Source organism: Triticum dicoccoides, chromosome 7A, assembly GCF_002162155.2.
Source record: "Triticum dicoccoides isolate Atlit2015 ecotype Zavitan chromosome 7A, WEW_v2.0, whole genome shotgun sequence".
Classification (NCBI taxonomy): domain Eukaryota; kingdom Viridiplantae; phylum Streptophyta; class Magnoliopsida; order Poales; family Poaceae; genus Triticum; species Triticum dicoccoides.
The window spans coordinates 22179319-22251407 of NC_041392.1; the positions used below are offsets into that span (position 1 = coordinate 22179319).

Genomic DNA, 72089 nt, shown 5'->3' on the forward strand with positions numbered 1-72089 from the left:
ATCTTGCCCAAGAATGCTTGGCCTTTTGTTCAAGATTTCTAGAAAGAACTACACGTTTTACAAGACCATCAAGAAACCCCGATCCTTCAGACAAGATAAAAGATTTGTACATGTTCCATAGTGCTGGTGAGCCAATTGGAAAGGCTGTCCCAGTTGGGCAGTTTAATAGCCGGCTTCTTATTCAAGCGCATCGATATGTCTTGCGACATTGTGATGAGCTTGCAGATTTCCGCAAGTATGTATCACTTCTATCTTTAATTAATTTGTTTAGAGTTTGCCAAGAAGTTCATATAATTTAATTGTTATAGTGAATTTGTGGCCGAAGAGAATAGCAAACGATGTGACTCAGCTAATTTGACAGAAGCTGATACCACTAAGTTAATTAATGAACACTTTGCTGACTGGTTGGAACAAAAGGTACATTTTACCGTATTCATGTACTCTGAATTATATAGGCACCTGAATTTAACAAATTGAACATACAGGTTTTACAAAGCGATGGATCAACTATTACAGAAAAGGTAAGAGCTTTGGCTGCAAAACCCAACAGATACGGGGTGCGCTACAGTGGCTATGTCATCAACGGCTTCAGGTTCCACACGATGAGTCATGAGTCAGGGCATGTCACACAAAATAGTGGTGTAGTGAACATTGCAGAAAATGGTGTTAGATATTATGGCAGATTAAGTGACATCTTTGAATTGTCATACAATGATTACAAGGTGGTGTTCTTTAATTGTGATTGGTACGATGTCTACCACAAAGTTGGCATTCAAACGGATGAGTTTGGGTTCACTCTTGTGAACAAATCTCGGAAAATACACACAGGAGATGAGCTAGATGATAATCCTTTTGTATTTTCCTCCCAAGTGCAGCAGGTTTTCTACGTTCAAGACCCAAAAGCTGAACTATGGAATGTAGTAGTGGAAGTCAGGCCTCGTGATCTTTTTGACATGGTTGTTGAGGAATCATCGGATGAAACAGATTAGAGCATTGTGCTTTTGGTTCAGGATGAAGTATGGTGGAAGCTCTTTGCTGGTGTGGTTCTTTGCATGCAACTACAATTTTAGTTATGGTTTTGGTAGCGGTTTACAAGCACAAAGTCAGAATGCTTTATTATAGTTTGTGGTTGTATTTTTTTCGTACTAATTCAGGGCACAGCCCAAGTGTACTTGGTTGTGAATTGCAAGTTGATTCTGTAGAATTTCTGTTCTGGAAATTAAGTATCACATTTGGTTTATTGATTATTCCCACATGTTGCAGTTATCTCGTATTGTTATATTACATGGCTGAGAAATGTTGAATATACAATTGTGAATTCTTCTTTTTAAGATCATGCCTTAGACACTCGTCTTTTTCAATGTAAGAAACTAGGTTTTATCAGACTGATGTTCTTTTGTCTGGCCATTGTAAAATGTGTTGCCACAATGTCACAAGTGCATTTTTCTAAAACTGTTGATATCAGAACTTGGAAGTGGCAAACTGGCAATGCAGTTAGACAGAAACATTCTGTGATATCCATGGACCGAGTCATTTTGTTCGGATTGTAGATTTCTTTTACCTTGCTGGGATCCAAATGGTGGGTCCAACATTACCAAGTTTGGCAGCATTTTGCTACCATTTCAGTACCAACTGCCAAATTTAGAACCGAAAATAAAGTGTCCAGAGTTTGATGAAATTTTGACACAAGGACAACCATATGATGGCTACTATTCTGTCAAATTTTCATCAAATTTAGAGTCACCGTTTGAGAAAATCATCCATTCTTCATTTTCAGCCAAAATTTGGCCTAAAACTTGAACCGAAAACAAAGTGTCCAGAAAATAATGAAATTTTTACACAACGACAACCATATGATTATTATTGTGGGAAATTTTCAATGATTTTGGCTGAACAGAATAACAAATAAAATTGAAAAACCAATTCACCGCCTATTGGCAAAAAAATTGAACCCAAATAAGCATTCATATGGATTATGAAATTTTGACACAAGGACAAGCATGCTCAGCCTCTTGCTGCGGCGCAGTCGGTGCCTGGCAGCTGTCTCAGTGGTCGTAACAGAGCGGTCGAGCGCCCACGCGGCAGCGAGGTCCAGGTCGTTGGGGACCCATTCCGGCGGCACGTCGCTCTTGACGAACGCAAAGCGGGGAGTGGCATTGCGCCAGCCGTACTGCTCATGTTGCCTCACCGCGCGCTCCTCCTCAAATACGATGGCCCTCGAGCCCGACGCACTGCCGTAACCACCTCCTCCGAGGTAGTGGAGGATGCACCACGCTCCTTCATGATCACGGGTGGAAGATCCTCCTTTATCGGGCGGCGATTGCAGCGTGGCGGCGATGAGGGTCTGTCAATGCGGGCTCATCCTTCACGTGGCAGAGGCATTGGGGGGATGTTGACTCCCGTTTCACGCGGACGCACGCGTCGGGGACGGTGGCTCCTCCTTCACGCGGGGCCTCCACGAGAAGATGGGGAAGCTGCTACAACTACTAGTCCTCGTCATGGAGAACGAGAACTTTACATCACCGCTAGGCTCGGGGATGGTGACAGGGAAGAGGAGGGGATGGTGGTCGGGGAGGGGGGTGCAGCTCTATGTATCGCTTGCGCACGGCTTAAATAGCCACGACCAGGCCAGGCGAAGTGGCAGTCAGCCTATTACAATGCGGCGCAGCGGATGAAGTGGGTTTTCAGTGCGCGATGTCCGCATTGAAGCGGCTAAGCCTGAGTGGTCATGTCTGCCAGTGCCGCCCTCCCGTTCGGTCAAATCATGGGCATCAATGCGAGCCGATGCATGCTCTATCCCGACATGAATGCGGTGCGGCAAGCCGCATGGGCGTTCGATGGAAAGCGCAGGAGGGGCATGTGGGATTTTTGGGTCGGCCAGGGTAGTCAGAAGCAGACGTGGCAGCGGTCCGGACGCCGCAACTCCCCCCCCCCACTTTGTTTCTAGTTTTTGGGAAGAAGTGTGTCCGGACCGCCGAGCGGACCGATACAACATCGTGTTGGACGCCAAAAAATGTCCGGACCGCGTAGTCTAGACGTATGGGGACGGTTTGAGGGTCGGCATTGAAGATGCCTTTAGACGCAAAAATCCATTATACATTATAATACAATGGAATTCTACTTTTTCTAGGAGAAAACATTTCACAATGTATGGCATTTGGGGCAACTATTTTCCATTTGCCGCCAGGAAATAGCGCGCCAACGCTCTTATTATTGAAAAAAAATCCCCGTCAGTCACTCCGCCACGCCGCCCTCTCTCTACTCCTCACCCACGCCGCCCTCTCTCCACTTCTCCTCTTCTTCCACCTCCTAACCCATCCCAATCCATCTAATGGGATACTTCCAACCCGTTGCCCACTGATGTGCATCGGCTGAATCAGATAAACAAAGATCGACTGGCTTGGTGGGCAGTCTGACGGAGACTCAGTGGGCGGGCGGGCGGGCGATTGGAGGCCGTGGAGGTCGGGGGACAGAGACCGGCCGGTGTGTGCGTTGGGGCCAACAGCGGCGATTGGGCTGGAAGGTCGGAGGAAGTCTTCTGCAACGAGCAATTTCGTCTTCAACTTGCGGATTAAGCAGAGAAAGCACGTTGGTACAGCCATCCTGTCTTAGGGTAGCTACGCCCCAGCCCCAGGTTCGTATTCGTCTTACAATTGTGCTGTACTCTCTCAGGTCTTGGTACAGAAATTACTGAAATTCTTAGATCTCAAACTCAAGGCATAGTTTGATTTCTTGCGGCTTAATCGGTGTAAAGGTTTGCTGTCCGGTTTTTTAGAGTAACACCACTTTATTCAGATAGCAACACCAGTACACAGAGTATCCTTAATAAGTTCAGGGATTAGACCACTATAGATCTGACTAGGAGGCTCACAGCTACGAGGAAGTTTGTGTGCTGGTACATCCAACAAACATTTTACATGAATAAAAGAGCAAGATTGAAAACCTGCTGCCAGCGATTTAATGTCAGCAATCACCGTACCTCCTGTAGATCGATCCCTGGAGGCAGCACCAAGTCTCTAGACCAAAGAGAGACAGTCATGGGCTAGGATTATTTTAGAGAAATCGTCATCACGGGCAAGCCAATGCCTTAGAAAGTTCAGGCGTCATGATCCCTTCAGACTGCTTGTTACAGACCAACAAGCATTCTCCGTTGTGGTTCCATAACACGACGCCGATCCCCATCCTTCGAGAGCTCGAGAACAGTTAAACATCCACGTTAATAACAACCGATCCTGAGTCCATAGAGCAACTGACAGAGAAGACTCATACCTAGAGGGCGAACCAGTTTTAGGAAAATGCTGAAAGGGAGGTTTGCTGTCCGGTTGTGCAAACTGCAGGAGCTCTGCTCCATGGTAGGAGCAGAGTAACTAGTAATCCATCACAGGTTGCATGCACAAGTAGTATTCTATACCACTTCTAATCAATTATATTAGCAAAATTTGAAAATGGGACATGAGTATGTCGTTTTTGGATTCATCAGCTGTGAGAAGAAGTCAATCAAACATATGAAACTAGTTTCGTATGTGCTACTTGATGACCAGTCATTTCGATCATGTGAATTGCTATAGAATGAGGCATTTTCTCTCTGTACATGCCATGCCGCACTGAACTTTTGGTTGATCTGTAGTTTATGTTACTTTGGCAGATTAATAATGGCAAGGATACCAAGACGACTACGGGACTTGGACCTTACAATGCATGATCCAGAACATGTGCAGCTTGGTGAAGAAAATCTGCAAGGTCCTCCAGAGATTGATAATATATTACCAGGAAGATCTCATGAATCTACTAGCCAAATCAAGATAATTTGTAAGTCTCAATGACTAAACTTCTTCAGAATGAGGTTTTTAATACGACTGGTTTCACATGTGTGGGGATATTCATGCTTGCAGGGCCAAATGGAGAGACACGACAGATTGTAGGGGAATTTCGGCTGAAGAATTTATCCCAGGTAGATGGAGGAAGGATAATTGTGGAGACTAATGAAAAAGGTGTTCCGAATGAAAGGTCTGGTTCCATTCTTAGCAGCTATCTTAGTGACCTTGCAGAGAACTCCACATTTGCACCACTGAACATTCCAAGATGGGACAATGAACTATTTGTCCAGAGAAAGAACAACATGATCAAGGATGTAGAGGTAATTTCTAAGCAACATCATCACATACATTTTTTTAACGTATCATCACATACATCTTTATTATCGTTTCACATGTAAACAATTAAATTTACTTTGTTGAAGGAGAAATTTGTCTATCCATCTGAGACAAAGCAACTTACACGAGACTGGGTCCTAATGACTGTTTGCAAAAGATGGAGAGCCTACAAATCTCGCTTGAAGCAAAAATATTTCAAACGCAAAGAGAAGTCTCTCCAGGAAATTATTAGTAATGTTCCAATAGGTGTTAATGTGCATCAATGGGAGACTCTAGTTGGAATGTGGTGTCAGGATTCACACATGGTTATTATCTCATCCTCTCATGATCAAACTAAACTCCAAAATTAGTTCGCTAACATTATGTGGCTGCATCTAATTTGTTTGCAGAAGTTATGCGAGAAAAACACTGTGCAAAGCAACAAAAGAATCCACACACAACCGGGAGAAAAAGCCATGCCAGGCTACAAAAAGAGATGGTGACAACTATCCTTTTTATAATTTTTATTATATGACGAATCAATTTTCTTCAAAAATAACTATTACTGGACCTAACGTACTTTGATGGATAGGAAATCAAAAGGAAAGCACCGATCCACAAGATTGACCTTTGCGATGAAGCTCATAAGAAAAAAGATGGCAATTACACAAGCGACAATGTGAAGACAATAATGGTACATTCTACGTATTATGCCTACAGTCCAACATACAATCTATTCCATATAATAATAATAAATTAATAATTAGTCCTATTCAATAGGATGCAGCTAATGAGGAGTTAAAAAAAAGGAAAATGGACCACAATGGTAGCCTTTCCACTAACGATTACAGTGAAGCCTTTAAAGGCGCACTTGCTGAAAAGGCAAAACTTCGTGGTTACTATGATGAAAAGTATTGGAGCGGAGTAAATGTTTCTCAGGGAATAACTTTTGTTGGGAAGTCTGATCAAGACAATCTTCAGTTTGAAGTACGCATGGTCAAAGATAATGTAGAAGATGTCAAAGATGATGTAAAGGATGTCAAAGATGATGTAAAGGACGTCAAGGGTGATGTAAAGGACGTCAAAGGTGATGTAGGGGACGTTAGAGGTCAGATAGCTATGATTGCTGCATTCCTTGCCAAAAAGTTTCCTGGAGAGAGTTTGAGAAATGAAGTGGATTCTCCAACAGAAAATTATGAAGTTAGCATACGAAATCTAGTTATAAATGTGCAAAGATGAAATTAATGAATACTGATGTGCTATTACTATAATTTTATTGCAGGTCACTCTACCTCAAAGAGATAACCATCTCCAATGTGAATCTTATAATGTCCTTAAACAATCAAATAATGATGTGCAGGAGCCACGAACTACCATGCAGGTAATGTAATGGGCTTTTCTGTTGGCCCAGATCACGATGCTGCCGAGTACCTTCCGACAATATACGTGTACGAGCTTGTGCGATTAGCTTCCGAGTCGCCGGACGACGGAGACGCAATACGCACGTACTAGCTAAGCTAGCAAGCAGGCAGCCTGATGGATGCTTTGGATGTCTAGCTAGCTTAGCACAAGAAACAAGCACAGGAGACACGCTTGAGTTGATCGCAAAAGGCTCGTGTCGAGCCTTTGGATTTTTATTGCTTTGTTAGATCTGGTCTGATTACACGGGGTACAGCAGTATATATATTAGCTAAGCTAGTCCTATTAGTCCTAGTCCTAGTCCAAATACGAATCCTACTTGGTGACTGTACCAAGTCCGTACCGGACTGGTCACACTACGTGGTTGATTCCAACATTTTCATGTATTATTTAATGCAGGTCCATTCTAATGTCTTATAACTATTGCTTTAATAGGAACCGGAACAAACCAAATCAAAAGAGGGTTGTGGCCGTGCACCTCTACCACATGGACATGTGATCACTAAGGTGTGTCAACTAACCTGCACTCAGTTACTAATTATCTCCTTCCAGTAATTTTGGTATTGGTCGAACCCTTATACTAGTCAAATATTGGAAAGATATCTTACCGTCAAGTTAAAACTTTGTGAAATATTAAACTTTTGGTTAGAAACTATAACCTGATTGGGACTTATCCAGCTTTTTATCAATGATGACGATGACATCTTTTCCTATTAAATTGCAGAATGCCCATGCTGAAAATAATCTTGCCATGCAGCAAGATGGTCCTGAACCAAGTTTACGACTTCACCAAGTCACTAAGCAGGTAAACATATGCTACATATCTAAATGACAATGATTGTACAAAAGGTTGTCTAATTTTGTATTTAAGTGCAAGGTAAATGACATTATTATGAAACAACAATCCCATTTAGACAAGCTCGTTTCAAATACTGTCGTGACACTACTAGTAGATCACAAGTCAGATTCAACCAAGTATTAAAAATTTGTATTGCATACAACAATAAGATGATTTGGCCCGATGGAACCAAAAGTTAGTCACACACACACACATATCATCGTTGCTCCAAGAGATCTCCTATTCAAATAAACTAATTAATCACTTTTGAACTGATACATGAGTACTAATAGAACACCAATCTTGCATACATGTTCTTTTTGGTGGTAACCCTGTATAGATTTAGAGGAACACCTGGCCCTTGAATATTAGTTGAATTCTGTTTTCAGTGTATAAATTTACATGACGTCAACTTCATTTGTTTGCATACTGCATTCATGCTTAGTTTTCACAATAAATAATTTTGTATTAAGACCTTAATCTAATTTGATAGCAAAATGTGCAGACTAAAAGTACGTGTAGAATAAGGCTCCTTGGTGCATGTATCGCAACTCTTCAAAACTATCATTCTTGATTGTAGTTGATCATGTGTCTCCCTTCACGCGTATTCCTATTTAATTGCAGAATGCTCATGCTCAAAATAGCAATGCAACCAAGCCATGTGGTCATCACCAAGTCACTAAGCAGGTACATATAGGCTACATATCCAAATGACAATGATTGTATAATAGATAGTTGGTCTAATTATTTGTGAAATTGTTCTAATTTGTTTAAAATGAAATCTTCTTAGGTTCATCAATGACAAATGTTTCATTTCTTGAAAAATAGGATAAAGTTGAAGTCGTGTTGTATTCAATGAACTTGAGAAACAAAGACAAACTCGTGGCCAAAAGAACTTTAGTGAGTAAAGAGAAAACATATGTGGTTGGAGGAAACATGCTTGGAGTGGAATATGTTTCAGTTGTGGTTCGTGGTTGTACATATCTTGGAGATGAGAAACTAGTTAGACCATATGAAAAATTCCAAACAGTAAGGGATGAAGGAAATATGCCCTAGAGGCAATAATAAAGTTATTATTTATTTCCTTATTTCATGATAAATGTTTATTATTCATGCTAGAATTGTATTAACCGGAAACATAATACATGTGTGAATACATAGACAAACAGAGTGTCACTAGTATGCCTCTACTTGACTAGCTCGTTAATCAAAGATGATTATGTTTCCTAATCATAGACAAAGAGTTGTTATTTGATTAATGGGATCACATCATTAGGAAAATGATGTGATTGACTTGACCCATTCCGTTAGCTTAGCACTCGATCGTTTAGTATGTTGCTATTGCTTTCTTCATGACTTATACATGTTCCTATGACTATGAGATTATGCAACTCCCATTTACCGGAGGAACACTTTGTGTGCTACCAAACGTCACAACGTAACTGGGTGATTATAAAGGAGCCCTACAGGTGTCTCCAAAGGTACATGTTGGGTTGGCGTATTTCGAGATTAGAATTTGTCACTCTGATTGTCGGAGAGGTATCTCTGGGCCCCTCTCGGTAATGCACATCACTTACGCCTTGCAAGCATTGCAACTAATGAGTTAGTTGCGAGATGATGTATTACGGAATGAGTAAAGAGACTTGCCGGTAACAAGATTGAACTAGGTATTGAGATACCGACGATCGAATCTCGGGCAAGTAACATACCGCTAACAAAGGGAACAACGTATGTTGTTATGCGGTCTGACCGATAAAGATCTTCGTAGAATATGTAGGAGCCAATATGAGCATCCAGGTTCCGCTATTAGTTATTGACTGAAGACGTGTCTCGGTCATGTCTACATTGTTTTCGAACCCGTAGGGTCCGCACACTTAAGGTTTCGATGATAGTTATATTATGAGTTTATGAGTTTTGATGTACCGAAGGAGTTCGGAGTCCCGGATGAGATCGGGGACATGACGAGGAGTCTCAAAATGGTCGAGACGTAAAGATCGATATATTGGACGACTATATTCGGACATCGGAAAGGTTCCGAGTGGTTCGAGTATTTTTCGGAGTACCAGGGAGTTACGGGAATACGGGAGAAGAAATATATGGGCCTTATTGGGCTTTAGGGGAGAGGGAGAGGCTGTTGGAAATATGCCCTAGAGGCAATAATAAAAGTGTTATTATTATATTTCTTTGTTCATGATAATAGTCTTTTATTCATGCTATAACTGTATTATCCGGAAATCGTAATACACGTGTGAATACATAGACCACAATATGTCCCTAGTGAGCCTCTAGTTGACTAGCTCATTATGATTAACAGATAGTCATGGTTTCCTGGCTATGGACATTGGATGTCGTTGATAACGGGATCACATCATTAGGAGAATGATGTGATGGACAAGACCCAATCCTAAGCCTAGCACAAAGATCGTGTAGTTCGTATGCTAAAGCTTTTCTAATGTCAAGTATCTTTTCCTTAGACGATGAGATTGTGCAACTCCCGGATACCGTAGGAATGCTTTGGGTGTACCAAACGTCACAACGTAACTGGGTGGCTATAAAGGTGCATTACAGGTATCTCCGAAAGTGTCTGTTGGGTTGGCACGAATCGAGACTGGGATTTGTCACTCCGTGTAAACGGAGAGGTATCTCTGGGCCCACTCGGTAGGACATCATCATAATGTGCACAATGTGACCAAGGGGTTGATCACGGGATGATGTGTTACGGAACGAGTAAAGAGACTTGCCGGTAACGAGATTGAACAAGGTATCGGTATACCGACGATCGAATCTCGGGCAAGTAACATACCGATAGACAAAGGGAATTAAATACGGGATTGATAAAGTCCTTGACATCGTGGTTCATCCAATGAGATCATCGAGGAACATGTGGGAGCCATCATGGGTATCCAGATCCCGCTGTTGGTTATTGACCGGAGAACGTCTCGGTCATGTCTGCATGTCTCCCGAACCCGTAGGGTCTACACACTTAAGGTTCGGTGACGCTAGGGTTATAAAGGAAGTTTGTATGTGGTTACCGAATGTTGTTCGGAGTCCCGGATGAGATCCCGGACGTCACGAGGAGTTCCGGAATGGTCCGGAGGTAAAGATTTATATATTGGAAGTTCTGTTTTGGTCACCGGAAAGGTTTCATGCGATATCGGTATTGTACCGGGACCACCGGGAGGGTCCCGGGGGTCCACCAAGTGGGGCCACCTGCCCCAGAAGGTTGCGTGGGCCAAGTGTGGGAGGGGACCAGCCCCTAGGAGGGCTGGTGCGCCCCCCACAAGGGGGCCAAGGCGCAAGGGAGAGTGGGAGGGGGCAAACCCTAGTCCAGATGGGCCTTAAGGCCCATATTGGTGCGCCTCCCTCTCCTCTCCCCTCTTGGCCGCCTCCCCTTTTCCATCTAGGGCTGGCCGCACCCCTTGGGGGTGGGAAACCCTAAAGGGGGCGCAGCCCCCCCTTCCCCCTATATATAGTTGAGGTTTGGGGCTGCCATACACATGAGTTCTCTCCCTCTTGGTGCAGCCCTACCTCTCTCCCTACTCCTCCTCTCCCATGGTGCTTGGCGAAGCCCTGCGGGATTGACACGCTCCTCCACCACCACCACGCCGTTGTGCTGCTGCTGGATGGAGTCTTCCTCAACCTCTCCCTCTCTCCTTGCTGGATCAAGGCATGGGAGACGTCATCGGGCTGTACGTGTGTTGAACGCGGAGGTGCCGTGCGTTCGGCACTTGATCATCGGTGATTTGAATCACGACGAGTACGACTCCATCAACCCCGTTCACTTGAACGCTTCCGCTTAGCGATCTACAAGGGTATGTAGATGCACTCTCTTTTCCCTCGTTGCTCGTTTCTCCATAGATAGATCTTGGTGACACGTAAGAAAATTTTGAATTTCTGCTACGTTCCCCAACAGAGGCAGGCCGCGCCCCCCCCCCATTGACTAGTCCGAATTGGACTAGGGGAAGGGGCGGCGCCCCCTCCTTCCTTCTCTTCCCTCTTCCCCTTCCTTGTCTCCTACTCCTACTACTTGGAAGGACTCCTAGTTGGACTAGGAAAGGGGGAATCCTACTCCCGGTGGGAGTAGGACTCCCCTAGGGCGCGCCATAGAGAGGGCCGGCCCTCCCCTCCTCCACTCCTTTATATACGGGGGCAGGGGGCACCCCATAGACACACAAGTTGATCCTCATGATCGTTTTCTTAGCCGTGTGCGGTGCCCCCTTCCACCATACTCCTCGATAATATTGTAGCGGTGCTTAGGCGAAGCCCTGCGACAGTAGAACATCAAGATCGTCACCATGCCGTCGTGCTGACGGAACTCTTCCCCGACACTTTGCTGGATCGGAGTCCGCGGATCGTCATCGAGCTGAACGTGTGCTAAAACTCGGAGGTGCCGTAGTTTCGGTGCTTGATCGGTCGGGCCGTGAAGACGTACGACTACATCAACCGCGTTGTCATAACGCTTCCGCTTCCGGTCTACGAGGGTACGTAGACAACACTCTCCTTTCTCGTTGCTATGCATCACTATGATCTTGCGTGTGCGTAGGAATTTTTTTGAAATTACTACGTTCCCCAACAGTGGCATCCGAGCCTAGGTTTTATGCGTTGATGTTATTTGCACGAGTAGAACACAAGTGAGTTGTCGGCGATATAAGTCATACTGCTTACCAGCATTGTCATACTTTGGTTCGACGGTATTGTTGGATGAAGCGGCCCGGACCGACATTACGCGTACGCTTACGCGAGACTGGTTCTACCGACATGCTTTGCACACAGGTGGCTGGCGGGTATCAGTTTCTTCAACTTCAGTTGAACCGAGTGTGGCTACGCCCGGTCCTTGTGAAGGTTAAAACAGCACAACTTGACAAACTATCGTTGTGGTTTTGATGCGTAGGTAAGATTGGTTCTTGCTAAGCCCGTAGCAGCCACGTAAAACTTGCAACAACAAAGTAGAGGACGTCTAACTTGTTTTTGCAGGGCATGTTGTGATGTGATATGGTCAAGACGTGATGAGATATAAGTTGTTGTATGAGATGATCATGTTTTGTTGAAGCTATCAGCAACTGGCAAAATCCTTATGGTTGTCTCTCTATTGCATAAGATGCAAGCGCCAAATAATTGCTTTACTTTATCGCTATGCGATAGCAATAGTTGCAAGAGCAATTGTTGGCAAGACGACAATGCAACGACACATTGATATAGATCAAGATGATGGAGATCATGGTGTCATGCCGGTGACGATAGAGATCATGACAGTACTTTGGAGATGGAGATCGAAGGCGCAAGATGATCATGGCCATATCATGTCACATATTTTGATTGCATATGATGTTTATCATTTATACATCTTATTTTGCTTAGTTCGACAGTAGCTTTATAAGATGATCTCTCACTAAATTTCAAGGTATAAGTGTTCTCCCTGAGTATGTATCGTTGCGAAAGTTCTTCGTGCTGAGACACCATGTGATGATCAGGTGTGATAGGATCTACGTTCAAATACAACGGGTGCAAAACAGTTGCACACGCGGAATACTCAGGTTATACTTGACGAGCCAAGCATATACAGATATGGCCTTGGAACACGGAGACCGAAAGGTCGAGCGTGAATCATATAGTAGATATGATCAACATAGTGATGTTCACCGTTGAAACTACTCCATCTCACGTGATGATCGGACATGGTTTAGTTGATATGGATCACGTAATCACTTAGAGGATTAGAGGGATGTCTATCTAAGTGGGAGTTCTTAAGTAATATGATTAATTGAACTTAAATTTATCATGAACTTAGTCCTGGTAGTATTAGCATATTTATGTTGTAAATCAATAGCTCGCGTTGTTGCTTTCATATGTTTATTTTGATATGTTCCTAGAGAAAATTGTGTTGAAAGATGTTAGTAGCAATTATGCGGATTGGATCCGTGATCTGAGGTTTATCCTCATTGCTGCACAGAAGAATTATGTCCTTGATGCACCGCTAGGTGACAGACCTATTGCAGGAGCAGATGCAGACGTTATGAATGTTTGGCTAGCTTAATATGATGACTACTTGATAGTTTAGTGCACCATGCTTAACGGCTTAGAATCGGGACTTCAAAGACGTTTTGAATGTCATGGACCATATGAGATGTTCCAGGAGTTGAATTTAATATTTCAAGCAAATACCCCAGTTGAGAGATATGAAGTCTCCAACAAGTTCTATAGCTAAAAGATGGAGGAGAATCGCTCAACTAGTGAGCATGTGCTTAGATTGTCTGGGTACTACAATCGCTTGAATCAAGTGGGAGTTAATCTTCCAGATAAGATAGTGATTGACAGAATTCTCTAGTCACCATCACCAAGTTAGTAGAACTTCGTGATGAACTATAGTATGCAAGGGATGACGAAAACGACTCCCGAGTTTTTCATGATGATGAAATCGATGAAGGTAGAAATCAAGAAAGAGCATCAAGTGTTGATGGTTGACAAGATCACTAGTTTCAAGAAAAGGGCAAAGGGAAAAAGGGGAACTTCAAGAAGAACAGCAAGCAACTTGCTGCTCAAGTGAAGAAGCCCAAGTCTGGTCCTAAGCCTGAGACTAAGTGCTTCTACTGCAAAGGGACTGGTCACTGGAAGCGGAACTGGCAAAGTAAACAAAGGTATATTTGATATACATGTTATTGATGTGTACTTTACTAGTGTTCATAGCAACCCCTCAGTATTTGGTACTAGTTCAGTTGCTAAGATTAGTAACTTGAATCGGGGGTTGCAGAATGAACAGAGACTAGTTAAGGCTAAGGTGACGATGTGTGTTTGAAGTAGTTCCAAGATTGATATGATCATCATCGCACACTCCCTATACTTTCGGGATTAGTGTTGAACCTAAATAAGTGTTATTTGATGTTTGCGTTGAGCATAAATATGATTTTATCATGTTTATTGCAATACGGTTATTCATTTAAGTAAGAGAATAAATTGTTGTTCTGTTTACATGAATAAAACCTTATATGGTTACACACCCAATGAAAATGGTTCGTTGGATCTCGATCTAGTGATACACATATTCATAATATTGAAACCAAAAGATGCAAAGTTAATAATGATAGTGCAACTTATTTGTGGCACTGCTGTTTAGGTCATATTGGTGTAAAGCGCATGAAGAAACTCCATGCTGATGGGTTTTTGGAATCACTTGATGCTTGCGAACCATGCCTCATGGGCAAGATGACTAAAATGCCGTTCTCCGGAACAATGGAGCGAGCAACTGACTTATTGGAAATAAAACATACTGATGTATGCGATCCGATGAGTGTTGAGGCTCACGACAGGTATCATTATTTTCTGATCTTCACAGATGATCTGAGCAGATATGAGTATATCTACTTGATGAAACACAGTCTGAAACATATGAAAAGTTCAAAGAATTTCAGAGTGAAGTGGAGAATGATCGTAACAAAAATAAAAGGTTTCCATGATATGATCGCAGAAGTAAAATATTTGAGTTACGAGTTTGGCCTTCAGTTAAAAACAATGTGAAATAGTTTCACTACTCACGCCACCTGGAACACCACAGTGTAATGGTGTGTCCGAACGTCATAACCGTACATTATTGGATATAGTGCAATCTATGATGTTTCTTACCGATTTACCACTATAGTTTTGGGGTTATGCATTAGAGATAGCTGCATTCACGTTAAAAAAGGGCACCATCTAAATCCGTTGAGACGGCACCGTATGAACTGTGTTTTGGCAAGAAACCGAAGTTGTCGTTTCTTAAAGTTTGGGGTTGCAATGCTTATATGAAAAAGTTTCATCCTGATAAGCTCAAACCCAAATCGGAGAAGTGTGTCTTCATATGATACCCAAAAGAAAATGTTGGGTACACCTTCTATCACAGATCCGAAGGCAAGATATTCGCTGCTGAGAATGGATCCTTTCCAGAGAAGGAGTTTCTCTCGAAAGAAGTGAGTGGGAGGAAAGTAGAACTTAATGAGGTAACTGTACCTGCTCCCTTATTGGAAAGTAGTTCATCATAGAAATCTGTTCCTGTGACTACTACACCAATTAGTGAGGAAGCTAATGATGATGATCATGTAAATTCAGATCAAGTTACTACCGAATCTCTTAGGTAAACCAGAGTGAGATCCGCACCAGAGTGGTACGGTAATCCTGTTCTGGAAGTCATGTTACTAGATCATGACGAACTTGCAAACTATGAGGAAGCGATGATGAGCCCAGATTCCGCGAAATGGTTTGAGGCCATGAAATCTGAGATATGATCCATGTATGAGAACAAAGTATGGACTTTGATGGATTTGCCCGATGATCGGCAAGCCATAGAAATTAAATGGATCTTCAAGAGGAAGACGGACGCTGATAGTAGTGTTACTATCTACAAAGCTAGAATTGTCTCAAAAAGGTTTTCGACAAGTTCAAGGTGTTGACTACGATGAGAGTTTCTCACTCGTATCTATGCTTAAGTCTGTTCGAATCATGTTAGCAATTGCCGCATTTTATGAAATCTGGCAAATGGAGAAACAAAATTGCATTCCTTAATGGATTTATTAAAGAAGAGTTGTATATGATGCAACCAGAAGGTTTTGTCAATCCTAAAGGTACTAACAATATATGCAAGCTCCAGCGATCCATCTATGGACTGGTGCAAACATCTCGGAATTGGAATATACGCTTTGATAAGTTGATCAAAGCATATAGTTTTATACAGACTTATGGTGAAGCCTGTATTTACAAGAAAGTGAGTGGGAGCACTACAACATTTCTGATAAGTATATGTGAATGACATATTGTTGATCGGAGATAATGTAGAATTATTCTGCAAAGCCTAAAGGAATGTTTGAAAGGAGTTTTTCAAAGAAAGACCTCAGTGAAGCTGCTTACATATTGAGCATCAAGATCTATAGAGATAGATCAAGATGCTTGATAAGTTTTTCAATGAGTACATACCTTGACAAGCTTTTGAAGTAGTTCAAAATGGAACAGACAAAGAAGGAGTTCTTGCCTATGTTACAAGGTGTGAAGTTGAGTAAGACTCAAAACCCGACCACGGCAGAAGATAGAGAGAGAATGAAAGTCATTCCCTATGCCTTAGCCATAGATTCTAAAAAATATGTCATGCTGTGTACCAGACCTATTGTATACCCTGCCCTGAGTTTGGCAAGAGAGTACAATAGTGATCTAGGAGTAGATCACTGGACATTGGTCAAAATTATCCTTAGTTGAATAAGGATATGTTTCTCGATTATGGACATGACAAAAAGGTTCGTCGTAAAGGGTTACGTCGATGCAAATTTTGACACTGATCTAGATGACTCTAAGTCTCAATCTGGATACATATTGAAAGTGGGAGCAATTAGCTATAGTAGCTCCATGCAGAGCATTGTTGACATAGAAATTTGCAAAATACATACGGATCTGAATATGGCAGACCCGTTGACTAAACTTCTCTCACAGGCAAAACATGATCACACCTTAGTACTCTTTGGGTGTTAATCACATAGCGATGTGAACTAGATTATTGACTCTAGTAAACCCTTTGAGTGTTGGTCACATAATGATGTGAACTATTGGTGTTAAATCACATGGCAATGTGAACTAGATCATTGACTCTAGTGCAAGTGGGAGACTGAAGGAAATATGCCCTAGAGGCAATAATAAAGTTATTATTTATTTCCTTATTTCATGATAAATGTTTATTATTCATGCTAGAATTGTATTAACCGGAAACATAATACATGTGTGAATACATAGACAAACAGAGTGTCACTAGTATGCCTCTACTTGACTAGCTCGTTAATCAAAGATGGTTATGTTTCCTAACCATAGACAAAGAGTTGTTATTTGATTAAAGGGATCACATCATTAGGAGAATGATGTGCTTGACTTGACCCATTTCGTTAGCTTAGCACTCGATCGTTTAGTATGTTGCTATTGCTTTCTTCATGACTTATACATGTTCCTATGACTATGAGATTATGCAACTCCCGTTTATCGGAGGAACACTTTGTGTGCTACCAAACGTCACAACGTAACTGGGTGATTATAAAGGAGCTCTACAGGTGTCTCCAAAGGTACATGTTGGGTTCGCGTATTTCGAGATTAGGATTTGTCACTCTGATTGTCGGAGAGGTATCTCTGGGCCCCTCTCGGTAATGCACATCACTTACGCCTTGCAAGCATTGCAACTAATGAGTTAGTTGCGAGATGATGTATTACGGAACGAGTAAAGAGACTTGCCGGTAACAAGATTGAACTAGGTATTGAGATACCGATGATCGAATCTCGGGCAAGTAACATACCGATGACAAAGGGAACAACGTATGTTGTTATGCGGTCTGACCGATAAAGATTTTCGTAGAATATGTAGGAGCCAATATGAGCATCCAGGTTCCGCTATTGGTTATTGACTGGAAACGTGTCTCGGTCATGTTTACATTGTTCTCGAACCCGTAGGGTCCGCACGCTTAAGGTTTCGATGACAGTTATATTATGAGTTTATGAGTTTTGATGTACCGAAGGAGTTCGGAGTCCCGGATGAGATCGGGGACATGACGAGGAGTCTCAAAATGGTTGAGACGTAAAGATCGATATATTGGACGACTATATTCGGACATCGGAAAGGTTCGGAGTGGTTCGGGTATTTTTCGGAGTACCGGGGAGTTACGGGAATACGGGAGAAGAAATATATGGGCCTTATTGGGCTTTAGGGGAGAGGGAGAGGCAGGCCGCGCACCCCCCATTGACTAGTCCGAATTGGACTAGGGGGAGGGGCGGTGCCCCCTCCTTCCTTCTCTTCCCTCTTCCCCTTCCTTATCTCCTACTCCTATTACTTGGAAGGACTCCTAGTTGGACTAGGAAAGGGGGAATCCTACTCCCGGTGGGAGTAGGACTCCCCTAGGGCGCGCCATAGAGAGGGCCGGCCCTCCCCTCCTCCACTCCTTTATATACGGGGGCAGGGGGCACCCCATAGACACACAAGTTGATCCTCGTGATCGTTTTCTTAGCCGTGTGCGGTGCCCCCTTCCACCATACTCCTTGATAATATTGTAGCGGTGCTTAGGCGAAGCCCTGCGACGGTAGAACATCAAGATCGTCACCACGCCGTCGTGCTGACGGAACTCTTCCCCAACACTTTGCTGGATCGGAGTCCGGGGATCATCATCCAGCTGAACGTGTGCTAAAACTCGGAGGTGCCGTAGTTTCGGTGCTTGATCGGTCGGGCCGTGAAGACGTACGACTACATCAACCGCGTTGTCATAACGCTTCCGCTTCCGGTCTACGAGGGTACGTAGACAACACTCTCCCCTCTCGTTGCTATGCATCACCATGATCTTGCGTGTGCGTAGGATTTTTTTTGAAATTACTACGTTCCCCAACAAGGGATGCTATGGGTTCGGTTATTGCTTGGCCTCGCTCACATGTAAGTATGTTTTCATTCAAGCATTGTCTATGCTCCAATCTGCACATGTGTGATATGTTATTTATCCAAAATCTTTTTGTTTTTTAGGTAAAAATAGTTAAGCCAACTCCTCCAGCACAACCACAAAGCATTGGTATGATACATTTCTTATAATTTCATCAAAGATCTCTTATCTTGCAGTTCTCTATAAGCATATGTTCATGTAAATGGTGTTCATTCTCCTTTTCAGGGCAGTGAGGATTTGAAAAGTGAGTGCATTAAAGGAGCTAGGAGTGGCTGGGTAGTTGAGGATTTGAAAAGGGAGTGCACTGGAGGAGTCATGAGCAGTTGATGAATCTATCTTTGAATGAACAAATATTCTGGATTATGTATAGATTTTAGCTTCATAGAGAAAAATAGTTCTTGTCTATAGGATATTTTCTTATTTATTTTCATCATTGCATGTTTCATATGAATGTTTGATATTATTCAGCTGTGAACTCCACGTACTTTTAGTGGAGACATTGTTCGTGCTAATTAATGCATTTGATGTTGTTACTGAGGTTGCCAATGTTTGCATATCGAATCTATGAAGTGGAATGATGCCTTCATATCACAATATTATTTTACCAATTTGCATGTGCAACCATGTCACTAAAAATAATTGCATTTGAAACGATGAAACAAAATCGAAATTAATCAAATAATATTTGAAGTAAAATATTCCATTTGTATAAATATTCTGATGGACATTTAGAGACGAGTATAAGAGGCGAATGAAACGTGTCTATGAGTAGAGACGTAATATGAGCATGCCTAACTTAACGTCTCTACATGTAGATACGATTTTTGAGCATGCCTAAGACAACGTCTCTACGTGTAGACACGATTTTAAACGTCCCGGGAAAGCGTCTCATTCCATGCCAAGCGTGTCTATCTGTTTGAGACGGTCCGTGGGGAGACGCTCCAAAGACGCTTTACTAAAACGGCTCTATAGTTGGCTAGAGATGAAATAGCACGTCGCTAGGTATGAAATTGGGCGTGTCTACTGGCTGTTTTTGTTGTAGTGTGTAGGTGATTATGTATTGCTATACAACTCTCATTTAAGATTTTTTGCAGGAAAACTTCTGTCTAAATGGGAAGGCCCTTATGTTATCGAGGAGGTCTATCGTTCCGGTGCCATAAAAATCAACAACTTCGAAGGCACAAATCTGAAGGTGGTGAACGGTCAAAGAATCAAACATTATATCTCAGGTAATCCCATAAATGTTGAAACCAATATTATTGAAACCGTAACCCCGGAGGGATACATAAGGGACACTTTCCGGAACGTTTCAGACTCCGAAAAGGAATAGGTATGTGGTACTGTAAGTAAACCGACTCCAAAACAGTTTTTAAGGCAACATTTCCCCGTTTTGGAATATTTAGAAAAATAGAAAAATAAGTAGCACTTCGGGAAGGGCACGAGGGCTCCACGAGGGTGGAGGGCGCGCCCTACCCTACTGGGCGCTCCCCCTACCTCGTGGGCACCTCGTGTGCTCTCCGGACTCCGTTTTCGTACACGCCACATATTTTGGTCGGTAAAAATTCATTATATAATCTCCCAAAGGTTTTGACTCCCGTATCACGCAAAAATCTCCTTTCTTTGTTTCGAGCTATCCTGCTGCAGATTTGAGCAACATGTCGTCCCAGGATTCGGAAGGAGAGAACTATGTGGCTGATTACCTTGCAGATCCTAAAGTCTATGAGGATGTAGAGCATTGTGGTTGGACTACGGAAGAAGAAGAGGACTATGAACCTAAGGGAAAGGAGGAGACGAGCTCAGATGAAGATGAAATCCCACTACCTCAACCTGGGGACATGCATGTGGAGTTCAAAAAGTCAAGCCTCCCTAATAGAGTGAAGAAACCTAAGATCGAGTTTATCCCTTTTCGCCTCTTGCAGGAAAACAAACAGGAACTATGCAAAAAGATACTGAGCCTGGAGCAGGAGATCGAGGACCTAAGGGACCAAAATTTTGTCCTCAAGCGTAAATTAAGGAAGAAGCCTATGCCATCAACAAAATCACCATCGTCTCCACCAACAAAGAAGACTTGAATATCTAGTATGGGCACCCCCCTTGGCAACTCCCAAGCTTGGGGGAGTGCCCCGGTATCGTATCACCATCACTTTTATCTTTACCATTTTTCTTAGTCCGATCTTTTTGGTAATATCTTGATCTAGTAGAATAAAAGTTCTTAGTATGATCTATTTGTGAGTTTTGCTTTATGATTCCTCTATGTAATCGAGTCCGTGAGCTATATAATAAAGATTAGTGTTGAGTCAAGGGCTTGATTATTTTTCCATGATCTTAAGTGAATAAAAGAAAAGAGAAAGAAATAAAAAGAAACAAAGAGATCATATGGATCTTATGGAGAGTAATGAGCTCACATAGAAAAAGTATGATGAATAAAAGTTGTTGAGGGTTGACAAACATAGTTTTGGTCATCGTTGCAATTAATAGGAAGTAATAAAGAAAGAGAGGTCTTCACATATAGATATACTATCTTGGACATCTTTTATGATTGTGGGCACTCTTTAAAATATGACATGCTAAAGAGTTGACGTTGGACAAGGAAGACAACGTAATGGGTTATGTTTTCTTACATCTGAGATAAATTATATTGTCTTGGATCATCCAACATGTTGAGCTTGCCTTTCTCCCTGATGCTAGCCAAATTCATTGCACCAAGTAGAGATACTACTTGTGCTTCCAAATATCCTTAAACCAGTTTTGCCATAAGAGTCCACCATACCTACCTATGGATTGAGTAAGATCCTCTAAGTAAGTTGTCATCGGTGCAATCAATAAAAATTGCTCTCTAAATATGTATGACTTGTCAGTGTGGGAGAAAATAAGCTTTATATGATCGTGTGATATGGAAGAAATAAAGGCGACAGACTGCATAATAAAGGTCCATATCACAAGTGGCAATATAAAGTGATGTTCTTTCACATTAAGATTTTGTGCATCCAACCATAAAAGCGCATGACAACCTCTGTTTCCCTCTGCGAAGGGCCTATCTTTTACTTTTATTTCCTACCTTGCATAAGAGTCATGGTGATCTTCACCCTTCCTTTTTATATTTTATTCTTTGGCAAGCACGGTATGTTGGAAAGATCCTGGTATATATGGCTAATTGGATTTGAGTTTTCATGAACTATTACTGTTGACATTACCCTTGAGGTAAAACGTTGGGAGGCAAAACTATAAGCTCCTATCTTTCTCTGTGTCCGATTAAAATTCCATACCCATAAGTATTGCGTGAGTGTCAGCAATTGTGAAAGACTATATGATAGTTGAGTATGTGGACTTGCTGAAAAGCTCTTATACATTGACTCTTTCCTATGTTATGATAAATTGCAATTGCTTCAATGACTGAGATTATAGTTTGTTAGTTTTCAATGAAGTTTATGATTCATACTTGATATTGTGATTGAATTATTACTCTAGCATAAGAAATCATATGACAAGCATTATATAAGTTGCTGTTCTAAGAATGATCATGATGCCCTCATGTCCGTATTTTATTTTTATCGACACCTCTATCTCTAAACATGTGGACATATTTTTTTGATTTCGGCTTTTCGCTTGAGGACAAGCGAGGTCTAAGCTTGGGGGAGTTGATACGTCCATTTTGCATCGTGCTTTTATATCGATATTTATTGCATTATGGGCTATTATTACACATTATGTCACAATACTTATGCCTATTCTCTCTTATTTTACAAGGTTTACATAAAGAGGGAGAATGCCGGCAGCTAGGATTCTGGGCTGGAAAAGGAGCAAATATTAGAGACCTATTCTGCACAGCTCCAAAAGTCCTAAAACTTCACGGAAGACGTTTTCCAAATATAAAAAAAATATTGAGAGCAAGAACTTCACCAGGGGGGCACACCTTGCCCACGAGGGTGGGGGACGTGCCCTACCCCCCTGGGCGTGCCCCCTACCTCGTGGGCCCCCTGGTGGCCCTCCGGTGACCATCTTCTGCTATATGAATTCTTTCGATGGAAAAAAAAATCATAAGCGATCTTCTCGGACGAAACTCCGCCGCCACGAGGCGAAACCTTGGTGGAACCAATCTAGGGCTCTGGCGGAGCTGTTCTGCCGGGGAAACTTCCCTCCCGGAGGGGGAAATCATCGCCATCGTCATCACCAACACTCCTCTCATCGGGAGCGGGCAATCTCCATCAACATCTTCATCAGCACCATCTCCTCTCAAAATCCTAGTTCATCTCTTGTATCCAATTCTTGTCTCCAAGTCCGGGATTGGTGCTAGTAGGTTGCTAGTAGTGTTAATTACTCCTTGTACTTGATGCTAGTTGGTTTATTTGGTGGAAGATCATATGTTCAGATCCTATATGCATATTAATACCCCTCTGATTATGAACATGTTTATGCTTTGTGAGTAGTTACTTTTGTTCCTGAGGACATGGGAGAAGTCTTGCTATTAGTAGTCATGTGAATTTGGTATTCGTTCGATATTTTGATGAGATGTATGTTTTATCTCATCTAGTGGTGTTATGTGAACGTCGACTACATGACACTTCACCATTGTTTGCGCCTAGAGGAAGGCATTGGGGAGTAATAAGTAGATGATGGGTTGCTAGAGTGATAGAAGCTTAAACCCTAGTTTATGCGTTGCTTCGTAAGGGGCTGATTTGGATCCATACGTTTCATGCTATGGTTAGGTTTACCTTAATACTTTTGTTGTAGTTGCGGATGCTTGCAATAGAGGTTAATCATAAGTGGGATGCTTGTCCTAAGGCCAGTGCCCAAGCACCGGTCCACCCACATACCAAATTATCAAAGTACCGAACATGAATCATATGAGTGTGATGAAAACTAGCTTGATGATATTCCCATGTGTCCACAGGAGCGCTTTTATCTATATAAGAGTTTGTCCAGGCTTGTCCTTTGCTACAAAAAGGATTGGGCCACCTTGCTGCACTTTATTTACTTTTGTTACTTGTTGCTCGTTATAAATTATCCTATCACAAAACTATCTGTTACCACTTATTTCAGTACTTGCAGAGAATACCTTGCTGGAAACCGCTTATCATTTTTTTCTGCTCCTCATTGGGTTCGACACTCTTACTTATCGAAAGGACTATGATAGATCCCCTATACTTGTGGGTCATCAGCATGCTACCTCAGGCAAACTCTATTTTTCCATGCATGAAAATTGTTCTGCTGTCAAAATCCTGATCTGCCATATGTATGTTGAACACATAGAAAATAGAACCTCAAAAAGGGTAAACTAAAAACATGGTGGCCGGCATAAAATAATAAGGAAATCATAGAAGGAACCATTTAAAAAATGTTTATATAAAAGTGAAGGAAATATGCCCTAGAGGCAATAATAATGTTATTATTTTATGTCCTTATATCATGATAAATGTTTATTATTCATGCTAGAATTGTATTATCCGGAAACATAATACTTGTGTGAATACATAGACAAACTAAACGTCACTAGTATGCCTCTACTTGACTAGCTCGTTAATCAAAGATGGTTATGTTTCCTAACCATAGACATGTGTTGTCATTTGATTAACGGGATCGCATTATTAGGAGAATGATGTGATTGACATGACCCATTCCATTAGCTTAGCACCCGATCGTTTAGTATGTTGCTATTGCTTTCTTCATGACTTATACATGTTCCTATGACTATGAGATTATGCAACTCCCATTTGCCGGAGGAACACTTTGTGTGCTACCAAACGTCACAACGTAACTGGGTGATTATAAAGGAGCTCTACAGGTGTCTCCAAAGGTAAATGTTGGGTTGGCGTATTTCGAGATTAGGATTTGTCACTCTGATTGTCGGAGAGGTATCTCTGGGCCCTCTCGATAATACACATCACATAAGCCTTGCAAGCATTGCAACTAATGAGTTAGTTGCGAGATGATGTATTACGAAACGAGTAAAGAGACTTGCCGGTAACGAGATTGAACTAGGTATTGAGATACCGACGATCGAATCTCAGGCAAGTAACATACCGATGACAAAGGGAACAATGTATGTTGTTATGCGGTCTGACCGATAAAGATCTTCGTAGAATATGTGGGAGCCAATATGAGCATCCAGGTTCCGCTATTGGTTATTGACCGGAGACATGTCTCGGTCATGTCTACATTGTTCTCGAACCCATAGGGTCCACACGCTTAAGGTTTCGATGGTAGTTATATTATGAGTTTATGAGTTTTGATGTACCGAAGTTAGTTCGGAGTCCCGGATGTGATCACGAACATGACGAGGAGTCTCGAAATGGTCGAGACATAAAGATTGATATATTGGACGGCTATATTCGGACACCGGAAGTGTTCCGGGTGATTTCGGAGAAAACCGGAGTGCCGGAGGGTTACCGGAACCCCCCCCGGGAGAAGTAATGGGCCTTATGGGCCCTAGTGGAGAGAGAGAGAGGGGCGGCCAGGGTGGGCCGCACGCCCCCTCCCCCTGGTCCGAATTGGACTAGGAGAGGGGGGCGGCGCCCCCCTTTCCTTCTCCCTCTCCCCCTTCCTTTCCCCCTCCTAGTAGGAGTAGGAAAGTGAAGGAAATATGCCCTAGAGGCAATAATAAAGTTATTATTTATTTCCTTATTTCATGATAAATGTTTATTATTCATGCTAGAATTGTATTAACCGGAAACATAATACATGTGTGAATACATAGACAAACAAAGTGTCACTAGTATGCCTCTACTTGACTAGCTCGTTAATCAAAGATGGTTATGTTTCCTAACCATAGACAAAGAGTTGTTATTTGATTAACGGGATCACATCATTAGGAGAATGATTTGATTGACTTGACCCATTCCGTTAGCTTAGCACTCGATCGTTTAGTATGTTGCTATTGCTTTCTTCATGACTTATACATGTTCCTATTGAAGGAAATATGACCTAGAGGCAATAATAATGTTATTATTTTATTTCCTTATATCATGATAAATGTTTATTATTCATGCTAGAATTGTATTATCCGGAAACATAATACTTGTGTGAATACATAGACAAACCAAACGTCACTAGTATGCCTCTACTTGACTAGCTCGTTGATCAAAGATGGTTATGTGTCCTAGCCATAGACATGTGTTGTCATTTGATTAATGGGATCACATCATTAGGAGAATGATGTGATTGACATGACCCATTCCATTAGCTTAGCACCCGATCGTTTAGTATGTTGCTATTGCTTTCTTCATGACTTATACATGTTCCTATGACTATGAGATTATGCAACTCCCGTTTACCGGAGGAGCACTTTGTGTGCTACCAAACGTCACAACGTAACTGGGTGATTATAAAGGAGCTCTACAGGTGTCTCCAAAGGTAAATGTTGGGTTGGCGTATTTCGAGATTAGGATTTGTCACTCTGATTGTCGGAGAGGTATCTCTGGGCCCTCTCGGTAATGCACATCACATAAGCCTTGCAAGCATTGCAACTAATGAGTTAGTTGCGAGGTGATGTATTACGAAACGAGTAAAGAGACTTGCCGGTAACGAGATTGAACTAGGTATTGAGATACCGACGATCGAATCTCGGGCAAGTAACATACCGATGCCAAAGGGAACAAAGTATGTTGTTATGCGGTCTGACCGATAAAGATCTTCGTAGAATATGTAGGAGCCAATATGAGCATCCAGGTTCCGCTATTGGTTATTGACCGGAGACGTGTCTCGGTCATGTCTACATTGTTCTCGAACCCGTAGGGTCCGCACGCTTAAGGTTTTGATGACAGTTATATTATGAGTTTATGCTTTTTTGATGTACCAAAGTTTGTTCGGAGACCCGGATGTGATCACGGACATGACGAGGAGTCTCGAAATGGTCGAGACATAAAGATTGACATATTGGAAGCCTATATTTGGATATCGGAAGAGTTCCGGGTGAAATCGGGATTTTACCGGAGTACCGGGAGGTTACCGGAACCCCCCGGGAGGTATATGGGCCTTAGTGGGCTTTAGTGGAAGAGAGGAGAGGTGGCCAGGGCTGGGCCGCGTGCCCCTCCCCCCTAGTCCGAATAGGACAAGGAGAGGGGGGCGGCGCCCCCCTTCCTTCTCTCTCTCCTCTTTCCCCCTTCCCGAGTCCTATTCCAACTAGGAAAAGGGGGGAATCCTACTCCCGGTGGGAGTACGACTCCTCCTGGCGCGCCCTCCTTCTTGCCGGCCGCACCCCCCCTTGATCCTTTATATACGGGGACAGGGGCATCCCTAGACACAAGTTCATCCACGTGATCATATTCTTAGCCGTGTGCGGTGTCCCCTTCCACCATAATCCTCGATAATATTGTAGCGGTGCCTAGGCGAAGCCCTGCGACGGTAGTACATCTAGATCGTCACCACGCCGTCGTGCTGACTGAACTCTTCCCCGACCCTTTGCTGGATCGGAGTCCGGGGATCGTCATCGAGCTGAACGTGTGCTAGAACTCGGAGGTGCCGTAGTTTCGGTGCTTGATCGGTCGGGCCGTGAAGACGTACGACTACATCAACCGCATTGTGCTAACGCTTCCGCTGTCGGTCTACAAGGGTACGTAGATCACACTCTCCCCTCTCGTTGCTATGCATCACAATGATCTTGCGTGTGCGTAGGAATTTTTTTGAAATTACTACGTTCCCAGACAGTGGCATCCGAGCCTAGGTTTTATGTGTTGATGTTATATGCACGAGTAGAACACAAGTGAGTTGTGGGCGATATAAGTCATACTAGTTACCAGCATGTCATACTTTGGTTCGGCGGTATTGTTGGACGAAGCGGCCCGGACCGACATTACGCGTACGCTTACGCGAGACCGGTTCTCCCGACGTGCTTTGCACATAGGTGGCTTGCAGGTGACAGTTTCTCCAACTTTAGTTGAACTGAGCGTGGCTACGCCCAGTCCTTGCGAAGGTTAAAACAGTACCAACTTGACAAACTATCGTTGTGGTTTTGATGCGTAGGTAAGATTGGTCCTTGCTTAAGCCCGTAGCAGCCACGTAAAACTTGCAACAACAAAGTAGAGGATGTCTAACTTGTTTTTGCACGGCATGTTGTGATGTGATATGGTCAAGACATGATGCTCAATTTTATTGTATGAGATGATCATGTTTTGTAACCGAGTTATCGGCAACTGGCAGGAGCCATAGGGTTGTCGCTTTATTGTATGCAATGCAATCGCGCTGTAATGCTTTACTTTATCACTAAGCGGTAGCAATAGTCATGGAAGCATAAGATTGGCGAGACGACAACGATGCTATGATGGAGATCAAGGTGTCACGCCAGTGACGATGGTGATCGCGACGGTGCTTCGAAGATGGAGATCACAAGCACAAGATGATGATGGCCATATCATATCACTTATATTGATTGCATGTGATGTTTATCTTTTATGCATCTTATCTTGCTTTGATTGACGGTAGCATTATAAGATGATCTCTCACTAATTATCAAGAAGTGTTCTCCCTGAGCATGCACCGTTGCGAAAGTTCTTCATGCTGAGACACCACTGTTGGGGAACATAGCATAAATTCAAAATTTTCCTACGTGTCACCAAGATCTATCTATGGAGTCATCTAGCAACGACGAAGGAGTGGATCTACATACCCTTGTAGATCGCGCGCGGAAGCGTTCAAGAGAACGGGGTTGATGGAGTCGTACTCGTCGTGATCCAAATCACCGATGATCCTAGCGCCGAACGGATGGCACCTCCGTGTTCAACACACGTACGGAGCAGCGACGTCTCCTCCTTCTTGATACAGCAAGAGGGAAGGAGAGGTTGACGGAGATCCAGCAGCACGACGGCGTGGTGGTGGAAGTAGCGGGATTCCAACAGGGCTTCGCCAAGCGCTGCGGGAGGAGGGAGATGTGTCATGGGAGGGAGAGGGAGGCGCCAGGGCTTAGGTCTGGTTGCCCTCCCTTCCCCCCACTATATATAGCGCCAAGGGAGAGGGGGAGGGCGCAGCCTTGCCCCTTCCTCCAAGGAAGGGTGCGGCCAAGGGGGGGAGGAGTCCATCCTCCCCAAGGCACCTCGGAGGTGCCTTCCCCCTTTAGGACTCTCCCCTCCTCTTGTCCCTTTGGCGCATGGGCCTCTAGGGGCTGGTGCCCTTGGCCCATATAGGCCAAGGCGCACCCCCCACAGCCCATGTGCCCCCCGGGGTAGGTGGCCCCACCCGGTGGACCCCCGGGACCCTTCCGGTGGTCCCGGTACAATACCGGTGACCCCGAAACTTGTCCCGATGGCCGAAATAGCACTTCCTATATATAATTCTTTACCTCCGGACCATTCCGGAACTCCTCGTGACGTCCGGGATCTCATCCGGGACTCCGAACAACTTTCGGGTTACCGCATACTAATATCTCTATAACCCTAGCGTCACCGAACCTTAAGTGTGTAGACCCTACGGGTTCGGGAGACATGCAGACATGACCGAGATGACTCTCCGGTCAATAACCAACAGCGGGATCTGGATACCCATGTTGGCTCCCACATGTTCCACGATGATCTTATCGGATGAACCACGATGTCAAGGACTTAATCAATCCCGTATACAATTCCCTTTGTCTATCGGTACGATACTTGCCCGAGATTCGATCGTCGGTATCCCGATACCTTGTTCAATCTCGTTACTGGCAAGTCTCTTTACTCGTTCCGTAACACATCATCCCGTGATCAACTCCTTGATCACATTGTGCACATTATGATGATGTCCTACCGAGTGGGCCCAGAGATACCTCTCCGTCACACGGAGTGACAAATCCCAGTCTCTATTCGTGCCAACCCAACAGACACTTTCGGAGATACCTGTAATGTACCTTTATAGCCACCCAGTTACGTTGTGACGTTTGGCACACCCAAAGCACTCCTACGGTATCCGGGAGTTGCACAATCTCATGGTCTAAGGAAATGATACTTGACATTAGAAAAGCTTTAGCATACGAACTACATGATCTTGTGCTAGGCTTAGGATTGGGTCTTGTCCATCACATCATTCTCCTAATGATGTGATCCCGTTGTCAATGACATCCAATGTCCATGGTCAGGAAACCGTGACCATCTATTGATCAACGAGCTAGTCAACTAGAGGCTTACTAGGGACATGGTGTTGTCTATGTATCCACACATGTATCTGAGTTTCCTATCAATACAATTCTAGCATGGATAATAAACGATTATCATGAACAAGGAAATATAATAATAACTAATTTATTATTGCCTCTAGGGCATATTTCAACAGTCTCCCACTTGCACTAGAGTCAATAATCCAGTTCACATCGATATGTGATTAACACTCAAGGTCACATCCCCATGTGACTAACACCCAAAGAGTTTACTAGAGTCAATAATCTAGTTCACATTACCATGTGATTAACACTCGATGAGTTCTGGGTTTGATCATGTTATGCTTGTGAGAGATGTTATAGTCAACGGGTCTGAATCTTTCAGATCCATATGTACTTCGCAAATTTCTATGTCATCTTGTAGATGCAACTACTACGCTACAATTGGAGCTATTCCAACTAAATGTTCTACTATACGAATCCAGTTTACTACTCAGAATAATCTGGATTAGTGTCAAAGTTTGCATCGGCGTAACCCTTTACGACGAACTCTTTTACCACCTCCGTAATCGAGAAAATTCCTTAGTCCACTAGTTACTAAGGATAACTTTGTCCACTGTCTTGTGATCCATTCTTGGATCACTCTTGTACCCCTTGACTGACTCATGGCAAGGCACATTTCAGGTGCGGTACACAACATAGCATATTGTAGAGCCTATGTCTTAAGCATAGGGGATGACTTTCGTCCTTTCTCTCTATTCTGCCGTGGTCGAGCTTTAAGTCTTAACTTCATACCTTACAACTCAGACAAGAACTCCTTCTTTGACTGATCCATCTTGAACACCTTCAAGATCATGTCAAGGTATGTGCTCATTTGAAAGTACCATTAAGCGTTTTGATCTATCCTTATAGATCTTGATGCTCAATGTTCAAGTATCTTAATCCAGGCTTTCCATTGAAAAACACTTTTCAAATAACCCTATATGCTTACCAGAAATTCCACGTCATTTCTGATCCACAATATGTCAACAACATGTACTCATCAGAAATTCCATAGTGCTCCCACTCACTTCTTTGGAAATACAAGTTTCTCATAAACTTTGTATAAACCCAAAATCTTTGATCATCTCATCAAAGCATACATTCCAACTCCGAGATGCTTACTCCAGTCCTTAGAAGGATTGCTGGAGCTTTGCATACTTATTAGCATCTTTCAGGATTGACAAAAACCTTCCGGTTGTATCTCATACAACCTTTCCTCAAGAAAATCGTCGAGGAAACAATGTTCTGACATGCTATCTGCAAGATTTGCAGTAATCACTAATATAATTCCAACAGACTCTTAGCATCGCTATGAGTGAGAAAGTCTCATCGTAGTCAACTCCTTGAACTTGCCGGGAAACATCTTAACGACAAGTCGAGCTTTCTTAATGGTGACATTTACCATCATTGTCCGTCTTCCTTTTAAAATCCATCTGTACTCAATAGCCTTACGACCATCGAGCCGTTCTGCCAAAGTCTACACTTTGTTTTCATACATGGATGCTCTCTCGGATTTTATGGCCTCGAGCCATTTATCGGAATCCGGGCCCACCATCGCTTCTCCATAGCTCGTAGGTTCATTGTTGTCTAGCAACATGACTTCCAAGACAGGATTACGTACCACTCTGAAGTAGTACGCATCCTTGTCATCCTACGAGGTTTGGTAGTGACTTGATCTGAAGTTTCATGATCACTATCATAAGCTTCCACTTCAATTGGTGTAGGTGCCACAGGAACAACTTCCTGTGCCCTGCCACACACTAGTTGAAGAGATGGTTCAATAACCTCATCAAGTCTTCACCATCCTCCCACTCAATTCTTTCGAGAGAAACTTTTCCTCGAGAAAAGACCCGATTCTAGAAACAATCCCTTATTGCTTTCGAATCTGAGACATGAGGTATACCCAACTATTTTGGGTGTCCTATGAAGATGCATTTATCCGCTTTGGGTTCGAGCTTATCAGCCTGAAACTTTTCCACATAAGCGTCGCAGCCCCAAACTTTTAAGAAATGACAGCTTAGGTTTCTCTAAACCATAGTTCATATGGTGTCATCTCATCGGAATTACGTGGTGCCCTATTTAAAGTGAATGTGGTTGTCTCTAATGCCTAACCCATAAACTATCCTGGTAATTCGATAAGAGACATCATGGTATGCATCATATCCAATAGGGTGCAGTTATGATGTTCGGACACACCATCACTCTATGGTGTTCCAGGCTGTATTAGTTGCGAAACAATTTCCACAATGTCTTAATTCTGTGCCAAACTCGTAATTCAGATATTCATCTCTATGATCATATCATAGATATTTTATCCTCTTGTCACGACGATCTTTCAACTTCACCCTGAAATTACTTGAACCTTTCAATAATTCAGACTCGTGATTCATCAAGTAAATATACTCAACATCTACTCAAATCATCTGTGAAGTAAGAACATAACGATATCCACTACACGCCTCAGCACTCATTGGACTGTACACATCAAAAATGTATTACTTCCAACAAGTTGCTTTCTAGTTCCATTTTACTGAAAATGAGGCTTTCAGTTATCTTGCCCATGTGGTATGATTTGCATGTCTCAAGTGATTCAAAATCAAGTGAGTCAAAACGGTCCATTTGCATGGAGTTTCTTCATGCATATACACCAATAGACATGGTTCGCATGTCTCAAACTTTTCAAAAATGAGTGAGTCCAGAGATCCATAAACATGGAGCTTCTTCATGCGTTTTATACCAATATGACTCAAATTGCAGTGCCACATTTGTGTGGTACTATCATTACTATCTTATACCTTTGGCATGAAAATGTGTATCACTACGATTGGGATGGTATTATTCAAATAAACAGAGTAACCATTATTCTCCTTAAATTAATAACCGTGTCGCGATAGACATAATCCAATCATGTCTATGCTCAACGCAAACACCAAATAACAATTATTTAGGTTTTAATACCAATCTCGATGGTAGAGGGAGCGTACGATATTTGATCAAGCTTGGAAATACTTCCAACACATATCGTCATCTCACCTTTTAGCTAGTCTCCGTTTATTCCGTAGCTTTTATTTCGAGTTACTAACACTTAGCAACCGAACCGGTATCTAATACCCTGGTGCTACTAGGAGTACTAGTAAAGTACACATCAACACAATGTATATCCAATATACTTCTATCGACCTTGCCAGCCCTCTCATCTACCAAGTATCTAGGGTAATTCTGCTCCAGTGGCTGTTCCCCTTATTACAGAAGCACTTAGTCTCGGGTTTGGGTTCAACCTTGGGTTTCTTCACTAGAGCAGCAGCTGAATTGCCGTTTCATGAAGTATCCCTTCGTGTCCTTGACCTTCTTGAAACTAGTGGTTTCACCAACCATCAATAATTGACGCTCCTTCTTGATTTCTACTTTTGTGGTGTCAAACATCACGAATATCTCAAGGATCATCATATATGTCCCTGATATATTATAGTTCATCACGAAGCTCAAGCAGCTTGGTGGTAATGACTTCGGAGAACCATCACTATTTCATCTGGAAGATCAACTCCCACTTGATTCAAGCGATTGTTGTACTCAGACAATCTGAGCACAAGTTCAACAATTGAGCTTTTCTCCCTTAGTTTGCAGGCTAAGAAAATCGTCGGAGGTCTTATACCTCTTGACGTGGGCACGAGCCTGAAATCTCAATTTCAGCCCTCGAAACATCTCATATGTTTCGCGACGTTTCAAAACGTCTTTGGTGCCTCAACTCTAAGCCGTTTAACTGAACTATCACGTAGTTATCAAAATGTGTATGTCAGATGTTCGCAACATCCATAGACAACGTTCGAGGTTCAGCACACTGAGCGGTGCATTAAGGACATAAGCCTTCTATGAAGCAATGAGGACAAACCTCAGTTTACGGACCTAGTCCGCATAATTACTACTATCAACTTTCAACTAAATTTTCTCTAGGAACATATCTAAACAGTAGAACTGAAGCGCGAGCTACGACATAATTTGCGAAGACCTTTTGACTATGTTCAGGATAATTAAGTTCATCTTGTGAACTCCCACTCAGATAGACATCCCTCTAGTCATCTAAGTGATTACATGATCCGAGTCAACTAGGCCGTGTCCGACCATCACGTGAGACGGACTAGTCATCATCGGTGAACATCTTCATGTTGATCGTATCTTCTATACGACTCATGCTCGACCTTTCGGTCTCTTGTGTTCCGAGGCCATGTCTGTACATGCTAGGCTCGTCAAGTCAACCTAAGTGTTTCGCGTGTGTAAATCTGTCTTACACCCGTTGTATGTGAACGTTAGAATCTATCACACCCGATCATCACGTGGTGCTTTGAAACAACGAACTGTCGCAACGGTGCACAGTTAGGGGGAACACTTTCTTGAAATTATTATGAGGGATCATCTTATTTACTACCATCGTTCTAAGTAAACAAGATGCAAAAACATGATAAACATCACATGTAATCAAATAGTGACATGATATGGCCAATATCATATTGCTCCTTTTGATCTCCATCTTCGGGGCTCCATGATCATTATCGTCACCGGCATGACACCATGATCTCCATCATCATGATCTCCATCATCGTGTCTTCATGAAGTTGTCTCGCCAACTATTACTTCTACTACTACAGCTAACGGTTAGCAATAAAGTAAAGTAATTACATGACGTTTATGTTGACACGCAGGTCATAAATAAATAAAGACAACTCCTATGGCTCCTGCCGGTTGTCATACTCATCGACATGCAAGTCGTGATTCCTATTACAAGAACATGATCATCTCATACATCACATATATCATTCATCACATCCTTTGGCCATATCACATCACATAGCATACCCTGCAAAAGCAAGTTAGACGTCCTCTAATTGTTGTTTGCATGTTTTACGTGGCTGCTATGGGTTTCTAGCAAGAACGTTTCTTACCTACGCAAAGACCACAATGTGATATGCCAATTGCTATTTACCCTTCATAAGGACCCTTTTCATCGAATCCGATCCGACTAAAGTGGGAGAGACAAACACCCGCTAGCCACCTTATGCAACTAGTGCATGTCAGTCGGTGGAACCAGTCTCACGTAAGAGTACGTGTAAGGTCGGTCCGGGCCGCTTCATCCCATAATGCCGCCGAATCAAGATTGGACTAGTAATGGTAAGCATATTGAACAAAATCAACGCCCACAACTACTTTGTGTTCTACTCGTGCATAGAAACTACGCATGACCCAGCTCATGATGCCACTGTTGGGGAACGTAGCATAAATTCAAAATTTTCCTACGTGTCACCAAGATCTATCTATGGAGTCATCTAGCAATGAGGGAGGAGTGGATCTACATACCCTTGTAGATCGCGCGCGGAACCATTCAAGAGAACGGGGTTGATGGAGTCGTACTCGTCGTGATCCAAATCACCGATGATCCTAGCGCCGAACGGACGGCACCTCCGCGTTCAACACACGTACGGAGCAGCGACGTCTCCTCCTTCTTGATCCAGCAAGGGGGAAGGAGAGGTTGATGGAGATCCAGCAGCACGACGGCGTGGTGGTGGAAGTAGCGGGATTCCAACAGGGCTTCGCCAAGCGCTGCGGGAGGAGGGAGATGTGTCATGGGAGGGAGAGGGAGGCGCCAGGGCTTAGGTCTGGTTGCCCTCCCTTCCCCCCACTATATATAGGGCCAAGGGAGAGGGGGAGGGCGCAGCCTTGCCCCTTCCTCCAAGGAAGGGTGCGGCCAAGGGGGGGAGGAGTCCATCCTCCCCAAGGCACCTCGGAGGTGCCTTCCCCCTTTAGGACTCTCCCCTCCTCTTGTCCCTTTGGCGCATGGGCCTCTAGGGGCTGGTGCCCTTGGCCCATATAGGCCAAGGCGCACCCCACAGCCCATGTGGCCCCCCGGGGTAGGTGGCCCCACCCGGTGGACCCCCGGGACCCTTCCGGTGGTCCCGGTACAATACCGGTGACCCCGAAACATGTCCCGATGGCCGAAATAGCACTTCCTATATATAATTCTTTACCTCCGGACCATTCCGGAATTCCTCGTGACGTCCGGGATCTCATCCGGGACTCCGAACAACTTTCGGGTTACCGCATACTAATATCTCTATAACCCTAGCGTCACCGAACCTTAAGTGTGTAGACCCTACGGGTTCGGGAGACATGCAGACATGACCGAGATGACTCTCCGGTCAATAACCAACAGCGGGATCTGGATACCCATGTTGGCTCCCACATGTTCCACGATGATCTCATCGGATGAACCACGATGTCAAGGACTTAATCAATCCCGTATACAATTCCCTTTGTCTATCGGTACGATACTTGCCCGAGATTCGATCGTCGGTATTCCGATACCTTGTTCAATCTCGTTACCGGCAAGTCTCTTTACTCGTTCCGTAACACATCATCCCGTGATCAACTCCTTGATCACATTGTGCACATTATGATGATGTCCTACCGAGTGGCCCCTGAGATACCTCTCCGTCACACGGAGTGACAAATCCCAGTCTCGATTCGTGCCAACCCAACAGACACTTTCGGAGATACCTGTAATGTACCTTTATAGCCACCCAATTACGTTGTGATGTTTGGCACACCCAAAGCACTCCTACAGTATCCGGGAGTTGCACAATCTCATGGTCTAAGGAAATGATACTTGACATTAGAAAAGCTTTAGCATACGAACTACATGATCTTGTGCTAGGCTTAGGATTGGGTCTTGTCCATCACATCATTCTCCTAATGATGTGATCCCGTTATCAACGACATCCAATGTCCATGGTCAGGAAACCGTGACCATCTATTGATCAACGAGCTAGTCAACTAGAGGCTTACTAGGGACATGGTGTTGTCTATGTATCCACACATGTATCTGAGTTTCCTATCAATACAATTCTAGCATGGATAATAAACGATTATCATGAACAAGGAAATATAATAATAACTAATTTATTATTGCCTCTAGGGCATATTTCCAACAACCACGTGATGATCGGGTGTGATAGGCTCTACGTTCAAATACAATGGGTGCAAAACAGTTGCACACGCGGAATACTCAGGTTATACTTGACGAGCGAAGCATATACAGATATGGCTTCGGAACACGAAGACCGAAAGGTCGAGCGTGAATCATACAGTAGATATGATCAACATAGTGATGTTCACCAATGAAACTACTCCATCTCACGTGATGATCGGACATGGTTTAGTTGATTTGGATCACGTAATCACTTAGAGGATTAGAGGGATGTCTATCTAAGTGGGAGTTCTTTAACTAATATGATTAATTGAACCTAAATTTATCATGAAACTTAGTACCTGATAGTATCTTGCTTGTTTATGCTTGATTGTAGATAGATGGCCCGTGCTGTTGTTCCGTTGAATTTTAATGCGTTCCTTGAGAAAGCAAAGTTGAAAGATGATGGTAGCAATTACACGGACTGGGTCCGTAACTTGAGGATTATCCTCATTGCTGCACAGAGGAATTACGTCCTGGAAGCACCGCTGGGTGCCAGGCCTGCTGCTGGAGCAACACCAGATGTTATGAACGTCTGGCAGAGCAAAGTTGATGACTACTCGATAGTTCAGTGTGCCATGCTTTACGGCTTAGAATCGGGACTTCAACGACGTTTTGAACGTCATGGAGCATATGAGATGTTCCAGGAGTTGAAGTTAATATTTCAAGAAAATGCCCGGATTGAGAGATATGAAGTCTCCAATAAGTTCTATAGCTGCAAGATGGAGGAGAACAGTTCTGTCAGTGAGCATATACTCAAAATGTCTAGGTATAATAATCACTTGATTCAATTGGGAGTTAATCTTCCAGATGATTGCATCATTGACAGAATTCTCCAATCACTGCCACCTAGCTACAAGAGCTTCGTGATGAACTATAATATGCAAGGGATGAATAAGACTATTCCCGAGCTCTTCGCAATGCTGAAAGCTGCGGAGGTAGAAATCAAGAAGGAGCATCAAGTGTTGATGGTCAACAAGACCACTAGTTTCAAGAAAAAGGGCAAAGGGAAGAAGAAGGGGAACTTCAAAAAGAACAGCAAGCAAGTTGCTACTCAAGAGAAAAAACCCAAACCTGGACCTAAGCCTGAAACTGAGTGCTTCTACTGCAAGCAGACTAGTCACTGGAAGCGGAACTGCCCCAAGTATTTGGCGGATAAGAAGGATGGCAAGGTGAACAAAGGTATATGTGATATACATGTTATTGATGTGTACCTTACTAATGCTCGCAGTAGCACCTGGGTATTTGATACTGGTTCTGTTGCTAATATTTGCAACTCGAAACAGGGACTACGGATTAAGCGAAGATTGGCTAAGGACGAGGTGACGATGCGCGTGGGAAATGGTTCCAAAGTCGATGTGATCGCAGTCGACACGCTACCTTTACATCTACCTTCGGGATTAGTATTAGACCTAAATAATTGTTATTTGGTGCCAGCGTTAAGCATGAACATTATATCTGGATCTTGTTTGATGCGAGACGGTTATTCATTTAAATCTGAGAATAATGGTTGTTCTATTTATATGAGTAATATCTTTTATGGTCATGCACCCTTAAAGAGTGGTCTATTCTTATTAAATCTCGATAGTAGTGACACACATATTCATAGTGTTGAAGCCAAAAGATGCAGAGTTGATAATGATAGTGCAACTTATTTGTGGCACTGCCGTTTAGGTCATATCGGTATAAAGCGCATGAAGAAACTCCATACTGATGGGCTTTTGGAACCACTTGATTATGAATCACTTGGTACTTGCGAACCGTGCCTTATGGGTAAGATGACAAAAACACCGTTCTCCGGTACTATGGAGAGAGCAACATATTTATTGGAAATCATACATACAGATGTATGTGGTCCGATGAATGTTGAGGCTCGTGGCGGATATCGTTATTTTCTCACCTTCACAGATGACTTAAGCAGATATGGGTATATCGACTTAATGAAACATAAGTCTGAAACGTTTGAAAAGTTCAAAGAATTTCAGAGTGAAGTTGAAAATCATCGTACCAAGAAAATAAAATTCCTACGATCTGGTCATGGAGGAGAATATTTGAGTTACAAGTTTGGTGTACATTTGAAACAATGTGGAATAGTTTCGCATCTCACGCCACCCGGAACACCACAGCGTAATGGTGTATCCGAACGTCGTAATCGTACTTTACTAGGTATGGTGTGATCTATGATGTCTCTTACTGATTTACCGCTATCGTTTTGGGGATATGCTCTAGAGACGGCCGCATTCACGTTAAATAGGGCACCATCAAAATCCGTTGAGACGACGCCTTATGAACTATGGTTTGGCAAGAAACCAAAGTTGTCGTTTCTGAAAGTTTGGGGCTGCGATGCTTATGTGAAAAAGCTTCAACCTGATAAGCTCAAACCCAAATCGGAGAAATGTGTCTTCATAGATATCCAAAGGAAACCATTGGATACACCTTCTATCACAGATCCGAAGGCAAGACTTTTGTAGAACTTGACGAGGTAACTGTACCTGCTCCCTTATTGGAAAGTAGTACATCACAGAAACCTGTTTCTGTGACACCTACACCAATTAGTGAGGAAGCTAATGATAATGATCATGAAACTGCAGAACAAGATACTACTGAACCTCCTAGATCAACCAGAGTAAGATCCGCGCCAGAGTGGTACGGTAATCCTGTTCTGGAAGTCATGCTACTAGATCATGATGAACCTACGAACTATGAAGAAGCGATGGTGAGCCCAGATTCCGCAAAATGGCTTGAAGCCATGAAATCTGAGATGGGATCCATGTATGAGAACAAAGTATGGACTTTGGTTGACTTGCCCAATGATCGGCAAGCAATTGAGAATAAATGGATCTTCAAGAAGAAGACTGACGCTGACGGTAATGTTACTGTTTACAAAGCTCGACTTGTCGCAAAAGGTTTTCGGCAAGTTCAAGGGATTGACTACGATGAGACCTTCTCACCCGTAGCGATGCTTAAGTCTGTCCGAATCATGTTAGCAATTGCCGCATTTTATGATTATGAAATTTGGCAAATGGATGTCAAAACTGCATTCCTGAATGGATTTCTGCAAGAAGAGTTGTATATGATGCAGCCAGAAGGTTTTGTCGATCCAAAGGGAGCTAACAAAGTGTGCAAGCTCCAGCGATCCATTTATGGACTGGTGCAAGCCTCTCGGAGTTGGAATGAACGCTTTGATAGTGTGATCAAAGCATTTGGTTTTTTACAGACTTTTGGAGAAGCCTGTATTTACAAGAAAGTGAGTGGGAGCTCTGTAGCATTTCTAATATTATATGTAGATGACATATTGCTAATCGGAAATGATATAGAATTTATGGATAGCATAAAAGGATACTTGAATAAGAGTTTTTCAATGAAAGACCTCGGTGAAGCTGCTTACATATTGGGCATTAAGATCTATAGAGATAGATCAAGACGCTTAATTGGACTTTCACAAAGCACATACCTTGACAAAGTTTTGAAGAAGTTCAAAATGGATCAAGCAAAGAAAGGATTCTTGCCTATGTTACAAGGTGTGAAATTGAGTAACACTCAATCCCCGACCAATGCAGAAGATAGAGAGAAAATGAAAGATGTTCCCTATGCTTCAGCCATAGGCTCTATCATGTATGCAATGCTGTGTACCAGACCTGATGTGTGTCTTGCTATAAGTCTAGCAGGGAGGTACCAAAGTAATGCAGGAGTGGATCACTCGACAGCGGTCAAGAACATCCTGAAATACCTGAAAAGGACTAAGGATATGTTTCTCATATATGGAGGTGACAAAGAGCTCATCATAAAAGGTTACCTTGATGCAAGCTTTGACACTGATCCAGACGATTCTAAATCGCAAACCGGATACGTGTTTACATTAAACGGTGGAGCTGTCAGTTGGTGCAGTTCTAAACAAAGCGTTGTGGCGGGATCTACATGTGAAGCGGAGTACATAGCTGCTTCGGAAGCAGCAAACGAAGGAGTCTGGATGAAGGAGTTCATATCCGATCTAGGTGTCATACCTAGTGCATCGGGTCCAATGAAAATCTTTTGTGACAATACTGGTGCAATTGCCTTGGCAAAGGAATCCAGATTTCACAAGAGAACCAAGCACATCAAGAGACGCTTCAATTAGATCCGGGATCTAGTCCAGGTGGGAGACATAGAGATTTGCAAGATACATACGGATCTGAATATAGCAGACCCGTTGACTAAGCCTCTGCCACGAGCAAAACAAGATCAACACCAAAGCTCCATGGGTGTTAGAATCATTACCATGTAATCTAGATTATTGACTCTAGTGCAAGTGGGAGACTGAAGGAAATATGCCCTAGAGGCAATAATAATGTTATTATTTTATTTCCTTATATCATGATAAATGTTTATTATTCATGCTAGAATTGTATTATCCGGAAACATAATACTTGCGTGAATACATAGACAAACCAAACGTCACTAGTATGCCTCTACTTGACTAGCTCGTTGATCAAAGATGGTTATGTTTCTTAGCCATAGACATGTGTTGTCATTTGATTAATGGGATCACATCATTAGGAGAATGATCTGATTGACATGACCCATTCCATTAGCTTAGCACCCGATCGTTTAGTATGTTGCTATTGCTTTCTTCATGACTTATACATGTTCCTATGACTATGAGATTATGCAACTCCCGTTTGCCGGAGGAACACTTTGTGTGCTACCAAACGTCACAACGTAACTGGGTGATTATAAAGGAGCTCTACAGGTGTCTCCAAAGGTAAATGTTGGGTTGGCGTATTTCGAGATTAGGATTTGTCACTCCGATTGTCGGAGAGGTATCTCTGGGCCCTCTCGGTAATGCACATCACATAAGCCTTGCAAGCATTGCAACTAATGAGTTAGTTGCGAGATGATGTATTACGAAACGAGTAAAGAGACTTGCCGGTAACGAGATTGAACTAGGTATTGAGATACCGACGATCGAATCTCGGGCGAGTAACATACCGATGCCAAAGGGAACAAAGTATGTTGTTATGCGGTCTGACCGATAAAGATCTTCTTAGAATATGTAGGAGCCAATATGAGCATCCAGGTTCCGCTATTGGTTATTGACCGGAGACGTGTCTCGGTCATGTCTACATTGTTCTTGAACCCGTAGGGTCCGCACGCTTAAGGTTTCGATGATAGTTATATTATGAGTTTATGCTTTTTTGATGTACCGAAGTTTGTTCGGAGTCCCGGATGTGATCACGGACATGACGAGGAGTCTCGAAATGGTTGAGACATAAAGATTGATATATTGGAAGCCTATATTTGGATATCGGAAGTGTTCCGGGTGAAATCGGGATTTTACCGGAGTACCGGGAGGTTACCGGAACCCCCCGGGAGGTATATGGGCCTTAGTGGAAGAGAGGAGAGGTGGCCAGGGCTGGGCCGCGTGCCCCTCCCCCCTAGTCCGAATAGGACAAGGAGAGGGGGGCGGCGCCCCCCTTCCTTCTCTCTCTCCTCTTTCCCCCTTCCCGAATCCTATTCCAACTAGGAAAAGGGGGGAATCCTACTCCCGGTGGGAGTAGGACTCCTCCTGGCGCGCACTCCTCCTGGCCGGCCGCACCCCCTCCTTGATCCTTTATATACGGGGGCAGGGGGCACCCCTAGACACAAGTTGATCCACGTGATCATATTCTTAGCCGTGTGCGGTGCCCCCTTCCACCATAATCCTCGATAATATTGTAGCGGTGCTTAGGCGAAGCCCTACGACAGTAGTACATCAAGATCGTCACCACGCCGTCGTGCTGACTGAACTCTTCCCCGACACTTTGCTGGATCGGAGTCCGGGGATCGTCATCGAGCTGAACGTGTGCTAGAACTCGGAGGTGTCGTAGTTTCGTGCTTGATCGGTCGGGCCCTGAAGACGTACGACTACATCAACCGCGTTGTGCTAACGCTTCCGCTGTCGGTCTACAAGGGTACGTAGATCACACTCTCCCCTCTCGTTGCTATGCATCACCATGATCTTGCATGTGCGTAGGATTTTTTTTGAAATTACTACGTTCCCTGACACCTATGACTGAGATTATGCAACTCCTGTTTACCGGAGGAACACTTTGTGTGCTACCAAACGTCACAATGTAACTGGGTGATTATAAAGGAGCTCTACAGGTGTCTCCAAAGGTACATGTTGGGTTGGCGTATTTCGAGATTAGGATTTGTCACTCTGATTGTCGGAGAGGTATCTCTGGGCCCTCTCGATAATACACATCACATAAGCCTTGCAAGCATTGCAACTAATGAGTTAGTTGCGAGATGATGTATTACGAAACGAGTAAAGAGACTTGCCGGTAACGAGATTGAACTAGGTATTGAGATACCGACGATCGAATTTCGGGCAAGTAACATACCGATGACAAAGGGAACAACGTATGTGGTTATGCGGTCTGACCGATAAAGATCTTCGTAGAATATGTAGGAGCCAATATGAGCATCTAGGTTCCGCTATTGGTTATTGACCGGAGACGTGTCTCGGTCATGTCTACATTGTTCTCGAACCCGTAGGGTCCGCACGCTTAAGGTTTCGATGATAGTTATATTATGAGTTTATGAGTTTTGATGTACCGAAGTTAGTTCGGAGTCCCGGATGTGATCACGGACATGACGAGAAGTCTCGAAATTGCCGAGACATAAAGATTGATATATTGGACGGCTATATTCGGACACCGGAAGTGTTCCGGGTGATTTCGGAGAAAACCGAAGTGCCGGAGGGTTACCGGAACCCCCCCGGGAGAAGTAATGGGCCTTATGGGCCTTAGTGGAGAGAGAGAGGGGCATCCAAAGGTGGGCCACGCGCCTCCTCCCCCATGGTCCGAATTGGACTAGGAGAGGGGGGCGGCGCCCCCCTTTCCTTCTCCCTCCCCACTTCTTCCCCCTCCTAGTAGGAGTCCTACTCCTACTAGGAGGAGGACTCCTCCTTGGCGCGCCATAGGGGCCGGCCGGCCTCCTCCCCTTGATCCTTTATATACGGGGGCAGGGGGCACCCCTAGAACACAAGTTGATCCATGTGATCATATTCTTAGCCGTGTGCGGTGCCCCCTTCCACCATAATCCTGGATAATATTGTAGCGGTGCTTAGGCAAAGCCCTGCGACAGTAGTACATCAAGATCGTCACCACGCCGTCGTGCTGACGGAAATCTTCCCCGACACTTTGCTGGATCGGAGTCCGGGGATCGTCATCGAGCTGAACGTGTGCTAAAACGCGGAGGTGCCATAGTTTCGATGCTTGATCGGTCGGGCCGTGAAGACGTACGACTACATCAACCGCGTTGTGCTAACGCTTCCGCTGTCGGTCTACAAGGGTACGTAGATCACACTCTTCCCTCATTGCTATGCATCACCATGAAATTACTACGTTCCCCAACAGTGGCATCCGAGCCTAGGTTTTATGTGTTGATGTTATATGCACGAGTAGAACACAAGTGAGTTGTGGGCGATATAAGTCATACTGCTTACCAGCATGTCATACTTTGGTTCGGCGGTATTGTTGGACGAAGCGGCCCGGACTGACATTACGCGTACGCTTACGCGAGACCGGTTCTCCCGATGTGCTTTTCACAAAGGTGGCTAGCGGGTGACAATTTCTCCAACTTTAGTTGAACCGAGTATGGCTACGCCCGGTCCTTGCGAAGGTTAAAACAGCACCAACTTGGCAAACTATCGTTGTGGTTTTGATGCGTAGGTAAGATTGGTTCTTGCTTAAGCCCGTAGCAGCCACGTAAAACTTGCAACAATAAAGTAGAGGACGTCTAACTTGTTTTTGCAGGGCATGTTGTGATGTGATATGGTCAAGACATGATGCTGAATTTTATTGTATGAGATGATCATGTTTTGTAACCAAGTTATCGGCAACTGGCAGGAGCCATATGGTTGTCGCTTTATTGTATGCAATGCAATTGCGCTGTAATGCTTTACTTTATCACTAAACGGTAGCGATTGTCGTGGAAGCATAAGATTGCCGAGACGACAACGATGCTACGATGGTGATCAAGGTGTCGCGCCGGTGACGATGGTGATCACGACGGTGCTTCGAAGATGGAGATCACAAGCACAAGATGATGATGGCCATATCATATCACTTATATTGATTGCATGTGATGTTTATCTTTTATGCATCTTATCTTGCTTTGATTGACGGTAGCATTTTAATATGATCTCTCACTAATTATCAAGAAGTGTTCTCCCTGAGTATGCACCGTTGCGAAAGTTCTTCGTGCTAAGACACCACGTGATGATCGGGTGTGATAGGCTCTACGTTCAAATACAACGGCTACAAAACAGTTGCACACGCGGAATACTCAGGTTATACTTGACGAGCCAAGCATATACATATATGGCCTCGGAACACGAAGACCGAAAGGTCGAGCGTGAATCATATAGTAGATATGATCAACGTAGTAATGTTCACCAATGAAACTACTCCATCTCACGTGATGATCGGACATGGTTTAGTTGATTTGGATCACGTGATCACTTAGAGGATTAGAGGGATGTCTATCTAAGTGGGAGTTCTTAAGTAATATAATGAACTTAGTACCTGATAGTATCTTGCTTGTTTATGTTTGATTGTAGATAGATGGCCCGTGCTGTTGTTTCGTTGAATTTTAATGCTTCCTTGAGAAAGCAAAGTTGAAAGATGATGGTAGCAATTACACGGACTGGGTCCGTAACTTGAGGATTATCCTCATTGCTGCACAGAAGAATTACGTCCTAGAAGCACCGCTGGGTGTCAGGCCTGCTGCTAGAGCAACACCAGATGTTATGAACGTCTGGTAGAGCAAAGCTGATGACTACTCGATAGTTCAGTGTGCCATGCTTTACGGCTTAGAATCGGGACTTCAACGACCTTTTGAATGTCATGGAGCATATGAGATGTTCCAGGAGTTGAAGTTAATATTTCAAGTAGATGCCCGGGTTGAGAGATATGAAGTCTCCAATAAGTTCTATAGCTGCAAGATGGAGGAGAACAGTTCTGTCAGTGAGCATATACTCAAAATGTCTGGGTATAATAATCACTTGATTCAATTGGGAGTTAATCTTCAAGATGATTGCGTCATTGACAAAATTCTCCAATCACTGCCACCTAGCTACAAGAGCTTCGTGATGAACTATAATATGCAAGGGATGAATAAGACTATTCCCGAGCTCTTCGCAATGCTGAAAGCTGCGGAGGTAGAAATCAAGAAGGAGCATCAACTGTTGATGGTCAACAAGACCACTAGTTTCAAGAAAAAGGGCAAAGGGAAGAAGAAGGGGAACTTCAAAAAGAACAGCAAGCAAGTTGCTGCTCAAGAGAAGAAACCCAAATCTGGACCTAAGCCTGAAACTGAGTGCTTCTACTACAAGCAGACTGGTCACTGGAAGCGGAACTGCCCCAAGTATTTGGCGGATAAGAAGGATGGCAAGGTGAACAAAGGTATATGCGATATACATGTTATTGATGTGTACCTTACTAATGCTCACAGTAGCACCTGGGTATTTGATACTGGTTCTGTTGCTAACATTTGCAACTCGAAACAGGGACTACGGATTAAGCGAAGATTGGCTATGGACGAGGTGACGATGCGCGTGGGAAATGGTTCCAAAGTCGATATGATCGCGGTCAGCATGCTACCTCTACATCTACCTTCGGGATTAGTATTAGACCTAAATAATTGTTATTTGGTGCCAGCGGTGAGCATGAACATTATATCTGGATCTTGTTTGATGCGAGACGGTTATTCATTTAAATTAGAGAATAATGGTTGTTCTATTTATATGACTAAAATCTTTGATGGTCATGCACCCATGAAGAATGGTCTATTCTTATTAAATCTCGATAGTAGTGACACACATATTCATAATGTTGAAACCAAAAGATGCAGAGTTGATAATGATAGTGCAACTTATTTGTGGCACTGCCGTTTAGGTCATATCGGTATAAAGCGCATGAAGAAACTCCATGCTGATGGACTTTTGGAACCACTTGATTATGAATCACTTGGTACTTGCGAACCGTGCCTTATGGGTAAGATGACAAAAACACCGTTCTCCGGTACTATGGAGAGAGCAATAGATTTGTTGGAAATCATACATACAGATGTATGTGGTCCAATGAATGTTGAGGCTCGTGGCGGATATCATTATTTTCTCACCTTCATAGATGACTTAAGCAGATATGGGTATATCTATTTAATGAAACATAAGTCTAAAACATTTGAAAAGTTCAAAGAATTTTAGAGTGAATTTGAAAATCATCGTAACAAGAAAATAAAATTCCTACGATCTGATCGTGGACGAGAATATTTGAGTTACGAGTTTGGTGTACATTTGAAACAATGCGGAATAGTTTCGCAACTCACGCCACCCGGAACACCACATCGTAGTGGTGTGTCCGAACGTCGTAATCATACTTTACTTGATATGGTGCGATCTATGATGTCTCTTACTGATTTACCGCTATCATTTTGGGGTTATGCTCTAGAGACGACCGCATTCACGTTAAATAGGGCACCTTCAAAAGCCTTATGGTTGTCTCTTTATTGCAGAAGATGCAAGCGCCAAATAATTGCTTTACTTTATCGCTATGCGATAGCAATAGTTGCAAGAGCAATAGTTGGCGAGACGATCGTGTGACGACACATTGATATAGATCAAGATGACGGAGATCATGGTGTCATGCCGGTGATGATAGAGATCATGACAGTACTTTGGAGATGGAGATCAAAGGCGCAAGATGATGATGGCCATATCATGTCACATATTTTGATTGCATATGATGTTTATCTTTTATACATCTTATTTTGCTTAGTTTGACGGTAGCATTTTAAGATGATCTCTCACTAATTATCAAGAAGTGTTCTCCCTGAGTATGCACCGTTGCGAAAGTTCTTCGTGCTGAGACACCACGTGATGATCGGGTGTGATAGGATCTACGTTCAAATACAACGGGTGCAAAACAGTTGCACACGCAGAATACTCAGGTTATACTTGACGAGCCAAGCATATACAGATATGGCCTCGGAACACGGAGACCGAAAGGTCGAGCGTGAATCATATAGTAGATATGATCAACATAGTGATGATCACCAATGAAACTACTCCATCTCACGTGATGATCGGACATGGTTTAGTTGATTTGGATCACGTAATCACTTAGAGGATTAGAGGGATGTCTATCTAAGTGAGAATTATGTCCTTGATGCACCGCTAGGTGACGGACCTATTGCAGGAGCAGATGCAGACGTTATGAACGTTTGGCTAGCTCAATATGATGACTACTTGATAGTTTAGTGCACCATGCTTAACGGCTTAGAATCGGGACTTCAAAGACGTTTTTGAACGTCATGGACCATATGAGATGTTCCAGGAGTTGAAGTTAATATTTCAAGCAAATACCCGAGTTGAGAGATATGAAGTATCCAACAAGTTGTATAGCTAAAAGATGGAGGAGAATCGCTCAACTAGTGAGCATGTGCTCAAATTGTCTGGGTACTACAATCGCTTGAATCAAGTGGGAGTTAATCTTCCAGATAAAATAGTGATTGACAAAATTCTCTAGTCACCATCACCAAGTTAGTAGAACTTCATGATGAACTATATTATGCAAGGGATGACTTAAACGACTCCCGAGCTTTTCATGATGATGAAATCAATGAAGGTAGAAATCAAGAAAGAGCATCAAGTGTTGATGGTTGACAAGACCACTAGTTTCAAGAAAAAGGGCAAAGGGAAGAAGGGGAACTTCAAGAAGAACGACAAGCAAGTTGCTACTCAAGTGAAGAAGCCCAAGTTTGATCCTAAGCCTAAGACTAAGTGCTTCCACTGCAAAGGAACTGGTCACTGGAAGCGGAACTACCCCCAGTGATTGGCGGATAAGAAGGATGGCAAAGTGAACATAAGTATATTTGATATACATGTTATTGATGTGTACTTTACTAGTGTTTATAGCAACCCCTCAGTATTTGATACTAGTTCAGTTACTAAGATTAGTAACTCGAAACAGGAGTATCAGAATAAACAGAGACTAGTTAAGGGTGAAGTGACGATGTGTGTTGGAAGTGGTTCCAAGATTGATATGATCATCATCGCACACTCCCCATACTTTCGGGATTAGTGTTGAACCTAAATAAGTGTTATTTGGTGTTTGCGTTGAGCATAAATATGATTTGATCATGTTTATTGTAATACAGTTATTCATTTAAGTAAGAGAATAAATTGTTGTTCTGTTTACATGAATAAAACCTTATATGGTTACACACCCAATGAAAATGGTTCATTGGATCTCGATCATAGTGATACACATATTCATAATATTGAAACCAAAAGATGCAAAGTTAATAATGATAGTGGAACTTATTTGTGGCACTGCCGTTTAGGTCATATTGGTGTAAAGCACATGAAGAAAATCCATGCTGATGGGCTTTTGGAATCACTTGATTATGAATCAGTTGATGCTTGCGAACCATGCCTCATAGGCAAGATGACTAAGACTCCGTTCTCCGGAACAATGGAGCGAGCAACAGATTTGTTGGAAATCATACATACTGATGTATGTGGTCCGATGAATATTGAGGCTCATGGCAGGTATCATTATTTTCTGATCTTCACAGATGATTTGAGCAGATATGAGTATATCTACTTGATGAAACACAGGTCTGAAACATTTGAAAAGTTCAAAGAATTTCAGAGTGAAGTGGAGAATCATCGTAACAAAAATAAAAGTTTCTATGATATGATCGCAGAAGATGAATATTTGAGTTACGAGTTTGGTCTTCAATTAAAACAATGTGGAATAGTTTCACAAATTCATGCCACCTGGAACACCACAGCATAATGGTGTGTCCAAATGTCATAACCGTACTTTATTGGATATAGTGCAATCTATGATGTTTCTTACCGATTTACCACTAAAGTTTTGGGGTTATGCATTAGAGACAACTGCATTCACGTTAAAAAAAGGGGCACCATCTAAATCCGTTGAGACGACACCATATGAACTGTGGTTTGGCAAGAAACCAAAGTTGTCGTTTCTTAAAGTTTGAGGTTGCGATGCTTATATGAAAAAGTTTCATCCTGATAAGCTCAAACCCAAATCGGAGAAGTGCGTCTTCATAGGATACCCAAAAGAAAATGTTGGGTACACCTTCTATCACAGATCCGAAGGCAAGATATTCGTTGCTGAGAATGGATCCTTTCCAGAGAAGGAGTTTCTCTTGAAAGAAGTGAGTGGGAGGAAAGTAGAACTTAATGAGGTAACTGTACCTGCTCCCTTATTGGAAAGTAGTTCATCACAGAAATCTGTTCCTGTGACTACTACACCAATTAGTGAGGAAGCTAATGATGATGATCATGTAACTTCAGATCAAGTTACTACCAAAACTCGTAGGTAAACCAGAGTGAGATCCGCACCAGAGTGGTACGGTAATCCTGTTCTGGAAATCATGCTACTAGATCATGATGAACCTACGAACTATGAAGAAGCGATGGTGAGCCCAGATTCCGCAAAATGGCTTGAAGCCATGAACTCTGAGATGGGATCCATGTATGAAAACAAATTATGGACTTTGGTTGACTTGCCCGATGATCGACAAGCAATTGAAAATAAATGGATCTTCAAGAGGAAGACAGACGCTGGTAGTAGTGTTACTATCTACAAAGCTAGAATTGTCGCAAAAAGGTTTTCGACAAGTTCAAGATGTTGACTACGATGAGAGTTTCTCACTCGTATCTACTCTTAAGTCTGTCCGAATCATGTTAGCAATTGCCGCATTTTATGAAATCTGGCAAATGGATAAACAAAGTTGCGTTCCTAATGGATTTCTTAAAGAAGAGTTGTATATGATGCAACCAGAAGGTTTTGTCAATCCTAAAAATGTTAAAAAATATGCAATCTCCAGCGATCCATCTGTGGACTGGTGCAAGCATCTCGGAGTTGGAATATGCGCTTTGATGAGATAATCAAAGTATATAGTTTTATACAGACTTGTGGTGAAGCCTGTATTTACAAGAAAGTGAGTGGGAGCACTACAGCATTTCTGACAAGTATATATGAATGACATATTATTGATCGGAAATAATGTAGAATTATTCTGCAAAGCATAAAGGAGTGTTTGAAAGAAGTTTTTCAAAGAAAGACCTCGGCGAAGCTGCTTACATATTAAGCATCAAGATCTATAGAGATAGATCAAGACGCTTGATAAGTTTTTTCAATGAGTACATACCTTGACAATATTTTGAAGTAGTTCAAAATGGAACCGTCAAAGAAAAGAGTTCTTGGCTGTGTTACAAGGTGTGAACTTGAGTAAGACTCAAAGCCCGACCACGGTAGAAGATAGAAAGAGAATGAAAGTCATTCCCTGTGCCTCAGCCATAGGTTCTATAAAGTATGCCATGCTGTGTACCAGATCTATTGTATACCCTACACTGTGTTAAGCAAGGGAGTACAATAGTGATCTAGGAGTAGATCACTGGACATCGGTCAAAATTATCCTTAGTGGAATAAGGATATGTTTCTTGATTATGGAGGTGACAAAAGGTTCGTCGTAAAAGGGTTACGTCGATACAAGTTTTGGCACTGATCCGGATGACTCTTAGTCTCAATCTGGATGCATATTGAAAGTGGGAGCAATTAGCTAGAGTAGCTCCGTGCAGAGCATTGTTGACATAGAAATTTGCAAAATAAATACGGATCTGAATATGGCAGACCCGTTGACTAAACTTCTCTCACAGGCAAAACATGATCACACCTTAGTACTCTTTGGGTGTTAATCACATAGCGATGTGAACTAGATTATTGACTCTAGTAAACCCTTTGAGTGTTGGTCACATAATGATGTGAACTATTGGTGTTAAATCACATGGCAATGTGAACTAGATTATTGACTCTAGTGCAAGTGGGAGACTGAAGCAAATATGCCCTAGAGGCAATAATAAAGTTATTATTTATTTCCTTATTTCATGATAAATGTTTATTATTCATGCTAGAATTGTATTAACCGGAAACATAATACATGTGTGAATACATAGACAAACAGAGTGTCACTAGTATGCCTCTACTTGACTAGCTCGTTAATCAAAGATGGTTATGTTTCCTAACCATAGACAAAGAGTTGTTATTTGATTAACGGGATCACATCATTAGGAGAATGATGTGATTGACTTGACCCATTCAGTTAGCTTAGCACTCGATCGTTTAGTATGTTGCTATTGCTTTATTCATGACTTATACATGTTCCTATGACTATGAGATTATGCAACTCCCGTTTACCGGAGGAACACTTTGTGTGCTACCAAACGTCACAACGTAACTGGGTGATTATAAAGGAGCTCTACAGGTGTCTCCAAAGGTACATGTTGGGTTGGCGTATTTCGAGATTAGGATTTGTCACTCCGATTGTCGGAGAGGTATCTCTGGGCCCTCTCGGTAATGCACATCACATAAGCCTTGCAAGCATTACAACTAATGAGTTAGTTGCAAGATGATGTATTACGAAACGAGTAAAGAGACTTGCCGGTAACGAGATTGAACTAGGTATTGAGATACCGACAATCGAATCTCGGGCAAGTAACATACCGATGACAAAGGGAACAACGTATGTTGTTATGCGGTCTGACCGATAAAGATCTTCGTAGAATATGTAGGAGCCAATATGGGCATCCAGGTTCCACTATTGGTTATTGACCGGAGACGTGTCTCGGTCATGTCTACATTGTTCTCGAACCCATAGGGTCCGCACGCTTAAGGTTTCGATGATAGTTATATTATGACTTTATGAGTTTTGATGTACCGAAGTTAGTTCGGAGTCCCGGATGTGATCACGAACATGACGAGGAGTCTCGAAATGGTTGAGACATAAAGATTGATATATTGGACGGCTATATTCGGACACCGGAAGTGTTCCGGGTGATTTGGAGAAAACCGGAGAGCCGGAGGGTTACCGAAACCCCCCGGGAGAAGTAATGGGCCATATGGGCCTTAGTGTAGAGAGAGAGGGGCAGACAAATGTGGGCCACGCGCCTCCTCCCCCCTGGTCCGAATTGGACTAGGAGAGGGGGGGGGGGCGCCCCCCTTTCCTGCTCCCTCCCCACTTCTTTCCCCCTCCTAGTAGGAGTCCTACTCCTACTAGGAGGAGGACTCCTCCTTGGCGCGCCATAGGGGCCGGCCGGCCTCCTCCCCTTAATCCTTTATATACGGGGGTAGGGGGCACCCCTAGAACACAAGTTGATCCACGTGATCATATTCTTAGCCGTGTGCGGTGCCCCCTTCCACCTGTTGGGGAACGTAGCAGAAATTCAAAATTTTCCTACGTGTCACCAAGATCTATCTATGGAGAGACCAGCAACGAGGGGAAGGAGAGTGCATCTACATACCCTTGTAGATCGCTAAGCGGAAGCATTGAAGAGAACGGGGTTGAAGGAGTCGTACTCGTCGTGATCCAAATCAGCGGAGATCCTAGTGCCGAACAGACGGCACCTCCGCGTTCAACACACGTACAGCCCGGTGACGTCTCCCATGCCTTGATCCAGCAAGGAGAGAGGGAGAGGTTGAGGAAGACTCCATCCATCAGCAGGACAACGGCGTGGTGGTGGTGGAGGAGCGTGGTACTCCAGCAGGGCTTCACCAAGCACCGCAAGAGACGAGGAGGGAGAGGGGTAGGGCTGCGCCAAGAAGGAGAGGAACTCGTGTGTATTGGGCAGCCCAAACCTCAACTATATATAGGGGAAGGGGAGGGGCTGCGCCCCCTCCTAGGGTTCCCTCCCTAGGGGTGGCGGCAGCCCCCTAGATCCCATCTAGGGGCGGCCAAGGGGAGGGGAGAGGGGGAGGCTCACCAGGGTGGGCCTTAGGGCCCATCTGCCCTAGGGTTTGCCCCTTCCCCTCTTCCTTGCGCCTTGGGCCTTGGTGGGGGGGCGCACCAGCCCACCTGGGGCTGGTCCCCTCCCACACTTGGCCCATGCAGCCCTTCGGGGCTGGGGCCCCACTTGGTGGACCCCCGGGACCCTCCCGGTGGTCCCGGTACGTTACCGATAAACCCCGAAACTTTTCCGGTGACCAAAACAGGACTTCCCATATATAAATCTTTACCTCCAGACCATTCCGGAACTCCTCGTGACGTCCGGGATCTCATCCGAGACTCCGAACAACATTCGGTGACCACGTATATCTATTCCCTATAACCCTAGCGTCATCGAACCTTAAGTGTGTAGACCCTACGGGTTCGGGAACCATGCAGACATGACCGAGATAACTCTCCGGTCAATAACCAACATCGGGATCTGGATACCCATGTTGGTTCCCACATGTTCCACGATGATCTCATCGGATGAACCACGATGTCAAGGACTTAATCAATCCCGTATACAATTCCCTTTGTCTATCGGTACGATACTTGCCCGAGATTCGATCGTCGGTATCCCGATACCTTGTTCAATCTCGTTACCGGCAAGTCTCTTTACTCGTTCCGTAACACATCATCCCGTGATCAACTCCTTGATCACATTGTGCACATTATGATGATGTCCTACCGAGTGGGCCCAGAGATACCTCTCCATTTATACGGAGTGACAAATCCCAGTCTCGATTCGTGCCAACCCAGCAGACACTTTCGAAGATACCTGTAGTGTACCTTTATAGCCACCCAGTTACGTTGTGACATTTGGCACACCCAAAGTATTCCTACGGTATCCGGGAGTTGCACAATCTCATGGTCTAAGGAAATGATACTTGACATTAGAAGAGCTTTAGCATACGAACTACATGATCTTGTGCTAGGCTTAGGATTGGGTCTTGTCCATCACATAATTCTCCTAATGATGTGATCCCGTTATCAACGACATCCAATGTCCATGGTCAGGAAACCGTAACCATCTATTGATCAACGAGCTAGTCAACTAGAGGCTTACTAGGGACATAGTGTTGTCTATGTATCCACACATGTATCTGAGTTTCCAATCAATACAATTCTAGCATGGATAATAAACAATTATCATGAACAAGGAAATATAATAATAACTAATTTATTATTGCCTCTAGGGCATATTTCCAACAATAATCCTCGATAATATTATAGCGGTGCTTAGGCGAAGCCCTGCGACAGTAGTACATCAAGATCGTCACCACGTCATCGTGCTGACGGAACTCTTCCCCGACACTTTGCTGGATCGGAGTCCGGGGATCGTCATCGAGCTGAACATGTGCTAAAACTCGGAGGTGCCATAGTTTCGGTGCTTGATCGGTCGGGCCATGAATACGTACGACTACATCAACCGCGTTGTGCTAACACTTCCGCTGTCGGTCTACAAGGGTACGTAGATCACACTCTTCCCTCGTTGCTATGCATCACCATGATCTTGCGTGTGCGTAGGAATTTTTTTTGAAATTACTACGTTCCCCAACAAAAAGAGGGGAGTCCTACTCCTACTAGGAGGAGGACTCCTCCTCCTTGGCGCGCCCTAGGGCCGGTCGGCCTCCCGCCTTGCTCCTTTATATACGGGGGCAGGGGGCACCCCTAGACACACAAGTTGATCCTTGTGATCGTTTTCTTAGCCGTGTGCGGTGCCCCCTTCCACCATACTCCTCGATAATATTGTAGCGGTGCTTAGGCGATGCCCTGCGACGGTAGAACATCAAGATCATCACCACGCCGTCGTGCTGACGGAACTCTTCCCCGACAGTTTTCTGGATCGGAGTCCGGGGATCGTCATCGGGCTAAACGTGTGCTAAAACTCGGAGGTGCCATAGTTTCGGTGCTTGATCGGTCGGGCCGTGAAGATCTACGACTACATCAACTGTGTTGTCATAACGCTTCCACTGTCGGTCTACGAGGGTACGTAGATCACACTCTCCCCTCTCGTTGCTATACATCACCATGATCTTGCGTGTGCGTAGGAATTTTTTTGAAATTACTACGTTCCCCAACAGTGGCATCCGAGCCTAGGTTTTATGTGTTGATGTTATTTGCATGAGTAGAACACAAGTGAGTTGTGGGCGATATAAGTCATACTGCTTACCAGCATGTCATACTTTGGTTCGGCGGTATTGTTGGACGAAGCGGCCCGGACCGACATTACGCGTACGCTTACGCAAGACCGGTTCTCCCGATGTGCTTTGCACAAAGGTGGCTAGCGGGTGACAGTTTCTCCAACTTTAGTTGAACCGAGTATGGATACGCCCGGTCCTTGCGAAGGTTAAAACATCACCAACTTGGCAAACTATCGTTGTGGGTTTGATGCGTAGGTAAGATTGGTTCTTGCTTAAGCCCGTAGCAGCCACGTAAAACTTGCAATAATAAAGTAGAGGACGTCTAACTTGTTTTTGCAGGGCATGTTGTGATGTGATATGGTCAAGACATGATGCTGAATTTTATTGTATGAGATGATCATGTTTTGTAACCAAGTTATCGGCAACTGGCAGGAGCCATATGGTTGTCGCTTTATTGTATGCAATGCAATTGCGCTGTAATGCTTTACTTTATCACTAAACGGTAGCGATAGTCGTGGAAGCATAAGATTGGCGAGACGACAACGATGCTACGATGGTGATCAAGGTGTCGCGCCGGTGACGATGGTGATCATGACGGTGCTTCGAAGATGGAGATCACAAGCACAAGATGATGATGGCCATATCATATCACTTATATTGATTGCATGTGATGTTTATCTTTTATGCATCTTATCTTGCTTTGATTGATGGTAGCATTTTAAGATGATCTCTCACTAATTATCAAGAAGTGTTCTCCCTGAGTATGCACCATTGCGAAAGTTCTTCGTGCTGAGACACCACGTGATGATCGGGTGTGATAGGCTCTACGTTCAAATACAACGGGTGCAAAATAGTTGCACACGCGGAATACTCAGGTTATACTTGACGAGCCAAGCATATACATATATGGCCTCAGAACACGGAGACCGAAAGGTCGAGCGTGAATCATATAGTAGATATGATCAACATAGTAATGTTCACCAATGAAACTACTCCATCTCACGTGATGATCGGACATGGTTTAGTTGATTTGGATCACGTGATCACTTAGAGGATTAGAGGGATGTCTATCTAAGTGGGAGTTCTTAAGTAATATAATGAACTTAGTACCTGATAGTATCTTGCTTGTTTATGTTTGATTGTAGATAGATGGCCCGTGCTGTTGTTCCGTTGAATTTTAATGCTTCCTTGAGAAAGCAAAGTTGAAAGATGATGGTAGCAATTACACGGACTGGGTCCGTAACTTGAGGATTATCCTCATTGCTGCACAGAAGAATTACGTCCTAGAAGCACCGCTGGGTGTCAGGCCTGCTGCTAGAGCAACACCAGATGTTATGAACGTCTGGCAGAGCAAAGCTGATGACTACTCGATAGTTCAGTGTGCCATGCTTTACGGCTTAGAATCGGGACTTCAACGATGTTTTGAATGTCATGGAGCATATGAGATGTTCCAGGAGTTGAAGTTAATATTTCAAGTAAATGCCCGGGTTGGGAGATATGAAGTCTCCAATAAGTTCTATAGCTGCAAGATGGAGGAGAACAGTTCTGTCAGTGAGCATATACTCAAAATGTCTGGGTATAATAATCACTTGATTCAATTGGGAGTTAATCTTCAAGATGATTGCGTCATTGACAAAATTCTCCAATCACTGCCACCTAGCTACAAGAGCTTCGTGATGAACTATAATATGCAAGGGATGAATAAGACTATTCCCGAGCTCTTCGCAATGCTGAAAGCTACGGAGGTAGAAATCAAGAAGGAGCATCAAGTGTTGATGGTCAACAAGACCACTAGTTTCAAGAAAAAGGGCAAAGGGAAGAAGAAGGGGAACTTCAAAAAGAACAGCAAGCAAGTTGCTGCTCAAGAGAAGAAACCCAAATCTGGACCTAAGCCTGAAACTGAGTGCTTCTACTACAAGCAGACTGGTCACTGGAAGCGGAACTGCCCCAAGTATTTGGCGGATAAGAAGGATGGCAAGGTGAACAAAGGTATATGCGATATACATGTTATTGATGTGTACCTTACTAATGCTCGCAGTAGCACCTGGGTATTTGATACTGGTTCTGTTGCTAACATTTGCAACTCGAAACAGGGACTACGGATTAAGCGAAGATTGGCTAAGGACGAGGTGACGATGCGCGTGGGAAATGGTTCCAAAGTCGATGTGATCGCGGTCAGCACGCTACCTCTACATCTACCTTCGGGATTAGTATTAGACCTAAATAATTGTTATTTCGTGCCAGCGGTGAGCATGAACATTATATCTGGATCTTGTTTGATGCGAGACGGTTATTCATTTAAATCAGAGAATAATGGTTGTTCTATTTATATGAGTAAAATCTTTTATGGTCATGCACCCATGAAGAATGGTCTATTCTTATTAAATCTCGATAGTAGTGACACACATATTCATCATGTTGAAACCAAAAGATGCAGAGTTGATAATGATAGTGCAGCTTATTTGTGGCACTGCCGTTTAGGTCATATCGGTATAAAGCGCATGAAGAAACTCCATGCTGATGGACTTTTGGAACCACTTGATTATGAATCACTTGGTACTTGCGAACCGTGCCTTATGGGTAAGATGACAAAAACACCGTTCTCCGTTACTATGGAGAGTGCAATAGATTTGTTGGAAATCATACATACAGATGTATGTGGTCCAATGAATGTTGAGGCTCGTGGCGGATATCATTATTTTCTCACCTTCATAGATGACTTAAGCAGATATGGGTATATCTACTTAATGAAACATAAGTCTAAAACATTTGAAAAGTTCAAAGAATTTTAGAGTGAAGTTGAAAATCATCGTAACAAGAAAATAAAATTCCTACGATCTGATCGTGGAGGAGAATATTTGAGTTACGAGTTTGGTGTACATTTGAAACAATGCGGAATAGTTTCGCAACTCACGCCACCCGGAACACCACATCGTAATGGTGTGTCCGAACGTCGTAATCATACTTTACTTGATATGGTGCGATCTATGATGTCTCTTACTGATTTACCGCTATCGTTTTGGGGTTATGCTCTAGAGATGACCGCATTCACGTTAAATAGGGCACCTTCAAAATCCGTTGAGACGACGCCTTATGAACTGTGGTTTGGCAAGAAACCAAAGTTGTCATTTCTGAAAGTTTGGGGCTGCGATGCTTATGTGAAAAAGCTTCAACCTGATAAGCTCGAACCCAAATCGGAGAAATGTGTCTTCATAGGATATCCAAAGGAAACTATTGGATACACCTTCTATCACAGATCCGAAGGCAAGACTTTTGTTGCTAAATTCAGAAACTTTCTAGAGAAGGAGTTTCTCTCGAAAGAAGTGAGTGGGAGAAAAGTAGAACTTGATGAGGTAACTGTACCTGCTCCCTTATTGGAAAGTAGTACATCACAGAAACCAGTTTCTGTGAAACCTACACCAATTGGTGAGGAAGCTAATGATGATGATCATGAAACTTCAGATCAAGATACTACTGAACCTCGTAGATCAACCAGAGTAAGATCCGCACTAGAGTGGTACGGTAATCCTGTTCTGGAAGTCATGCTACTAGATCATGATGAACCTATGAACTATGAAGAAGCGATGGTGAGCCCAGATTCCGCAAAATGGCTTGAAGCCATGAAATCTGAGATGGGATCCATGTATGAGAACAAAGTATGGACTTTGGTTGACTTGCGCAATGATCGGCAAGCAATGGAGAATAAATGGATCTTCAAGAAGAAGATTGTAATGCCCTGAGATCGACGTAACAGGTGTCCTCCGCTTATTCGCTGTTGTTGGCTTGTCTTTTGCTTGCGTGTTGCTTTTCATCATGTCATCATCCGCATTGCATCATCATGTTTTAAAACTTGCATCCGTCCGGGTTCCCCCAGTTCCGTCCGTTGTCCGTTCTGAGCCCAGACACACTTGCACGTGCCCGCGGCACGTCCGAAATATTATTTTATAAGTGGCCGAAAAATGTTCTCAGAATGGGTTGAAAGTTGGCATGCGGTGTTGTTATGTTGTTAGTAGGTCGCCTGCCAAGTTTCACCGCATTCGGAGTCCGTTTGACGCCCCAACGTTAAACTATAGCGGCATTATAGCCGGGCACACGTCGGATGTTTTCGGTCTCCGTAAACAGTCGCCGGGTCTCTCTCTCCTCTTCTCTCAGCCCAAAGCTTTCTGCACAGTTTGCTGACAACCGCTAGGCCCCAAAACCCTCTCTGCATAGTGCATTGAACCCCTCACGTGCGCGTCCGAAACTGTCCCGGACCCGACCCGGGCAGTCGTCACCGTTGGATCCGGATCATCCCCAAACGTCTACAAAACATCACCGTTTTCTTGTTTGGACTCCCTAGCTATTTTATCCGCAATCGTCTGATTGCAATCGTAGGGTCGAGGTAGCCCCTAACCTAATCTGTGATGTATATATACTCCACTCCTAGCCTATTTTGGACAAACCCTAAATTCTAGGCTGTTTGTCCCTCACGCCGCCGCCAGCAGCATCGCCCTCGGGATCCCACCCGAACCAACCCACACGCAGCCAGCCATCTTCCCAGATCCTCATCGTTTTCCCCGTCCACCCAGCCTCTGATCCATCCGTTTGTGACCGCCGGATGGAGATCCAACGGCCACCAAAGCGCCTGATCCTCCCACAGCGCTCGATTCAGATCGGATCGAGGCCTCCACGAGCGCAGCCCCGAGCTTCCGACCGAGTCCCCTCTGCCGCCTCGTCCACGGCGAAGCCTACCAGATCGCTGAACCACCGCCTCTGCTGCGTCCCTGGTCCCTACTCTACTCATCTCTCTTTTCCTTCTTCTCCCTATCTCCTAAGATCCCCATCTCTCTCTGTAACCCGTAGAAACAGGAGACCAGCATGGCAGCCCGAGGCACAGAGCTTCGCCGCGACAGCGACCTCCATGGACCCCGACCGCCGACTCGGAGTTCCTCGCCGCCAAGCTTTGACCCGCTCGAAGCCGTTCCCCAGGTCGTCGGACCTCCCTGCAAGCTCCGTCGCCACCATCAAACCTGCTACCCCTACACGCGCGGTCCCTATTCATTGCTAGCTTCACCCCGCCTCTGTTTCGAGTGGGCGGTCGCCGCCTTGGAGAACCAAGCCCCATGCGTCGATCTGGCGCTCGCCATCAAGCATGCCGTCGCCAAGTCCCACGTCGCCGGCAGCCATTTCCGCCATCCGCCGCTCTGTACATTGCGCCCCCACTGCTGTTTCTGCTTTTCAGAGACGAGGGCAGCAGCGCTCGCCTGCTCGTCCGTGTTGACCGCCACACCGCGCCTGGGCTGCTTTCCCTCGAGCGCCAGCAGGCCCAATCCCCTCCACCGAGCCGGGCCACGGCCCATGGGTGAGCCGCCCCCTCTCCTATGCACCTTGGGCCCAGCAATTTTGGCCTGCTTCTGTTTTTTTCCTTTCAGCGTTTTTCTTTTTTTCCAGAGGAGAGCAGTTTTGCAGAAAACCCCCTGCTGTTCATGCATTTAATAACTCTCAAACCGTGCATCCAAATTAAACAAACTTAATATGAAACTTGCTTAGTTTTTCATCTAGTTTCATAATATGTCTTTTCCATCCATGTTTAAAATGTTTAATATGCTGTTTGTTTAAATTTGCTTAAATAACTTGCTAAAATGTTTAATTCATAACTAAATAACTATAACTCGGAATTTAATAAACTTTACATGTAAATGGGGTAGAAAAATGCCTAGTTTAACATGGTGGCTTTACTTTGCATGTTTAATAACTCTAAAATTGTGTTTAGGTCAGAACAGTAATAAACCTAATATATGCATATGGGGTTTTCCCGGAATTGTTGTTCGTTGCTTCCGGCCTCATTTAAACTTGCCTAGATTAGATAGTTTCATCATGCTTCACCTCTTGCCATGTTTAAACAACATTTAATATTGTTGAGTACCTAACCGGGAGTGAACCAAATAATTGATGTGGTGTTCCGTCAATATGCAACTCATTGCATATTGAGCTCCACTTAATTTGTAGGATTGCTTGTGCACTTTGTCATGCTTCATTAAACCGGACATGCATCATACTTGGTTGTGCATCATGCCATGCTTATGTGGTGGTTGTTTACTATGTTGTGTGCTTCTTTCCGGTGTTGCTTCTTCGGGTTGGTTCCGGTAACGTCGCGTTTGTGAGGAACCGTTCGACTACGTCCGTTTGACTTCTTCATGGACTCGTTCTTCTTCCTTGCGGATTTCAGGCAAGATGACCATACCCTCGAAATCACTTCTATCTTTGCTTGCTAGTTGCTCGCTCTTTTGCTATGCCTATGCTACGATACCTACCACTTGCTTATCATGCCTCCCATATTGTTGAACCAAGCCTCTAACCCACCTTGTCCTAGCAAACTGTTGTTTGGCTATGTTGCCGCTTTGCTCAGCCCCTCTTATAGCGTTGTTAGTTGCAGGTGAAGATTGAAGTTTGTTCCTTGTTGGAACATGGAGATGTTGTTCCTTGTTGGAACATGTTTACTTGTTGGGATATCACAATATCTCTTATCTAATTAATGCATCTATATACTTGGTAAAGGGTGGAAGGCTCGGCCTTATGCCTGGTGTTTTGTTCCACTCTTGCCGCCCTAGTTTCCGTCATATCGGTGTTATGTTCCCGGATTTTGCGTTCCTTACGCGGTTGGGTTATAATGGGAACCCCTTGACAGTTTGCTTTGAATAAAACTCCTCCAGTAAGGCCCAACATTGGTTTTACCATTTGCCACCTAGCCTCTTTTTTCCTTGGGTTAGGCCAGCCCAAGGGTCATATTATTTTAACCCCCCCGGGCCAGTGCTTGTCTAAGTGTTGGTCCAAACCAGAAAACCGTGCGGGGCCGTTCCTTGGAAACTTGGGTTACGTTGGCTCCCGTACGCTTAGCTTATCCGGTGTGCCCTGAGAACAAGATATGTGCAGCTCCTATTGGGATTGTCGGCACAGCGGGCGGTCTTGCTGGACTTGTTTTACCATTGTCGAGGATGTCTTGTAACCGGGATTCCGAGTCTGATCGGGTCTTCCCGCTAGAAGGAATATCCTTCGTTAACCGTGAGAGCTTGTGATGGGCTAAGTTGGGACACCCCTGCAGGGATTTGAACTTTTGAAAGCCGTGCCCGCGGTTATGGGCAGATGGGAATTTGTTAATGTCTGGTTGTAGAAAACCTGAAGTTGACCTTAATTAAAATACATCAACCGCGTGTGTAACCGTGATGGTCTCTTCTCGGCGGAGTCCGGGAAGTGAACACGGTGTTGGAGTTATGCTTGACCTAGGTTGTTCTAGGATCACTTCTTGATCATAGATTCTCGACCATGCTTCGCTTTCTCTTCTCGCTCTCTTTTGCGAATATGTTAGCCACCATATATGCTAGTCGCTTGCTGCAGCTCCACCTCATACCTTTACCTTACTCATAAGCTTAAATAGTCTTGATTGCGGGGGTGTGAGATTGCTGAGTCCCCGTGGCTCATAGATACTTCCAAAACCAGCTTGCAGGTGCCGTTGAACCGAGCAGGTGACGCAACCAAGCTCAAGGAGGAGCTCGATGAAGATCGTGTCCTTTATGTTGTTTCGTTCTAGTTGATCAGTAGTGGAGCCCAGTTGGGGTCGATCAGGGACCTTGTCGCATTTGGGGTTGTTCTTTTATTTTGGTTCCGTAGTCGGACCTTGATTGTATCTGGATGATGTAATGCTTTATTCATGTATTGTGTGAAGTGGCAATTGTAAGCCAACTATGTATCTCTTTCCCTTATGTATTACATGGGTTGTGTGAAGATTACCTCACTTGCGACATTGCTTTCAATGCGGTTATGCCTCTAAGTCGTGCTTCGACACGTGGGAGATATAGCCGCATCGAGGGCGTTACAAGTTGGTAATCAGAGCCTTCCCCGACCTTAAGAGCCCCCACTGATTGATCGATTTTAGCAGCTGTTGTTGAGTGTAGAAAAATGTTTTGAGTCATTTAGCAATTATATATCGGAGAGTTAGGAATTCTTTTTACTCCCCAGTTCCTTCATCGCTCTTGTAAGGCATCCTGATGTAGAGTTTTGACTCTTCTCTTCTCAAATTTCACTAATTTTTTTTAGGATCACGCGGGTATCTTGGAATGTTCCAATCGATTTGTGACGAGAACATTGTTCTTGGTGCCTCTTGACATTTAGGGGTTGTGGCAGTGTCCCGGGGAGTTGAGCTCCGAGGTGTTGTCGTCACAATTTTATCGTTGCAGTTCTGGAATACCTGAGTTTAGTTCGCCGACATCGAAAATCTCTTTTATGCAGTTGTTGGTGAGATAACCTTGACGCCACCCAGTACTGGGGCGGGAGTTCGGGAGTATTGCCATAACTTGTATAACGGATGCTTTTCGAAGGTTGAGGTAGATGATTTCCGAAGGTTTCTTGGTTATGTGTTGAAGGGTGGATACAGCTGGATGTAGGATTTGTTAGTTTTGGGTGAGATATTATGCTTCCCCTGTATCCCCAACACCTGATTGCATAACCGGGAAAATTTTCGGGAGTTTATAAGTGGGAATTCAAGTAGCTCTTAGGATATCTTTCCGACAGATGTATGATATGATATTGGGGTTCGACGTCTAGTGGTCCACCTATTCACGGTTGGTTTTACAGTGGTCTCGTTGTGTCTTAAAGAGTCCTTGGCTATGCTGACTCAGGGACTCTTCGTATGTCATGTGCACTGCCTTGTACGTGATGGTGCTGTACGATCGAGCCCGTGTAGGTCCCACCACGAAAACTTCGGACGAAATCTCAGTCATATGTTTGTTCTGGCTTATTCTGCAAGCCAATCTTTTGTTTTGCCTTGAGTTGTGGTATTCGAGTTGCTTCGAAGTCAAGTGTTGATTCCATACCTTTCCTAAACGGTGTTCTCATACTCCGATGTGAATACTAATCCTTCTTGATAATCGAGAATGTCATGTAAATCATGTTCAACCGGTGTGTTTCTCTTCAAGTGGATCCGATCATTTCAACTTCTGCAAGATCAATTATCACTTCTTCTCAACGATGTTTGTTTCATCCGTCTCTAAGTTGCCTTTGTTTTTCTCGCCCACCCACCCTTTTTCTTCAAGGACTCAGATTTCTTAATCAAGCATCCATCTTATGGATGTGTAGTCTCTCCATTCTTTTCCTTCAATGTTCTTATCCGGCAATTCTCATGAAGATTCTAACGGAGCTTCAAGTTCGTCACTCTTCACTCGTTCTCTTCTCCGATGGATTGAAATCAAGCTTTCGGTGTTGATCTCATATCCCTTTTTCCTCGTTTCAAATACCTCCTCATACCGGTGCACCTCATAAAAATTCACTTCTCGCTATTCATTTGTTTGGGAGTGCTGTAGATACCTTAGAAGGCTCGTCTTGTCATTCAAGATCAGTTCAATCTGTTTCGAGGTTGTTATCTCATTCAAGCATTTTAATTCAACCGGTGCAATCTCTCTTTTCAAGTAATCATTTCAACGGTGTTTCTTTTGAGTGGGCCCTAACCCACAGGTCTTTTCCCAGGATCTTACCTGACTCTTCTAATTTTCCCGGAGCTATCCTCAAATTTCATTTCGAAGTTTGACGTAAGAATGAATTATCATAAGTCTTATGTTTTTCTCCAAGATCGTCCACATTCTTTTCATCGTTGGCTCAATCTCTTCGCTTTTGATTCTTTCGGAGTACCTCAACAATTCACGGTGGTGTTTCTCATCGTAATTCTCAGATTTTGAAGACCGAAGAAGATTTTTTCTCTCAATCTTGCTCCATTCTCTTCAAGATTCATGATGCTAGCTTGCCGCCATTCTCTCATAGTTGTTTTGATTGTGAGAATTCCTTTCACCTATCTGGAGTCCATCAATTTAGGTTTATTCATTCTCAGCTTTCAGTTATCATTCTCCAATCTTACCGGTGTTTCATTCAAGTGATCTCTAATCGGCTCATGATCTCTTCATTCTCATGTATCTAAATCCTCTCAAGCATCTTCGTTCATTTTATAATTCTTCCCGGTGTTCCTTTATCTTTTCTTCGTTCATTTAAATTCTTACGGTGGTTCATTCAAGATTTCTCTTCCTTCGTTTATCATATCAATTCATTCGTTGTTTCAACCCTACCGGTGGTTCGTTGAAGACCTTCTCAAGTTTATGTTATATCTCTCTTGATCTTTTGTACGAGAATAAGTAATATGTCAAATCCATTGATTGTCATCAATTTAATTGGTGAAGGATAAGCATAATGTAATTCTTATTCTTGTTTCATCCAAGTGATTAATTCCTTATTCCGGAGGTTCATCAAAATTCTTGATTTATTTTGTTCATCTTTCTTTTTCGGAGCTCCAAGCTATTTCAATTATATCACCACGGAGATTCATCTAAATCATCGCAAGGCTTCGCTTGTGTTTTCAACTTCTCTTTTCGTCCTGATCATCCTTTTATTACCGGAGTTCTTCATGGAGGTCTACATGATGGTTCATCAAGGATTTAATTCCTTCTCGAAGTGTTCATCAACATTCTTTTCAGAGGAGTTCAAGCATTCTTCTTCTTGCTATCCGGAGTGCAAGTCTTTCTTCCATATCATTGGAGGTGGTTTTATGTCATTCTTGATAATTTGAGTTTGTGTTTCATGTTTTCCCATGTTGTTAAGAATGAGATATAATAAATCCATCAATCTCTTCTTTGAAGTTATCTGGGGTTATATTTCACCTTAAGCCTTCCCTAAGGATTGTTGCTATCTATGGTGTTCATAAATGACCCAAGTTATTCATCAATCCTCCCGGTGAAATAAGTTTCTCATCTCCTTGTTATTATCAATCCAATCTATCGTTTCCGTTAGTGGCAGATTTTCACCTCTTGGTTTTGAGATGTTTTCCATAAGCCCACTTCAAGCCTATCTTTTCGTTGTTGGGTTTTCGACAACTCCGTTCGACCCTTCTCCTAAAGATTCCTTGTCGAGCTCTTTTGTGGCAGATGTTGGCATTTTCTTCTCCATTCTCCTATTTCAATGATCTAACTTCTATTCTTTTCTTCCGGAGACATTGTGATGTTTCATCTTTTCGTTTTGTCAGGATCATGTTCTTTTCTTGGTTTATCCATTTAACCGGAGTGTTCTGTCCCTTTTGCTCAAGCTCTTTTATTTTATCAAGTCTTCATCTTTTTTCAACCAAAGTGCTACCCGAATCGGATCTTTCTTAGTCCTCTTTCTTAACGGAGTGCTTTCAACTTTGTTCTTCTTCGTTGCTTTCTTTCAATTTGCTCAACCTTTTCAAGGTTCTTTGTTTTTACTCATTTGTCAAAGAAGCAACTTAGTTTTACCTCTTCACTTTCTCTTCCGTTTTCCCTCCGGTGCCATTCTAGATCTCGAGACGAGATCCTCTCGTAGTGGTGGAGTGTTGTAACGCCCCGAGACCGACGTAACAGGTGTCCTCCGCTTATTCGCTGTTGTTGGCTTGTCTTTTGCTTGCGTGTTGCTTTTCATCATGTCATCATCCGCATTGCATCATCATGTTTTAAAACTTGCATCCGTCCGGGTTCCCCCAGTTCCGTCCGTTGTCCGTTCTGAGCCCAGACACACTTGCACGCGCCCGCGGCACGTCCGAAATATTATTTTATAAGTGGCCGAAAAATGTTCTCGGAATGGGTTGAAAGTTGGCATGCGGTGTTGTTATGTTGTTAGTAGGTCGCCTGCCAAGTTTCATCACATTCGGAGTCCGTTTGACGCCCCAACGTTAAACTATAGCGGCATTATAGCAGGGCACATGTCGGATGTTTTCGGTCTCCGGAAATAGTCGCCGGGTCTCTCTCTCTCCTATTCTCTCAGCCCAAAGCTTTCTGCACAGTTCACTGACAACCGCCAAGCCCCCAAACCCTCTCTACATAGTGCATTGAACCCCTCACGTGCGCGTCCGAAACTGTCCCGGACCCGACCCGGGCAGTCGTCACCGTTGGATCCGGATCATCCCCAAACGTCTACAAAACATCACCGTTTTCTTTTTTGGAGTCCCTAGCTATTTTATCCGGAATCGTCCGATTGCGATCGTAGGGTCGAGGTAGCCCCTAACCTAATCTGTGATGTATATATACTCCACTTCTAGCCTATTTTGGACAAACCCTAAATTCTAGGCTGTTTGTCCCTGGCGCCGCCGCCAGCAGCATCGCCCTCGGGATCCCACCCGAACCAACCCACGCGCAGCCAGCCATCTTCCCAGATCCTCATCGTTTTCCCCGTCCACCCAGCCTCTGATCCATCCGTTTGTGACCGCTGGATGGAGATCCAACGACCACCAAAGCGCCCGAGCCTCCCACAACGCTCGATTCAGATCGGATCGAGGCCTCCACGAGCGCAGCCCCGAGCTTCCGATCGAGTCCCCTCCGCCGCCTCGTCCACGTCGAAGCCTGCCAGATCGCCGAACCACCGCCTCTGCTGCGTCCCTGGTCCCTACTCTGCCCATCTCTCTTTTCCTTCTTCTCCCTATCTCCTAAGATCCCCATCTCTCTCTGTAACCCGCAGCAACAGGAGAACACCATGGCAGCCCGAGGCACGGAGCTCCGCTGCGGCAGCGACCTCCATGGACCCCGACCGCCGATTCGGAGTTCCTCGCCGCCAAGCTTTGACCCGCTCGGAGCCGTTCCCCAGGTCGTTGGACCTCCCTGCAAGCTCCGTCGCCGCCATCAAACCTGCTACCCCTGCACGTGTGGTCCCTATTCATCGCCAGCTTCACCCCGCCTCTGCTTTGAGTGCGCGGTCGCCGCCTTGGAGAACCGAGCCCCTGCGTCGATCTGGCGCTCGCCATCAAGCATGTCGTCGCCAAGTCCCACGTCGCCGGCAGCCATTTCCGCCGTCCGCTGCTCTGTTCCTCGTGCCCCCGCTGCTGTTTCTGCTTTTCAGAGACGAGGGCAGCAGCGGTCGCCTGCTCGTCCGTGTTGACCGCCACACCGCGCCTGGGCTGCTTTCCCTCGAGCGCCAGCAGGCCCAATCCCCTCCACCGAGCCGGGCCACGGCCCATGGGTGAGCCGCCCCCTCTCTTGTGCACCTTGGGCCCAGCAATTTTGGCATGTTTCTGTTTTTTCCTTTCAGCGTTTTTCTTTTTTTCCAGAGGAGAGCAGTTTTGCAGAAAACCCCCCGCTGTTCATGGATTTAATAACTCTCAAACCGTGCATCCAAATTAAACAAACTTAATATGAAACTTGCTTAGTTTTTCATCTAGTTTCATAATATGTCTTTTCCATCCATGTTTAAAATGTTTAATATGCTGTTTGTTTAAATTTGCTTAAATAACTTGCTAAAATGTTTAATTCATAACTAAATAACCGTAACTCGGAATTTAATAAACTTTACATGTAAATGGGGTAGAAAAATGCCTAGTTTAACATGGTGGCTTTACTTTGCATGTTTAATAACTCTAAATTTGTGTTTAGGTCAGAACAGCAACAAACCTAATATATGCATATGGGGTTTTCCCGGAATTGTTGTTCGTTGCTTCCGGCCTCATTTAAACTTGCCTAGATTAGATAGTTTCATCATGCTTCACCTCTTGCCATGTTTAAACAACATTTAATATTATTGAGTACCTAACCGGGAGTGAACCAAATAATTGATGTGGTGTTCCGTCAATATGCAACTTGTTGCATATTGAGCTCCACTTAATTTGTAGGATTGCTTGTGCACTTTGCCATGCCATGCTTCATTAAACCGGACATGCATCATACTTGGTTGTGCATCATGCCATGCTTATGTGGTGGTTGTTTACAATGTTGTGTGCTTCTTTCCGGTGTTGCTTCTTCGGGTTGGTTCCGGTAACGTCGCGTTTGTGAGGAACCGTTCGACTACGTCCGTTTGTCTTCTTCATGGACTCGTTCTTCTTCCTTGCGGATTTCAGGCAAGATGACCATACCCTCGAAATCACTTCTATCTTTGCTTGCTAGTTACTCGCTCTTTTGCTATGCCTATGCTACGATACCTACCACTTGCTTATCATGCCTCCCATATTGTTGAACCAAGCCTCTAACCCACCTTGTCCTAGCAAACCGTTGTTTGGCTATGTTGCCGCTTTGCTCAACCCCTCTTATAGCGTTGTTAGTTGCAGGTGAAGATTGAAGTTTGTTCCTTGTTGGAACATGGAGATGTTGTTCCTTGTTGGAACATGTTTACTTGTTGGGATATCACAATATCTCTTATCTAATTAATGCATCTATATACTTGGTAAAGGGTGGAAGGCTCGGCCTTATGCCTGGTGTTTTGTTCCACTCTTGCCGCCTTAGTTTCCGTCATATTGGTGTTATGTTCCCGGATTTTGCGTTCCTTACGCGGTTGGGTTATAATGGGAACCCCTTGACAGTTCGCTTTGAATAAAACTCCTCCAGCAAGGCCCAACATTGGTTTTACCATTTGCCACCTAGCCTCTTTTTTCCTTGGGTTAGGCCAGCCCAAGGGTCATCTTATTTTAACCCCCCCGGGCCAGTGCTTGTCTAAGTGTTGGTCCAACCCAGAGCACCGTGCGGGGCCGTCCCTTGGCAACTTGGGTTACGTTGGCTCCTGTACGCTTAGCTTATCCGGTGTGCCCTGAGAACGAGATATGTGCAGCTCCTATCGGGATTGTCGGCACAGCCGGCGGTCTTGCTGGACTTGTTTTACCATTGTCGAGGATGTCTTGTAACCGGGATTCCGAGTCTGATCGGGTCTTCCAGCTAGAAGGAATATCCTTCCTTGATCGTGAGAGCCTGTGATGGGCTAAGTTGGGACACCCCTGCAGGGATTTGAACTTTTGAAAGTCGTGCCCTTGGTTATGGGTAGATGGGAATTTGTTAATGTCTGGTTGTAGAAAACCTGAAGTTGACCTTAATTAAAATACATCAACCGCGTGTGTAACCGTGATGGTCTCTTCTCGGCGGAGTCCGGGAAGTGAACACGGTGTTGGAGTTATGCTTGATGTAGGTTGTTCTAGGATCACTTCTTGATCATAGATTCTCGACCGTGCTTCGCTTTCTCTTCTCACTCTCTTTTGCGAATATGTTAGCCACCATATATGCTAGTCGCTTGCTGCAGCTCCACCTCATACCTTTACCTTACTCATAAGCTTAAATAGTCTTGATCGCAAGGGTGTGAGATTGCTGAGTCCCCGTGGCTCACAGATACTTCCAAAACCAGCTTGCAGGTGCCGTTGAACCGAGCAGGTGACGCAACCAAGCTGAAGGAGGAGCTCGATGAAGATCGTGTCCTTTATGTTGTTTCGTTCTAGTTGATCAATAGTGGAGCCCAGTTGGGGTCGATCGGGGACCTTGTCGCATTTGGGGTTCTTCTTTTTTTTGGTTCCATAGTCGAACCTTGATTGTATCTGGATGATGTAATGCTTTATTCATGTATTGTGTGAAGTGGCGATTGTAAGCCAACTATGTATCTCTTTCCCTTATGTATTACATGGGTTGTGTGAAGATTACCTCACTTGCGACATTGCTTTCAATGCGGTTATGCCTCTAAGTCGTGCTTCGACACGTGGGAGATATAGCCGCATCGAGGGCGTTACAAAGACTGACGCTGACAGTAATGTTACTGTCTACAAAGCTCGACTTGTTGCAAAAGGTTTTCGACAAGTTCAAGGGACTGACTACGATGAGACCTTCTCACTCGTAGCGATGCTTAAGTCTGTCCAAATCATGTTAGCAATTGCCGCATTTTATGATTATGAAATTTGGCAGATGGATGTCAAAACCGCATTCCTGAATGGATTTCTGGAACAAGAGTTGTATATGATGCAGCCGGAAGGTTTTGTCGATCCAAATGGAGCTAACAAAGTGTGCAAGCTCCAGCGATCCATTTATGGACTGGTGCAAGCCTCTCGGAGTTGGAATAAACGCTTTGATAGTGTGATCAAAGCATTTGGTTTTGTACAGACTTTTGGAGAAGCCTGTATTTACAAGAAAGTGAGTGGGAGCTCTGTAGCATTTCTGATATTATATGTAGATGACATATTACTAATCGGAAATGATATAGAATTTCTAGATGGCATAAAGGGATACTTGAATAAGAGTTTTTCAATGAAAGACCTCGGTGAAGCTGCTTATATATTGGGCATTAAGATCTATAGAGATAGATCAAGACGCTTAATTGGACTTTCACAAAGCACATACCTTGACAAAGTTTTGAAGAAGTTCAAAATGGATCAAGTAAAGAAAGGATTCTTTCCTGTGTTACAAGGTGTGAAATTGAGTAAGACTCAATGCCCGACCAAT

At 43.8% G+C, this 72089-nt stretch overlaps 1 protein-coding gene and 1 long non-coding RNA gene across 4 annotated transcripts in view; both read left to right on the forward strand.

Annotated features, from left to right (window-relative positions):
- LOC119331862 overlaps nucleotides 1-1247 on the forward strand; it is a 5469-nt gene extending 4222 nt beyond the window's left edge. For all 3 annotated transcript variants that reach the window (XM_037605039.1, XM_037605038.1, XM_037605040.1), the window contains 3 exons: nucleotides 1-235; nucleotides 309-417; nucleotides 486-1247. The exon at nucleotides 1-235 is cut by the window's left edge and continues 68 nt beyond it. In XM_037605039.1, coding sequence (XP_037460936.1) covers nucleotides 1-235; nucleotides 309-417; nucleotides 486-989 — 848 coding nt within the window. In that variant the 3' untranslated portion in view covers nucleotides 990-1247. The remainder of the gene's footprint in view (nucleotides 236-308; nucleotides 418-485) is intronic.
- Nucleotides 1248-7275: 6028 nt separating this feature from the next.
- On the forward strand, nucleotides 7276-19340 carry LOC119328379. The gene is made up of 4 exons (XR_005158943.1): nucleotides 7276-7356; nucleotides 8014-8076; nucleotides 18890-18935; nucleotides 19032-19340. It is a non-coding gene; the product is annotated as an uncharacterized LOC119328379 (long non-coding RNA).
- The last annotated feature ends 52749 nt before the right edge of the window (nucleotides 19341-72089 follow it).